The sequence below is a fragment of the Opisthocomus hoazin genome, chromosome 1 (genome assembly GCF_030867145.1).
Source record: "Opisthocomus hoazin isolate bOpiHoa1 chromosome 1, bOpiHoa1.hap1, whole genome shotgun sequence".
Classification (NCBI taxonomy): domain Eukaryota; kingdom Metazoa; phylum Chordata; class Aves; order Opisthocomiformes; family Opisthocomidae; genus Opisthocomus; species Opisthocomus hoazin.
The window spans coordinates 115259026-115331114 of NC_134414.1; the positions used below are offsets into that span (position 1 = coordinate 115259026).

A 72089-nucleotide genomic window follows, 5' to 3' on the forward strand; every position below is an offset into this window, starting at 1 on the left:
AGGCGGTCTGAACCCACACAACCAACCTCGGTAACAGCCCGCAACGTACGTATACCACAGCCTACATCTAACCTAAAGGTCTGCCTGACTGCGAGGCTTGGCAACCGCGACGAAGCCACCGGTAAGCGTGAGAATGGATGAGCACAGCGCTACTCTTCATACGCCTGTGACTGTGACGGCTTCTGGAGAATCGATACTGAAGTGGTCTGAACCAAATGGAGTAAAGTATCAGCTCGATCTAACAACTCCCATTTGATGGAACAACATACATTGCAGGGATGGTGGGAAAGCACTGCAAGGAGGTTTATCTGTTTTGCGGCAAAGATGCAGGCTATCAAGTATCAGTGACATTTAGGCTTTGTCTGACTGTTCAGCCCAGGTCACTTAGCTTGTATATAAAACATCAGATATTTTTGGGTGTAGACAAGAGCACAGTTACCAAGTAAGTACCTGTTTGAACTTTCCTGTGAAAAGCAAGCCCTGGCAAGTAGTTCAGGTATGTGAAATGCACTACTGCTTCCCACTTAGTAGTGTTGGCATAAGAGCCAGGGTGTTTTCCACCCACTGACCACACATGACCAAGCCATTCTGCATGTTAGATACAAAGATGAACAGTTGAAAAATTCATCTACAATCAAGCAAAAATGCCTCCTGACATCTACACTCAGTCCTAAACAGCCACCTGGTCACGACAATCTCCACAGGCATGACCTCCAGGCTTCATTATCGTGTCGTCTAAGCATGAGAAAGATGGCGGAAAGCAGATTGAGAGTCAGACCCAATCTTCAGACATTCTGTGTGGCATCAGACAGGCTTTCAAACTTGTACCCTGTTTATGCCACAGCAACATAAATTTAGCAACACCTGGAGACTTAGTTACTAGTTTCTTGAAAAAACCTACATGCAAATTTATTTGTGAAATTGGCACACATTTAACTTCAGTGACAGCATTTGTTACACGCTACTTCTTTATTTAAAAGGTATACACATTAAAAGTTAATTTAGGCAGGGTTTTGAGTACAACAACCAGTTTATTTCACTTATTCCTTCCAGGACATACTTCGGTGCATCAAGTTTGCAGATTTTTCTGCAAAAAAAGAGTTCTTTAACAAAACTCAGTTTTTAAACAACACTGTAAGCTTGAACAGTAATTCCTACCTTTCTCTTCCCTTGATAAAACACCAGCAATTAAGCACTTCGATGCTGGTGATCACTGGGGGGGAGAGGGGAGACACTTACTCATCTTATATGGAGCACATTATAGCAAAAAAGATAATAGTTGTGCCTATAAATCACTACTTTACAGAACATACACTAAACAGGCAGTCGCTACTTCTTGACCAGGCAACTTTCATACTGATCCAAATGGAACTTTACCCCGATTAATTACTTGCCAGAGTCACTCACAGACAAGTTTAGGCAGCGCAGAGTCAGAGAGAATCAGGAATGCAATGGTGTGGCATAAAAACAAGTGCTTCTTAAAGGCAAAGTATCTTTTGTGTAACTATAACATTGAACTTAATTTAGTTTTGGAATTGTTTTTTTTTTAAATTGGCTACTTAAACCCAGGACATTTAGAAACTCTCCTCTCATTTTATTCATGAAGATATTACTATTTTCTTAGGTTGTTTTACTTGTTTTTGCATGTACAGTGACAAAACCAAATATATGGATCTTTTGGTCAAAAGCAGCTGAGTTTGAGTTTATTGTAGAATTAGCTGCGCTCCTCTCAAAAACAGAAGCAAAAATCATTTAATAAGTAACGTATTTAATAAGTAATCTGGTTGCCTTCAGAGCACAGAATAGCAGATATCACTGGATTAAGCTTTAAAGTAGTATCCACATATTTACGACAGTAAAAAATCAGTACATGCACATAAACCCAGTATGGCTCAACAGCACAGAAAGACGTAGTTGATCAAAGACAGTGTTAAGTTTGCATATGCTCTCCGTTACTTCCTAAATGCTGGGGTGTCCTTCAGTGTGCTCTGATTTATGTGGACTGTGACAGATAACGACTTATCAAAAATGCCCAAGAACCAGTGGGGTACCATGCTCTGAAAATGAATTACTAAGCTGCCACCCACGGCCTCAGTCTGCAGCGGTCCCATCCCTACATGGTTAGATAGGTTAATATTTTCATTATGAAATCAATACCCAAAGCCTCCCCGCTGCAGGAGGCAACAAGGATCCCGTCACTAGCCTGGTCTAAAGAGCGCGTCCTTCTTCCTCCGGTCTCCTGCAGGGTATGTTGGGGAGCAGAAGGAATGTGGCAGTGTACAGACATGAATTACCGCAACACCTGCATTAACAGATTATGCTGAAGCATGTGTTAACTGTAACGTTCAAGTACCTTTTATTAAGTGTTATAAAATATATACAATCTTAAAATACAGTGCATTTCACACACAGGTGGTAAGACCTCATCGGTATCACTACGGCATCGAATAGATGATTCCTATCAAATCAGCAGACCAGAAATCTAGCAAAACCCCAAACTACTCTATTTCAGACTACAATCTCTTCCAACGCCCCACCGCTTAAGGCTACATTTTCTACTACCTGAGTGGATTTTGTTAACCCCACGTACTTTTGAATCTCCGTGGAGGTGGGGCAAAGAGGAGCAACTGTGCACGCTTTTCAAGATACAGAACTAGCAAGAAGAATGTTGGTAGTCGCTTTGTAAACTTTGCATTAAAAATGCATAAAAGAAAAAATTTGATACTTACAAAACTGCATACCGCCTACTTAACAATCCTGAATCTAAAGCGAGATCAAGTAAAAAACCAGCACTTCATTTCATAATGTACTTCAGTTTCACCACACTCGAAAGTCATGCAAAAAATGACGCCCGTTTCTTCATGTTTATACCACTGTTATGTCACCAATCTTGTGTGCGATGTCATACTATAAAAAGAAAGAATATCATTAATCTATATTAACAAGAGGCTAGATACTGTAACATACAGTAATTAAATGCACGATTCCAATCATCACCCAAGTTGGGGTCACTCAGATTAGAGTTTATACCAGTGCCTCGCAGAAGGCCAGTGCAGTGGCGTGGCAGATTGACTCCATTTATCAGTGGACTTTAAATGACTGTAAACTTCACTTCATAGCACATTTTCAGTATCTTCACCCAGATTATTTGCAAATCCTTGCAAATTTCCCAGCGCATACCTACTGCCACTGACTTTAAAAGTATCTGTCAAAGTCTGCTTAGATGTCTCTCTCCTCAGTTTCATACCAGTAACCTGAATTATCAAAGAACGACACATTTTTGTTGATTACTGCTATAAACACCCAGTTTTCTCAAAGAATCCAGTGACTCATCCCAATCTGCATACTTGGTTGTCTCACAGTCTTCTTAGAAGCGAAGTCAGTTCTAGTTCCTCGACTATTTTTGTTGACTTTTTCTGTGGATACTTCTTTGCACAAAGATAGGAAAAATAATTCTTTTCTCCAGTTACAGTTCTTTATCAGCTCTGTATTCTTTGGCTTAATATTCCAAGACTGATATTGTAAGAAAAACGATAACCAAGCATTTTTGCTACCACTCCATGCTGCAAACCTGTGTTTTCTATATGCTGCCTATGCCCAAACTCTGCTGACAGTCACCACTACTAATTTTCCAAACATGATATTCTAACAGAAAACAACTCTTCCTAATTAATAATCCTCAGATGTATACGGATATATTGCATTTACTGGAAATGTATCATTTTCTTACTCCATCATTTCAGCTTATTACAGGCTTTCATATTATTAAACCAGTCCTTACAGATTTTTAAAACATGCCTCAATGCCACAACAGTTTCTCCTTCAGACCAGTAATTAAAAAAACTGACTCAGGCTATCTCTGTAACATCTCACTTTCTTCCTTGCAAACTGTCACACTGCAATTAGAATTACCCATCAAATAGAGTCTTCCAGTTGTACGTGACAGTAAAAATAGCTGAGTACCTTCACAAAACTTTGCTTGGAAGCATAACTCAAATTAGTACCAAGCACTGCCTGGCACTAAATCACCACGTTTGCCTTCTTTCTATTTAAAGTTATTATCTAGTATGAGAATCTGTTTTACAACTTCATTCTGGCTATTGTTTATATACTTCTTCTTTTATGGAATGTAACAGTGGAAAAGTGTTTTTTCAGGATCATTTATCTGACATTTTCTCCAGTTTGGACGATATTGGCAGCAATTTTTTTTTTTTCTCCTGGAACTTATTTTCCACCCTAACCTAATACATCTGTCCACAGCTCTAGTATGACAGGAACAAGAGCCCTACTATCAGACTGAAATTTTATTTGATCAAATTAACTTCTACTCTGTAAGAGGTATATTAATTGTGACTGAATACGGAGGTGAGCAGCGCCCTTTCTGTCTGTATTCCTGTCTTTGCACCACAGCTAGCACAACACTCCTATTTCTCACCTCCTGCATTAACAGCTCTCCAGCAGATAACTAGTTAATAATCAGTAAACACGTGCCTTCTAAATAAAGATTAAGGTGCTCCCCACACAGTTCATCCTACCCCTCTCTATTGGAAAAGCCTGAACAAACAGAGCTCTTGCGTGCCAAAACGTTTATAAATCTGGCTCAGGGATCAGGCAGGCGTGTGAGCAGGGCCTCACATAATGACAGCTCTCCATCAAGCTCCCTTTCATGAACTGAGTCCAGACAATTAACGTACCCTGCTTATGAAGAAAAAAGGTCTGCTATATGGCACACAGAGATGAGCTGTGTTGGGGTGAGAGCTTTTAATCTTCACATTGTTTGGAAAAGCAAAAGTTTTTAGAAATCAGATCCTTAAATGAGCTAGAAGGGCAAAACGGAACAAACACAACACAATCCATTCTCCTTTGCCTGTACTGTCCTGATACTTTCAGTCTTAATTTTCTTCTTCTTTCCTTCTCATTTAAGTAAATCCCTAACAAAACAAAACAAAAGTAAAGAAAAATGCAGTCTGGCAAGTGAACCCTAGCATGCAGCTAGAGGTTATTCACGCTGCTCTGATAAAGAAGAAAAAAAATAAAAAAAAAAAAATCCACCCACCAGTGTTGTAACTGATAAACAAGACATGGTATCTCTTTTGCATCTTGCAAAGGAAAGTACCTACTAATGAGAAACTGCTGTCTGCCCAGGTACTTGCAATCAAAACCTTATTATGTTTAAGCTGGAAAAACAAGGGCCAGTCTAAAATATGATTCATGTGTATGCAGTTTAAAGTGCCTAATGCCTAAACCAGAAACAAATGAGTGAAACTGGTTAGGAACAAAAACTCTCATAGACAAGATCAGGAAAAGGAATGACCCTCCACAAAAGCATGATCAATACCAAAGGGAAAAACTGTCTAAAAATCCATCCTGCTTCAGTGGTTAAATCAATCCAGCAATCAGAAATAAAAAGGCGGTATGTGACAGAAAGAGGAAGGTCAGCCAGCAATGCAAGTGGGAAGCTGTAGGTGGAGGAAAGTTGTCTAAAAAGCCAAACACAAAGAGTAATTTGCTGCTGACAGGGCCAACGCAACGATGACAAGAAGGAGCTTTGTCTTTATCTCAGCCTGGCAGTGTAAGTACACACGGCTAGATACCTCCAACATCAGTCACCATGAAGAGGGGTTCTGAACACATCCTGATTCTGTATTTGCAAAATAAATAGGATGAACTACCTTACTCCAACACACTAGTACGTGAGCAGTAGGGAGCAGGGTGAGAGGGGGTGACCCAGCTGAGTGATGAGGGACAGCAGCCCGGGCGAACCCTCTCTCCTCCACGCTGCTGAGTGGAAGGAGAGAGAAGCCACCTCCTGCCGAGGCGATGACAAGCAGGCACCCCAGCTGGGATCTCTGACAATGCCCCCAGAGGAAACACGTCTCCCCTCGCATCGGCAATGGGCTTTGGGGGATCTTTCACCCCCAGGAAGCTGCCTGATGAGGTCTGCCCTATTTATTTTTACTGCAACATGAAACGCCCAGGTAGTGCTGGAAGTACTGGAAGAGTGACTGCTGCCAGGACAGAACTAAAAAAACAGCGAATGGCAGGAGACAGAAACAAATACATATGTTCCGAGCGAAGTAACTATCTTTAAATATATACATTTGAAAATTTCCTGTGATTATCAGAGAAGTGAAAATACGTTCTAATGGGCAGCTGAATACTGAAAAGACTCATCAAGGATAGCTTTAAAAAATGACAGTGCGATGGGAAACGTGGGTTCCAAAAGTCCCTAAAAGCCCAAAAGAACTATCTCCATTCTAACAGATGCGGAAGCTGAGATATAAGAAGACGTCAATGTTAAAAAAAACAATACAAAACGAACCCCAAACAAAACCTCACATGGATAATCATGACAGAGCCAGGACAGCAACCCTAACCCTCCACTTCATTAATCAGACTCCCTTGCCTTGCCTTGGGATTCGTTTACTACTGTTATTTTTGCAGGTGAGTGAGCTTTTGTTAGGGATGCCGAGCATTAAGGATGCCCTAAGCTTCCCTGCATGCACAGCAATTTCCCCCCCTCAATGTACAAACCATAAAGCCAGCAGCTAGTTAACTAGTTAATACGGGTGGTGCAGACACGGGCCATTGTCAGAACAGAATTCACATGTGTAATATAATGACCCAGTTTTCACTGTCAGTTGGATACCCTGCTCAGAGTGCTGACTAAAATCCCAGTTTGCTCAGGTAACACCAGGGGCAGGGAAATTATGCTAATTCAGGCAACAAAAAGGACTGTTGAGCATAAAAGCTTTAACACTCCTTCCAGCTCTTTCATCTAGGAATAAAGGATTTTAGCGGGTAAGATTCCTGCCTACCCGCCCAGTTCATGCGTCATTAAAAAAAAAAAATTCCCATTCATGTGCATATATCATATTTAAATAATACACCTGAAATACTTCAAGTAGCAACATAACCTTGATTTTAAAAATATGTAATTGATGTTTAAAACTTCAATGCTTTTCAAATATGCAAGTGTAGCGTGATCAGAACTGTATGTTATCTGTACAAGAATCACAATTCCCATTGTCTTGCTCCTCAGAGAAAACCAACAGTTAAAATTACGATGTGTCTGAGGAATTTTTTTGTCTTGAATGAGTTACAAATGAAGAAACATCGCTGGTGACCTTAACTTCAGTCTGAGGAAAACAGACATTTTAATGACTAATTCTAAGCTCTTGTCCATACTAGTCAATCAGGCTGCAGTTGCACTTTTTTTCTAGTAAATAAAAGGGATGTAGAAGCAGGTACTTCTAGCCTAGCAACACAGTGTGTGTAAAGGTAGTATAAATACAGCGTTTCTCACCACAGCTGCTAAAACTTATCAAAAACTACACTCATACCTCAGCCGTCCATTTCCTTTAACGACCTCTGCACAGTTTACAGCTTTTTGTCAGAGCTTGTACAGAAAACCAAAACATCTTAACTGATGCAGATTACAATAACTGTTTTCTTACCTAAATTATCTTCCTGGGTAAGCAATAAGAAAATAACTTTTCGGCACCCCAGAAAGCTATTCTGCTTCCTGTCGGGAAACCTAGCATCTCCTGGGAAGCCGGTGGCAGCCAGCAGCGGAGCTGTACGGCCGCCGCCGAGGGGAAGGGCTGCGGGCGGGCCACCCGCACGCCCAAACACAAACCCCACTACGTTGTTTCAACACAAAGCACTCGTATTTAGCCACGACATTGTTTTTTCCAAGTGGACTGGCAGTTCTTTCGAAGTTCTGTGTTTAAAAACACAGTGAGTTTTCTCATCCTAAATAGGGATGGAAGGTAATTAAATTAAATTGGTTACATAAAGAGGTCATCCAAGCCACCACTCCAGTCTGAAGTGAGAGAAGATGACACTGCAATTCTTAAGCAACTTTATACTGCATCACAGAATACAAGGCTGAAACCAGGGCAAGGTCAAACAGTTCATCTGAAGCCGTGTCCTTTTAGCAAGTTGTAATTTTTCTTGTGTACCAAGAAGAAACGGGCTTTCTTCTGTATTTTACAGCTCTTACAGCTTAGATGAACTGTTTCTACTCTTGACAGTTACAGGATTGGAAGTGACATGGAAGGGCATTTTATTTATTCAGATGAGAAGTTCGTGCTAGCAGCCACAACATAAGCTTTTTGACATGTTCCACAAACCACCAGCTGTGCCCCAGAGTTGTCATCTTTAGCAGTCACAAGGAATTCGGTAGTTTTATGTGTCGTCACCAGTTGTCTCTATTTCTGGTCCAAGGGTATCGGCATCCCTCCCACCTGAGCTATTCTACTAGTAAATGGAAATCTTCAGCAATAATTTTATCTTTATGTCCTACAGTTAAGTAAGGCACAGCACAAGTGTTTTGATTTCGGGAAATATTTTCTTAGAAACACCAACCATTTGGACGACCAGCGAGGCATCTGTGAGTTCACGATGATGACGGTCGCAACCAGAGACCTTAAACACCGAGAATGGAACCTCTGCTCCACACTAACTTCTGTGAAATTTGAGTAATCCTGACTGCTGTTAGACAAGTAAAACATCACCGAGTGGTATGAAGTAAGGAGAGTCAGGTTCCTGTGCAGGCTGAGAGTTTCACTTACAAATCACGGAGCAGGCTGAATCATAAGCTATGAGCAGGTGTCACTTCACTTGTACAGCAGTAACTGGCCACAAGAAACAAAATCTCATGTTTCTTTCCTATTCACACAGAACGTAATCTGCAAAACTGACATAATTGGAAGCTATTATAGTAATGGTACTAAGTTACTTTTATAGCTCTTTACCATCTGACTGAGTGTTCCTCGATACCACATTCTGAATGAGTTGCTACCTAACCTGAGTGACCGCTGCACCCCTGGAGATGTTTGTGAACAGAGCACCAAGAAGCCGTGCAATCACCGTTTGTCCTGTCTGGGGTGTTCAGGAGACTGCAGTCTACAGTTTCTGACTGTTTATTTATACAGTACTATTAGCAATAACATAGCCAACACCATCACATACCGAAATTACTTCATGGTAGGAAGAGTATAAGATCCTTCGACTCTAAATGCAAAAAGGTTTTGTAGACTGCTTGAAAACCCCTAAATGGGATGCTGCTGGAAACCAGAGTAGGGAAAGGCTTCAAGAAGCCTGGACAGTTCATTTGCATTTCCAAAACACAGATCCCTCTTACAAAATTCCCCACAAACCAATCTGACTCGCTGTTTTCCTCTCCTCATTTTGCAATCTGGAGAAGTACTGTGGGAAAAGAGTCCAGCACCCTTCATGTACAGCACTGAACTTTCGTCCTGTCTGCCTGCTGCTCACAGAACCACAGCGTCCAGCCCTGAGAAGTGGGACAACTGTCACTGTACCGCACGGCTTTCTGCGCTTCCCAGTGGACATATCGCCTCCAGAGCTTCTTCCCTGCAGGAAAAATTAGCCTACTGAAGGTAAAACAATGTGCTTTCAGATGTTAACGTCTCTCCTAATATTGCCATGTTTTAAAACTGTTACATAATCAAGTTGCGTACCCAACACACTCAACTTCTTTACAGAGCTACTCCCTTCCCCTCCCTCCCGCCACCCAGCAACCCCGGCGCCACACAGCATCCCTGTGCATGAGGTGCACAGCTTTCTTCATGTTTCCCGAATAATGTGGTAGAGCTGTCCTTCAACTGGTCCATACTATTTTTTTTTTTTTTTTTTAAACAAGGAAATTTCAGTAATTCCGCTGATCCACTAAAAATGAGGACCCAGCTAGCAGCTGCTGGCACTAAATGCTACTAACTTTTTGCACATTCAAAGCGACCTGACCAGTACTCAGCAGCTGAAAGCTGAAATCTTCAAAGCTCCAACTTAGGAGGGTGACACCAGCATTGACTTACACCAACATGAAAACAAAAGAATCCTTAAAGGATCCCTATTTGCAGGAACTTGACTTTGAATGGAAGTCAGAAGCAGGGACAATGCCATCCTCTGAGCCAGTTTTCTGCCAGAGTGGTTATTTTACAAAATTAAAGGTTCATATTCTTCTCCCGATAGCCAAGCCTGTACCATTCTGCAAAAAGCCTAAAGGTACGTTAAAAAAGCAACAGAATCATCACATCTCAAGTACAGGCATTAGTTTTATTACGAGATGCAACTCCTCATGCTGCGAGCAATCACCTACAGTCGCCCAGTCAGTGAAAGGTAATTTTAGAGCAAGCTGAGACTCGGAAAGGCAGGCAGCATTCATAGCTTCTTTCACGCTACTCTCGCTTTTGCTCCTTGATCATGTGTTTTCTTCACAAGTTCTTTTGGTTTCATTTTATGGATTTTACACACACAAAAGCAAGGCTGGCATTAACTCTTTTCTAAACCAGTCTAACAATTAATTGCCTATCAGCATTATCATCGAGCTTGAAAGAACCCAAGCTTCTCCATAAGAGAAGTAAATTTGGAATAGTAAGCTTAAAGTACAAAGAGGCTCAGAGAAAAAAAAAAAGCAAGAAAGACCTTTAAAGAAACTTTATCCAAGGCATTGTCAAATACACATGTAAGAACCACAAAGATTTTGTAGAACTACCACATGACGAGTGCCCTCTGTCCTTTCAGGACACTCCCAGGAAAGCGCTAGCTGCTTTGCTGGAATTCCCACAGACCAGCTGAAGGTGCTCAGCTCCTCCAATTCACAACCACCTCATCTCCAAATAAAAGAGCTGGAGCACCCGAGGCATGCAAGTGCCATCTGTGACAAACCTGCCAACTTCAGCTTAAGACTTTTGTCCTTTCCTAAATCTTGAAGTCAACATTAAAAGGGCGTAGAAAGGTTTCTTATAGCTCTACAAACAAAATCTGAATCTCCATTTTTATTATACTTCCTTTTAAGCACAAATCTCAATTTGAAAACGAAAAAAAAAACTAAACATTTTTCCACCAGTACTCCATTTAACTTCATATGTTTGTGCACACATCTATTAAACAGGCTTTTTAGATATACACAAAGAAGCAACTGAAACATCTGGTATGGCACAGGTACACACTAATATATGAAGATATGCATGCATTATGAACAAATGTAAGTTAATTAGGCCTCCAATTATATAAATATAATATATGTCACTAAAGCAAACAGAGCCCATGCCAGACTTTGTTTCCTAAAATTAAGTATGTGCCCAAGATGACACTGGAGAAATTGCACTAATCTTACGTAAAGTTATAAGGACAGTAATCAGTTCACTTTCAAGGCCAAGGGGTGGGGAGTATCCCAAATCAACTTCATTTGAGTCGAAAGACACGTTATCTGATCATATAAGCCGAAGCATTTTATTAACATGCTTTAGAGTGCTGTAAACCTGCCTGTTTGAATTTTAAAAGACAAGAAATTATCAGTTTCAGGAATTTTTGGTTCTACCTAAAACAAAGAGGGATGAAAATTAATCTAAAGTTCTTTTCCAGCCTTATGTTTCAGAGTAACTGTTGAGATTGCTCTGGTATGTTTTTAAAATTGATCACTACATCTTTGTGTCCACAACTAGAAACCACAAAAAAAGTGCATGTTTTAAAATATCCGAAGTTTACCTCCCTTAGAAATGAATGAGGGGAAAAGGCAAGAAATAAAATGATTATGCCAGCGTGGTATACACAGCCATATTTATTAGTTCACTTCCAATTACACAAAGAGAAAAACCTGAAGCCATACACAAGTGCTGCTTTAAAATAAAGACAGACTACTGTTTTCTCCAACAGTTTTATTTCAAAAAGTACACAAGTCTGTCATGGAACTACAGCATTTTAAAATTTTGGATTTTTTTTTTTTTTAAAACCAATTCACTCACAATACTTGCATTTTAAAATACTATTACCCCAAAAGTGTGCATATAAAACCTCATATTGAAATTCATATCAATATTCAAGTCTATGCTTTGTGCATGAGAAGTGTAACATAACATCATAACATTTTGGATTCCAGGAGATATTATTGCTCTAATTTCAATCGAGCTGTGCCTCAATGCTAGAGGACCAATAACCAAAGGGTCCCATCAAGCACCTATCAAGTGTATAAAACAAGGTTTAAGTGACACAAACAGTATTATGTCTTCAGACTGAAACAAAGGTCTGAAGTGATCCAGAATATACACTGTTAAGAACAAAACCAAAAACTTATCATGGAAACCAGTAACACACAATACACAGCATTACGGAAAAACTTGCAATTAAGAACTCTTACTTGTACTATTAAGCAGGAAGCATACATCCAACATGAATGCGGCTATCGGAGTTGATAAAGATGTATGCACTGTACATTTCTCTCAAAAGTCACGATTTACCCCTCCAACAAGGCATTTCTGTGCGCTACACGGTTTTGGAAGAAATATTCATTTTTAGGTAAAGAAGTTTCACACAAATATCTTTAAATACCCATTTCAGAAAGTTTATGAAAATGCTTGTAATGTATGGACAAGTGTCACGTAATCTCTACAGTATTACAAGTCTAACACTTTATTCACACCATGCTAAAATGGAGGGGTTTCTTCTATATATAGTAGTCCTCAACAGGCAAGTTTACAGTCAAGACATTAACTAGAGGTTTCTTGAGTTCACTTAAGAGTATTTACATAATGGTACCACCATCCTCCCCCCCCCTTTCTTTTTTTAATGAGACATTAAAAATGCCACCTTCTAACTGGTACATCAGCTGCCATTACTTCCTAAGAGAGCTCTGTTAGCAGAGTTATCTGCAAGATCGGACACCTCACATGTTTAACCAGTTCATCTCCTACACAGCTAGAAATCATTGCTAAACTATAGTAGCTGCTTTTGGGAATCATAATCCAGTCTAAGTGAACAATCTATCGACAAAAGAAATAATTTGTAATAGCAATATTAGGTTTTCATAGTAGCGTTGGTATCCATTCAAAAAGGCATGATGATAGCAACTTGAGGCAAAGTTTACCCCAAGTCAGAGGTTCTATATTTCAGATCAGGACTATGTCAGCTTCTATTTCTTTTATTTTCCATGCAATTACATAAATAGACAGACACTGTCAAGGCTACTAAGCCTAACAGCTAGGCTCTGAGGGCACATCATGCTGTCCTTCTCTTCTGCCCATTTATTATGTTGTACAAGCTGACAGAGCATTAAGCGTGTGTAAACTCTGCTCTGTACGCTTCAGTGAAATAGGTTTCTGTTCTTGAGTGTCCTAGGGTTTACCTGACTGTAACAGGGTCTCAGGCTAAACAAATAAACTAAAACAAAACCCAAAAGCAAACAAACATAAAACAAAACCCGCATCTAATCTCACATATGTCCACAGATGGCTAAGAACCATATTCAGTAGGTTTGCTGCCTGGTTGCTTAGGTTTATAGTTATCTCCCAGTCTGTGATTCAGTTTATTTTTGCTCTCAACTTGTATTTATTATAACTATACCCTTTTAATTAAGAAAGGCCTTAGTTTCAAGGTAAACAATCAGTGTACAATTAAAGTCTCAGAAGTCTCTTCTATCACAATAATTGGATGCAAGATGTCTCCTCATCTATTGTTCTTCATACACGTATGTTTGGCACAGTTACTAAACCTATTATTTAGCACACAAGTAAAAGTCAATTATTCATCCCATTGATACAACAACGGAACAGTTTCCAGGAGTATAAACACTTAGTTCATCATTAGCTATTGAAGAAGTAACTGACATTTTGAAATACAGAACAATACAGAGAGAGAGACTGAAATCACATCCAAAAAATAGGCATGAAGAGGTACAAATAGTACAGAAGAATTAAGAAATCGGATCACAGTGTCATGTTTTAAGAACTGTACCATCATCTAAGCACCTGTTCGAACAGTAAGTCTAGGCACCAGAAATTTCATAAAAATGGAAGTTACAATCAGGCAAAGTTTATTGACAAGGCACACATGAAAGATAAAAAAATCTGATCTGTATCAGTTTACAATCCAAAAAAAGTCCCAAATGTGTCTAGACTGTAAGTCTAGAATACTTAAGAGCCATTCAAGTTTCTAAATTCAGGATGAAGGGTACGTTCTCTACATTAATAGTGCCAGCCAAAAATTGTGCACCTAGCTACAGACAGGACAAACATTTAGTAGTAAGCCAAAGAATTTATCACAGATATATAAGCAGCTACAAAAAAGCAGACACTAAACCTAAAAGTTTGGGGAAATGTGTTCTCTTACACTGTTGCTACATACAAATAATCGTAACATCTTTCAACAGGCTGTTCAGATACTTCCTTCATCAACATCAGTGCCACACACTATCTGCCTTTAGAGTTTTCCAAAATACCTTGCAGTTTAACATCTATAGCTAGAATTAGCTGAAGGGACTCCCTCCCTCCTGCCCCTCAAGCACAGGATGAAGAATAAAGTAGAAAAAAGAAAGGAAGAAAAAAATATCCACAAATATTCAAACTGCAATAAGCTTTAATTCCAGCTTCCACAGCTACATAATAGCAGTCATCAGAAGCTATCAGAAGTCCTTCAGTATGTGTGAAATTAAGATCAGGAATTGTTCTGTTCCTGCTCTAGTGCTTTAAGTTTGCAAAACTGAGAAGAACGGCTTTTAACCTTAAAACATTAGATTTGTATCAACAATTCTGAAAAACTTATCTCCTCTCAGACTCTTGCTGCATGAAACTCTTGCTCTTAAAAGTCTAAAAGTTTGTTCATAATATTTAGCAGTGTTGAAGAGGCAAGGAGAAACAAGCTTTCAACTCCTTGCAAATTCTCACAGGAAGATACTAGCACCTTAAGTAAAGGCTAACTATTGCTTACACGTATATGGGAAAAGATGTTTCCACGGTGATGTCAGAGCAAGAGGACAGATATCAAACACCAGTTACTTAACCACTTTCATTAAAACCTTGTCGAGCTTCTAGATAATCGGTTTGGAAAAAAGTAAGAGCACTGCCTTAGAATCTAAACACGCTTTGGAAAATTCAAGGTACAATTAACTTAAGACCTGTATAAAGAAAAACAACCATTCTTACTGTGACAATAACAGTTGATCTACAGATTTTAAAGTTTAGATACCTCTACCAACAACCTGATAGCCCCTCTTGCATCAGATAGCGTAAGTATTAAGTTATCTGACCTGACTAGAACTAGTTATTACAGAAAAATTCACGTTTTCAAAGAGCTTGCAAGGTCTCCTTTCACATTTCCACTCTGACATTTTAAATTCAGAATTGACTCATTAAATTAACTGAACCAATCAAATAACTGGTAGCCCGTGAAGCAAGAGCTCAAGAAATGCTCCAAACAAACATTACCAGGTTAAAGAACTGCATAAATACTCAGTTTGAACAGAATTCAAAGGCATCCTGAGTATTTTAGCCCCCTCTGCAATTACATCAGACAGTGGTCAAGTTCAAATATTTCTGTTTTTCCAAAATTGATGATAAAGTTTCAGGAACTCTGAGAAAATTCATGCTCTACATATGAAATGCTTTCGCTGCTTCTCACTTGGGTCTCACTGTTACATATTCAGAACTGCACATCAGCTAACAGTGCCTCTTCAGCAGCCTACCAGAGGTCCAAATACCTTCAGTGTCCAATATTTATTTAGGAACTTCAATGTTTTTAGCAAATAGTTCAACTGTCATATGCTAATAAGTTTAAAATTAAAAACGAGAATTGGTGGTTTTCAAACTAACTTCTTCTTCAAGGAAAATTGCATGCCATTGTTTAAATGAGGGATGGAACACAGTAGTTTTCTCTAATACTTACAACGAACACTTAAAAAACAGTGTTTAAATTAACGATATTTTATACTATGGACCCATCTTTGCTTTGTGCTGGAATCATCACAGGAACAGCTCCCATTCTACTTAAATTAGGTGCAGCTACCTTTGAAGGTGCAAAGGTTGGGTTTTGACCAGGAGGACGTTCAAAGTCTTCGCTTGGGACTTGGCTATATGGCGTTTTGGCATATCCTTCCATATTTGAAGGAGACATTGAACCCAGGGAAGAACGATTGCTGCCTATGTAGCTGCGGGCTGTCGAACTGCGACTTTTTGGAGGTGGAACATCTTCTCTGAAATACACAAAAACCAGTTGCAGAACAAAAGCTCAGTCACCATTACTATGTGGGAGCTTCCAACATAAATTTTCAGTTTGTTTCTTTCTGTTCTGACGCAGTAGCTAAAAGAGGCTCCATATTACTTTAAGTTGAAAACATTCAAGTATTTATTGCCTTTAAAATCTTTACTGATTAAATTTAAAAAACCCTAATTACTAATTAGAAATGGCTACCACCTACACCATATTTAAAACAAAAAGTTCTCTGACAAGCTGTTAGCATGTTAATAAGCTTTACAGATTAAGACAGAAATCTCAACTGTTAAGTATCTTACTTGCAGAAATACATGTTTAAAAGTTAATTTTCAAATAATACTGCTCAAACTAGAGACATGTCGTTACCTGATATCATGATGTACTTCTTTCTCATATTTCTTCTCTCTATGTTTCTTACAGCAACAGAAGATGAGAAAAGTCAGCACCGAAAGACCCAGCAGAGTTCCTACAATAGCTCCAACAATTATACCCGCTGTATTTATAGCTAAAAGAGACAAATAACAACACTGTCTGTAAAGTGTCAAATTTATAAGACTAACTTCTTTTCTCTTAACTCAACATTAAACACAGTATGTTTCCACATGATCCAGGTTAGCAGTATATCACTGAATCAGAGAGAGTATGCTTCAATTGTGCATTTAAAACAATAGTAAGAGCTACAGCTTTCTGCATAAAAAGCAATGTTTTGGGAAGTAAAGACTTGAAGTGGCAACCATCAGTAACACAACAAGGTTAATTTTTTAAACTTTTAGGAGTTTAGAGAAACAAGACTATTCAAGTCTTAATACACAAAACACTGTGATGATTACACAGCAAACACTTACGGGGGGTGACATTCAGCTCAACAGAACATTCATCGGTGCCAACTCTGTTTGCGGCAACACAACTGTATATACCAGAATAGTCTCGAGAGGCATTTTTCAAGAGAAGTTCCCCTGTGTCTTTATCTACAAACAATAAAAGGTAGAGGTTTACCATTTTCCAAAGTTTAATTCCATGTTCAACACCACAGAATTACTAATCCATCACATACATGAAGTCTTAACTAAAAAAATGACATATTAACAACATCCAAACAAAAGTCTGTCATCTGCAAAATACAATTATTTGTAAAAGTCTTTCACTTTGTTAAAAATACCAGAGTCAAATGTTGTGGAATAGATTAAAGCCTACAGACTAATCGCTCTGTCAATGGATAGGAACAGCTGCTTATAATGGCCAATTCTCTCATCCTAACATAGAATTCTAAAATACAAAAGATTAACCACACCCCAGAAGTACCTCCTTCTCTTCTGTCTCTCTAAACCTATTCTACACAATCAGCTCAAATGCCTGTAGAACCCATGCTCAACACGAGATGGATCTAACTTGAAAGCTGCACTCCGATAGTGACCAATTAAGTCTAGCTATGCTGACAGCAGCAGGAGACAATCAGTGAAAACAAAGAATATTCCCCCCATGGCTTTCAAATCCATTGACAGGTATCTTCGTGAGATTCTACTACATGGACTTCGATTAGCTTGCATGCTTTAACTGCAAATAGATTTGCCATCAGCTGTGTAGGAGACTACATCACAGGAACAACGCATCACAGAAATACTTAGCTCTTCCCACTGAACAAGTTAGGCAGTGTCTAGATTCTTGAGAACATGTTCAGTGTCCCCAAACTCACATTCACGAGCCCAAACAAAACATTGTTTTATCAAGTTACATGCCACTTCTGCATACTTCTACACTCATTCTTGTCCAGCACTAATCTTGTTAATTGATTTTTTTGTGACCATGAGACAAATTTGGGATGTCACGGAAGAAGGGGCATAACAACACAAGCTTGAGTGGTACAGAGAAGGACATTAGTGAACAACTGCTCACTGTCAAAACAAGAAATAAGAGGTATAAAACAGAACTACCAGGAGGCAAGTTCAAAAGGAAGAACAGTATGAGGTTCTTCATATGTAGCTCATCAAGAGAGCTGTGTTCTAAGATATTAGAGATTCTAACTGACTACAAAAGTTCAAAGGAAACTGGAGAAGTTCATAGAAGTCAATTTTTGTTTGTTTTGAATCAATTAAACTGAAACTACATCTGAAATTCCTGAGGCATAAATTACAGGAGGCGAGGGGACACCTACGAGGACAAGAACAACACAACTTATTCTCTCTCCCCTAGACATCCACTTCAGCTACACTTAGAAACATGATACCACTTTGTGCCATAAGTCCTACACAACCAGAGTTAAAATATGCCTATTTATAAGTAGATTCTTAAACTACTTCATCTACAAGGAAACTCCACCATCTCAAAGTTTAAGGCTTTCATAACTACAAAGATCATCAAAAAGAACAGGTACTCAGCAGTACTCTTCCAAAAAATATTTCAGAATAACTTTCACAAAGCCAAAACCCACAAATTATTCTTCTTCTATAATGAAGTTCTCACAATAAAAATCCAATACCACCACTATAATAATTTGGAATCCATCAGCCAAAATTCAGAATATACAACTCTTTCCTGTATGTCAGCTCTTGTACAAAGAGGGTAAGCCTTTTCTTCTCTGTTATTCTTGACAAGTTTTTTTCTCTAAAGACATGTACCCCTTTTCAAGCAAGAAGTTCTGTCACTTGATCAGGAAGTGAAGACCTCAGTTCAATCTCTAATAAAATTAAAACTTTAATCTCCACTTCCCTGAAGTAGGAAGCTCTAACCACTAATCTAGACTCTGTTCTGACTCTTCCCTGCTGTCCACTTGAGCACAAAAGCAGCCAACATCAGCAAGCAAGAGAACTCAGGCATGGGTGAGTACGATTCTGTAGCCTAACGGTAAGAATCTCAATTTAAGGCTTGAAACATTTTCTAACATTATATTAAGAAAAAACCCAACTTGTTTCAAAGTCAGTTTTATTACCCAGTGAGAGGGCAGAAGTAACACTTATCTTGACTACACTATACTAATAATAAGCATGAGACGGTCACAAGTCAAGATAAGCCAAAAATACGAATGCAATCTTTATTAAATACTTCAGAGTAATAAGTTTGACAGTACTTAGCGTGGAAGTGGCAGGAAGTTCCTGTGTGCCAGATACCCTCCTCCAGTCATAAGACAAAAGTGGGGATCCTTCTTGTGATACACATTTCAAGGTAACGTCTTTTCCAATCTCCTGTGATCCTTCAATGGAACATTTAGTTCTTGCTGGCTTTACTAATAAACAAAGTATCATTGAATTAACAACAGTCCCAATCAAAATGCTTACTAGTTGTGTTCTGCTAGGTCAGTCTGTTTTGCTAAACAAAGCTTGTGCAACAAACCATTTCTATGCACGGAAAAATATGAAATACAAGCCAGGCATAGAATTTTTTTAAATGCTCATTATTCTGAATATTATTCCCTTCATTCCCCCAGAACAGACTGATGTCCACCCCTCCCAAAGCCTCAATAATTGATGCATCATCATAGATTCAGTATGACTTTGCTTAACAGAAGTTTTCATTTCAGACATCAAAGACAGGATGGAATAAACACATAAAAAATGTCACTGAAAATTCAAGAAAAGCATAATCTTACCAAGTACAGTCAACTGTATTTTCTGGCTTTGAACTCCAGGAGCCTTCTTCACTTTGCACTGGTACGTGCCAGTGTCTGCTGACTTTAAATTCAGGATATCCAACGAACCATCACCAAATTTGGGATCAGGATTAGTAAACTGCATCCGCCCAGTCATAGCAGCATAATAACGATTATAAATCCTGTCTACAGAATACATAATTATCTACAAAAAAAGAAATACAATTCAGAAATCCACTTGGCATGTAAACATTCAAAATAACTTGGTATCTTAAGATTCTTGACAGTTCTTTTTTACTGTTTTAAAAATCCCAGAAGTATGACAGAGCCAAATATCTCAATCTTCAATACCACCACACACAGCACTCTAACAAATATTCCAACCAAACACCTGCCCAAGGAGCAGTATGTCAGCATTGACTTCTAACTGAAAGAAAACTGTTTAAAATTGCTCTAATTTCATTCTGCAAAACCTGTCTACTAAAAGGAGTCATCTTCTTGATAAAGCTTCCACAGAAAGGAAAGAGTTAATATATTTAAAATTAAATCTTCATAAATCCGTTTTCAATCAGGAAAATAATGCAGGTACAAAAGCATAGTACGTTTTCTGGAATTGAAGAGCATTTAATTTAAGAGTTTTTCTCTAGAAGACAAGTTTATAGTGAGAAATTTGTTCACTTTTCACACTTCATCTGCTGTTCCAAAACTTCCACTATATTTCATATGACTGGTGCTTCAAAGTAATTTAAGACCACAAGCATCCCAATCTGAAAAGGTGGAAGTTTAAAAAGACAGTAACAAAGTTCACTTGTCAACTTAATCAACTGAATTAACACTGTCCAAAAAAAGTCTGTACTTACTATTTGTTCCTTCTTTTGATTATCTGCCGGTATCAATACCCACTCAATATCTAGTGGGCCCTCATCATCTTCTGAGAGTACAAAAGTACATGGCAATGTAACTTTCTCTCCTTGTGCTTTTTCAAACGTTGATTGGTCACCTGAAGTTATACTCAGGCTTCTTGTTAGACCTATAAAAATATATTTTTATGTTTTAAAAAGAATTCATGTGCAGTTTTCACCATAAGTATTCTATTACATCTTGGTTTACATTCAAATCCATGATATACACCTTTCCTGTACAGAAGTCATACCACCAGTCATACTTGTCACTGCTTAAGTGATTGTGCAGTGTGTTACTGAACTCAATGCGAAGTCATGTACTGCTCATTTGGAATCATATCCAACAGGTAGTTACATCTTTCAAACAATAAAAATTTTTTGTACCATTCAAGTCCCATACAAAGCTAAACCAAAAATTTTCAGCAGCAGGTTTTTCAAGTTATTAGATAACCCCCTTACCACGACTCCCCCACTGTAAAAAGAATGCATGGAATAGTGACAAAGTCTGCCAGGATGGACAGAATTGTTGTGAAGTCCTGGGTTAGATCAAGTTAAGTTACTCTGCCTTGAGGGGCTCTTTTATCTACAGGGAGTGGACAAATGAATCCTTTCCAAAAATCTCAGTGAGTTTTTTTTTAAGATTTGTATGCCCTTTCTGCTTGTCTTACTCCTCAAAAAAGGCTGTGTAATCCTTATCTGCGTGCCCCTAAGCAGAACATGTTTCCAAACAACAAATACTCCTCAATTCAGCCCTGAAAAAGAATCTATATAGTGACCCAAACAGACTTACTCAAAAGGCCTGAAGCAAGATCCCCCTCCCCCTTTTTTTTTAAACAAACATAGGCTTCACTCATCAAGTGTGTAGACCTGTACATCGCAGTCAGGAAGTGGAAAGCTCACTTTGCTTGTTAGGGAAACAGGTTTGGCATTTGTGTACCCAGTTTTGTCCACCTTGCTGGGTACCAAACTCAAGATTTTCACAGTCATTTCATGTGTGTAGGTTGCTGCTCATCATAGCTAGACAGTCACAGAGATGTTAGCACAGCCACAACAGATGCAAGGCCACAAGAAGAGTAGCCAGTGAGAAGACAGATCATTCTGGTGCATCTGTAGAATCCTAGCCTCAGATGAAATAAAATTAAAAATTATTATAAACAGCGCGTTTATGCTCTAACTTGCCTTCTGGGCTAGCTCAAGTTATTATCTAACTTGCACTTCTCCATATAGCAGAGAAGCTGTGGTACATTTCTGCAGCAGATCAGACTGCACAAGCTATCCTTCTACCTTACTAAAATTTTGCTCTGCATGAAGTCTTTGGATTCTCCTCCTGATGCCAACACAAAGTACCAAAACAAAGGGATCTTTAACAGCTATTAAAATATATATATATATATAATTATTGAGAAAGAGAAAGCACCTGACATACTAAATTCCAGACAAAAGCCTGCAAGGAAAGACCTTCACAAATTTTAATTACAAACATACCAATTAGGTAGGATTATTTTGCTTCCTACCATTCATGGTATTATAAGAGGAGGGGAGGAGAGGAAGAAACATCAGTTTGAGGTACAAAAAAGATGTAGGTGCAATGTTTCTTACCAACGCATGTACATCTTTTTGAAGATAATTCTAAAAGGTTTGTATCGCCTCTACTTTGACCATAGTAAACATATCTGAGCAACTAATTCTCTGCTACTAGGCTGAATTAATACTATTTCCTAAATCATACCGATCTCCACGAATACCAGTTGACTTGCCACAGATGCAAACCCCTTCTAAATGATCCTTTCAGATTTCCAAGTGTAAAACTAGCCATTCTTAATCTCTTAAAAAGGTCATTTGACTAGTGAAATATATTACAGCATTTACTTAAGTTTGGTTAACTTTGCACATACAAAGACAGTATTACTACTGTCTTATAGACATCATCTGCAGAAATGGGCAAATTCAGAGTACATTCATGGTTTCATAAAGCACAGTAGCAAAGAACACAAATTCCTAATCTGTTTTTCAGTGACTTCCACACTCTTCTGCTCCCCTCCCCTGCACTGTCTCATCGGGGAGCTGTAATACAATATTCTCATGTTCACGTCCCAACTGCATTTCTGCGTTTTCATTTTACTGTATTAAAGAATTGAGATGGGATGTCAAACACAGTTTAGTGAATGATGAAGTACACTACGATGTTACTTCCTTAACAGCCTCAAGTCTATAACCTGGGAAATAAAAAGCAAGAGTTAAACAGTGAAGCAGTACTTGTGCTCCCGTAACAGTTACTTTGCCATTTGAAGTTCTACAACAGATGACCACAGAACACGTTTTCTTTCCCGTCCTCACGAGGGGACCTGCTGAGGATTTCACAAAGTGTTCAGTAACTCAGGTAAGAGGAAAACAATGATGTCTGCCTCTTCACAGTGGGTAGTGGGTAACAGAATTCATACTTTGAAGATGCTACGACATGGCTGTACTACTAAAAAGTATAAAAACTCCAATTTTCAGTTGACACTTGCCAAAACACACAACATGGCCGAAAAAAAATGGACAGATGAGTATTCGTATGTTCATTTTTTTTACTAATTGTCTAAACAAATGGGACTTCTACAGTCCATGTTTTGTTTCTCTCTCTCTTTTGCCATTACTTGTTCATCTTTGAAAATTTCAAACAAATACCAAAGCAGAAGTAACAGCCCAGTGCAACCATAAGTCCCTAAAGATGTTCATTTGTTCTGACACAGCTAAGAAGCATACAGACTATTCAACTACCTCTTGCCTCTTCATTGCCAGACAACTCCATGAGAGCATGATTTCAAGTGGACAGTACACAAACCGTTTCTTGTTCAGATGGCAGAACAGTGAGAAAGGGACACTGGGAATAGGGAAGAAAAAATATGTTAAAGGCTGGAAGTACTACATTTCAGAGACACAATCCTAGGAAAAGAGGCCCCAATAGACCTGCCTATCACATGGCAGCTTGCTTGAAGTGCTTCAAAAGCCATAAATAGCAAGTAGTTCAGTATGAGCTTCTACTACAGTATTAATTTCTCTGATGCAAACATACGAAACAACACAGTAACCATAAGCCAAATAAAAGCAGAACCCAACTCACTGGAAATTTATCCCACACAGAAGATTGTTACAAACCTTGAAACTTTTTAAGTGAGTAGTACATTCATGCACATTGACCGCACGTAAACATGTCAATGGAAGATGAAGCACATGAGGCTCAGTATAGCTCTCAACAGTCATTCCTGCATGTGAAGCTCACAGCACACATTAGCTGACACGAGAGGTACCCAACCATTGGTCTGAGCCTTCTAAGTCTCACAAATTTTTCATAAATCTCAATTACTTTCTTACTGCACATCTCCCAACACCTCATTTTTACTATACTTGTGCTCCACAGTCTCTTTCTTACCTTAAGAACACAAGCATATAAAGCTGTTTTCCACTTTATTTTTTTTGTTGTTAACATTCGAATGACAGGCAGAAGCAGCAAGCATCTCGATTAAGGTAGATGTCAGAGCTAGCTGGGCTTGAACTAAGCATTAGTGACACAAGGGAGTGGCAGGTACTATTCGTTGGCTATTCCCTTCTGCAGAGGAGACACCCACATTTGCTGCCAGATATGCTGGTGAAGGAGGTTTGGACAGATTCCGGGTGTTAGAGAGACTGCCAAGGGCACTCTGACCCTTGGACTATTAACCGTTAAACTACTACCCTTTATTATTATAACACTATTGCCTTTTTTGTCCCCCCCGCCCCCCACTACTACTATTACCTACTCACACAGGCACCCATGCTGTTAACAAAAGGAGACCTGGAGCAAATCAAGAACGACTAGAAAACTCCAGGGGCAAAGAAGGACATGGGATCCCAGGTGACATTTGTTCTCCTTGCTCTTTCATGTGAAGGGGAAAAGGCTTGTGCAGACACATCCTGCAAGTTAACAACTCACTGCAGGCAGTGTTTTAATTTTTTTGGCCACAAGTACCCCCAAGAAACAAAGGCTGTTAAATTAGAAATGGAATCCTCTTGACAAAGTGGGTTAGGAACATTCTCATCAAATCTGGTGATTTATAAAATCACTTTACATGAGAGGTCTATCAGGGAATGGCAATAGAAGTTTGTGGTTAAGGGAATGAAGGGACACCGGAGTAACTGAGACATGTGGGACAGCTCACACAACTGGAGCTTTGTCACGGATGCATACAGGCTTTAAGAAAGCCAGGAAGGAAAGAACAGCAGGTGAATCGCCCTCCACCTGAAGCAGCAGCTGGAACACAAAAAGCTGTTCTACAGGACAGACAACAGGCTGGTTGAGAGCTTGTGGGTCGGGATTAAAGGAGAGGTCCATATAGGCAACATCACAGTCGAAGTTTGTTACAAATCACCTGATCGGGGTAAGAAAGCAGATAAAGTCTATTTCAGCAATTCCATAAAGTCTCTAAAATCCAAGATCCTGGTTATTGTGGGAAACTTTAACCTCCCTGACATCTACTGGAAGGGCAACACAGCAGGACACAAATGACCTAGGAGGCTTCTGGAAGATTTCAGGGGGAAAAAACAGAAGCTAAATGGGTCAAAGCATTTGACACTTTCTTGGAACTGCTTTCAACAAAAAAAAAAGGAAGAACTTCCTGGGGATGGGATCAACAGCAGCCTTGACTTAAACAGCAGATTTTAAAATCCTGAGAGGAGTGAGGAAGGCACATGCAGTAAAGAACCCACACTTCAGCAGGACAGGCTGACTTACGTAATACGTAGAATTCTGCGGAATCTAGTTCTGAAAGGCAAAAGAGCTCAAGAAAGCTGGTGGGTATTTAAGAACAACTGCTTCTAACCACATGAAAAGCACACCCCAACACTCAGGAAAATAAGCAGATCAATCAGCAGCTAGGCCTAAGGAAGAGGAAGCGAGAACAGACTACCAAGGGAGGAATACAGAAGTATTGCCCAGGCATGCAGCATCCCTGCTAGGAAAGTCAAAACCCAACCAAAACTGAAAGAAGCAAGGGACTTCAGTGCAACATGAAAAGCTTCTGCTAGTACATGAGCAGGAAAGATTCAAAAATGAAAACAGGACAAGTGATTTAGTGACAGCTGACACAAACAAGACCAAAGTACTCCATGTTGACTCTGCTTGGAGCAGAAGGTTGGATGACTGAGGTCACATCAAACACAAATAATTCTGTAACAGCATTAAAAACCTATATGAAGCCAACACACGTAGTGACGACATTTTCTCCAGGCTCTCCCGAGCCCTACCTCCTTCAGTTTCCACTCAAATCAGGAAGATTCAATTTCTTTTCACTCTCCTAGTATGCTCCTCAAAACATGAGTGGATCAACTGTGGCATCTACCTGCCAGTATGTGACAGGCAGACATTTTATCAAGCTGACTGAAGATCTGTATTTGTTTTGTTAAGTAGGGTTTCACAGATAAAATTTCACAACTTTTTCAGACTTTTTAACACACCAGAAAGATGATGCTTCCTCAAGTCAGTTATCCCACTTATTCAAAGATGCTTAGCATTAAAATATCTGCTTTTTAATTGCAGCAAACAAATCGCCGCAAAGCTTAGACTCAGAAGCATGCAACAGATTCTCAAAAAACAACTGAAAACCATCAACATAGAAGTGCAATTGGTCCAAATGCATGTACATCATTCCCCAAATATTTTGCAAGGAGAATACATGCCATGTTCAGCTGGGACAAATAGAAGAACGAACCTTTGTGACTGGGTGACAAGAGACAAGTACCACCCCTCAATGCAGGATGGTATTAGCCCTTATAAAAATTTATATCAGAAGAAGGTAAGGGGTCAATACACATCTTGGATTCTGAGCATTCAGATTTAGGTTTCTTCATGTGAAATTAAAATACTCTTTCTCTGGTAAATTGACCCTAAACAGCATTGCAAACTGTATCTGCATGACTGAAGAAGTTTTCTGCATGATTTCTGAAGGGGTGCAAAGTAGTACACCATCTTCAGAGAAACTATTTCCTTCTGACTATGTGCACATACCTTCAAACACCACTCTAGTGGAACACAGCTTATCAAACTACATTATTAGTATTTTACATAACAACCTAGGGAAAATGAAACTTTTGACAGAATTAGTATAAAAGAATCTTTAACACAGAAAGCAGATGAAAAATTAAAATGGAGCAAAGCTTTCTCCATTCCAAGACAGATACAGAGCTGTCATATCTACTAACAAATAACAGAACGCAATTTTTCATTAGATTAATTATTTATGCATTTAGTATTTTCTAATTTAAATGAAATAAAGTTAAAAATTCAGTATACACTGAAATTCTGGATTGCTGGCTTACACCAACTTAAGCGTAAATTTAAACCTGGCGTGATGAACATTCCTGCCATCGGACAGCGCTGCGTTACAGCAGCATTACATAAGCCATGGGGCACAGTCCCTCCCGAAATGGGTAAGAGGGGAGGAACAGCGCAAGTGGGAGCAGCAGAAGCTATGGCAGCTGCCATACGCCGAGCGGGCAGGAGCAAGGGCAATGCACCACGAAGGCAGGACTGCTGCCAGGTTCAGACTGATGTCTGAAACGGCAGTCACGAAGGAGCACAACTGCAAAGATGCACAGACTACTTCTACACAGGGTAAGAGTCGAGCTCAGAGATTTTGGTGCACTGAAAGCCATACGTGATCCATCCACAATCTGCACTTGCGCAGTACTTCAACTTTACCAGCAGGCTCTCCAAAAACCATCCTGTTTGCCAATACCCGCATGTAAACAACGAATGGCTGCAAACACATAAAGGCTTTTCTTCACACAGTGAGGCCTTATGCCTTAAGAAGTAAATAACAATGACAAGCAGAAATGCATGTTAGTGCTTTGAGAGATACAAGCTATAAAATTCACTTCAGACTCTTCAGCTTTGACTCTTCTTTCAAATATAGATTATAGATGCAGCTGTGATCCAATCTTTTCACTTGACAGACTTCAGTCTCAAGAACCACCTCCCCACCATCCCCATTTTATTTCTGAATACACCTCTCATACACAGTTAATCTACTTTTTCAGCTAGCTCTAAAAACATTTTAAAGCAAAGTTCCCCAACTCTTCCCTTTCCCACCCCCACTCAAAGTCGTACAACACCTTATTTCAAAACTGCATTTCTGAAATAAGGCCCTGTAGAACGCAGCAAGACGACTTAAAATCATACCCTTGGAGAGCTGGGAGTACACACCAAGGTAGGTAGGCACGCACTGAGGAGTGCCTAGCTGAGGGAGACATCCCAGTGTTTACTGGCTGAAATCCCCACAAGCCACCATCTCACAATCTTCTCTTGCCTCCTCACTACACAAAACTTCAGAAACCTCAAATGATGCCAAAGCAAGCCTCCGTTAGGCAGGGTGCTGCTAATTAAGTGGATTAAAAGTTGACTTTGCAACAACAGAGGGAAAATAATATTTGATATTACTCATTTTAGTGATTTTTACAGCACCTAGGAGCTGAGTCACATCAGCACAGCCAAGACAGCCACAAGCTACAGAGTTTGCTTACGCTGTTTTGCCACAGTTTACTGTAACTGGCTGCACCACGAACTGAATCCTAGCTTTACCTGTGCAACCCCCAAAGGTCAAAAAAAAAAAAAAAATTCACCAGGCAGAACACTGATTAATCCCCAAAGACAAAGACTTAACATTCACAGAAAAAATGTTCACACCTGCATTTCATACCTCCCAGGATAGCGTTCTCTAAGCTAAACAGAGTCACACACCTTAGTGAAGCCCTTCTACTGTGCAGAGAAGATACAGTTTATGGAGCCAGAGAAAGTAAAGACAAACCAGGAATAAAAGCACTCACCTAGAAAAGAAGAGATCTGGCTCCGAGTTCTTGCTCCAGACACTGTCTCCTCCTTCCTAGTCCATTTAGTCACAGACTAAATATAAAAATAGTTCAGGAAACTAAATCCACAAAGCAATTTTTGGAGAAAAGAGCTTGAGTTTTATATGGATGCTTGCGTGTTAGTAGAGGTAAGATTTTAAATCCCTCTCTTTCACATTTCATCTCAGCTGCCTTACCAATAGCAGAATGAAGCTGAGTGACCAAACTCCCAGAGCTCTGGTCTGGCTAAGTTTTGAGGACATGTTTTCCACAGATGGTGCAGCTAAAAGACTTCTGTGCATGGAGGCAGGTTCTGCCATAAGCTCCAAAGAGAAGGCTGATGGAACAGCAGGAGCATTTAAAGAAAACTACGGAAAAAAAATGCATATCAGATTAAGCCTGGTAAAGTCCTACAATCTGGATAGTCAGCTCTGCTGCTGCTGGGTCTCGTGACAGTGGGTTTGTATTTCCAAACTTCACATCCTCTGAGCAACCGGGGAGGAAGCACCACTTTTCTGAGGCACATTTACTGGTCCAAGTCTCCCAGCTATACTTACCCTTAGAGTAACCAGTGTGCCATTACTTCTTCAAATCATGGATTTACTTTCTCCCTGCCCATTTGTGACTTCTCTCATTTCATCTGCTTCCACAATTAAAGAGCACTCCACTACTAAGTCTTCTATTCCTTTCTACTGTCTGACCCGCAGAGTCACAGAAGAAACATGGTTTTCAGCAACCACCAAAATCTGACCAGTTCCAAAAACTGAAGTTTTGCCACCCTACTGTCACAAATTCTCCAGAACAGCTCAAAAAGACCTATTCCCCTTTGGAATACCACAAACACCATCTTAAAGTGATCTGGCTTTGAACAGCAGGCAAAGCTAAAGCAATCCTGCATTGGCCTAGCCTGAAAAAATCTGACAAAATACTCCAACAGTAACCGTTAAGTTACTGAGTATCTATCAGAGTTCACGTGAATCCACAAATACTCTGTCAAACCACACACACACACAAAAAAAAAAGAACCCTATATCAACACGAAACAGGCTAAGCATACTTCAAAGATGGGGGGGGAAGCTTTCAGTCTGGATGTCCTCAAACAGCATTAAATGAATTACTAGCTCTCACTCATGTAGGGTTGCATACCCATGTCCCAGTTTAAAAACTACTCCACAATTGAGTTAGAAGTTACTCATCCTCCCAATCCAATTAAAAAAAAAAAAAATCTTCACTTTAACAGCCTCATAAATAGAACTACAAATAACCCCAACCCTGCAAATACATAGCATGAACCTAATTCCACTCCCAACCACAGTTCACTGGGATCAGCTGGAATAGTTACGCAGCTCAGAAAACCTAAAAATCACAGGTGAAAGCTTTACTGATCTTTTACTTTTTTGTTCCCCACAACTTTTGCTCTTCCTTGACATCCCCTTTGCCTTCAGATTCTATCCGACATCCCTCTCCTTTTACAACTGTCCTTGTGCTCCTTACTTGTTCAGCACATTCTTTAAGCTTTTTTGTTGCTAAACCCGATGTCACCAGCCGAGTATCCTAGCAACTGCAGCAGTTGATGACCTTGCTCGAGAGGGACGTGCTTATCAAGTTGAGAGAGGCAGCATTTGTATCTCATTACTGAAGGAAAGGATACGCTTTTGGGGGAGGGCGACATAAAGGGGAAGGGGATATTGTTACAAAAATTAGGATTAATCTTAATTTTAAGCACATTAGTACTGTTTAGCCCAACATCTACAGAAGATCACTATGAAGTCAGAGTTTTAACGCTTGGTCACATTGAAATGATCCAGCACAACCTAATTCAACGTGCAGTATCAAGGGAATGACAACTAAAACGCTTTGGATTTGCTGAGGTCCTGCCCTCTCATCCTCAGGTTTGATCCCGTCACCTCCCTTTACGCCCGTACAGCACTGCATGCAAAAAGGCAGAAACCCAGGACAGCTAGCTGACTCCTCTGAAAACTGACACTGCATAACAAGTTTTGCTTTTTCTCTCCAGGTGGGCTTCTCTGAAGGAGAGTCCCTGAGCACAAGGTAAGCGGCAGGAGCGCAAAGCCAGAGCCAGAAGAGCTGCGAGGCTGCCGTAGCTGACGCTACCAGAGAACCCCAGCCACAGAGAGCGATGTCACATCGCACCCACACCACACACGCTGCTGCCAGCTCTCGGAGCCGGCAGTGCTGCGCAGCCACGGAGCGGAGTGGATTCGTGAACTCGCCCAACAGGAAAACAACATACTCCAAAAAAAAGTTTTGTGTCAGCTGAATGGACTTTCGCAGCAGCTGCGCGATGAGCGAGGGAAGAAGGAACCCGACAGCATCACTGGAAGTAGCAACAACCTCAACGGACACATGAAGCTACACCAGATGTAACCGCATTACTTCTGTAACAGGGCCAGGTGTAATGGGAAACTGTTCCTTCAGACTGCACTAAAGAGCCATTAAGGAACCATCTAGAAACAGTATTAAGAAGTGTAAAATTAAATGAGGACCAACCATAAAAGACATTTTTCAGCCAAAGCAAAAAAAAAAAAACACCAAAAAAATCAAAACCCAAATCCTGACACAATTTAGTCATACAAAAGCCTGCCTCTCCTCTACCAAGTCTACATCAACTGCACCAGTTGTTTTTGCTTTTAGCCCTGCATCTCACTTATCTTGCCATTACAAACTGATATTGAAGGTTTACACAGTCACTAAGCAATCAAGTCACGTGACTGGATCCCTCCCCCCCCCGCCAATTCGATGGCATTTAAAAGGAAACTGAATAAAGCAGCCCTTTTGCAGTGTGAACGTGTTAGGCACATCTGTCAGTCAATGCATCAGGGAGTTAAGTACAATCAAACACTTAACTGAGCAGCAGCCATATTATTTTCACTTGAGTAAAGGGGTTTTTGCTCTTACGAGCTACTGAGCAAGCAATGCTTTTTCCTAGCACATGCAAGTTAAGATCAAAAATTATTTCATTCAGTAGTACAGGGTTGCATTTTTTGGTTTTGGATTATTTTCTTGTTGCTGTTTTTTTTGAATAAAAGGTGAAGCATCACAATGACAGAAAGAAGTGGCTGTCTGCCTGCTTTTGCTACTCCCTCTGTTCCCCCCTCCCCCCAATAACAAACAGCAAGAAAGGAATAAACACAAAGAATTTGAATATCCACCCTAAATAGCCACAAAGTTTACTAGTCGTTTAAAAATTTAGGGAGGCTTTAAAATATATGCACACACATATTATTTTTGCATGCCTTAGAACAACTGAGATGAAACATTCCTTGTAGCTTATGCTCTTAATACATCTGAAAGGAAGAATGCAGGATCAGTGAATACACGACATTTCAACTCCCCATACATTTCAACTCCCCATACAAACTTACTCTGCACAAGTTAAAATAGTTGTGAATTTATGAAATTCTCATCCTTCATTCTACACACACCACATATTTCCTGTTGATCACCTTTCCATATACTCAGCATAGATTTTAGCTATAGGGCATGAAAAACATAGCTATTAAAAAAACACAGCAGCAAGTGCAACTGCAAAACTTGTGGCCATTGAGTACCTGAGATGCTTAACAGCACCTAAAATACATCACAGCACTGGTGAATGGCTCCAGCCTACAGGCAATGAAGCTCCAAATCTTGCCTCTCTATCACATCACAAGTTTTGATTATATGATCAAATATACAGGTGACATGAAAAAAAAAAAATTCAATAGCAATATACTTTACCCACGTGGGTTTGAGGCTCCAGCTGACTCTCTGTTGTTACAACTAGGACTCCATCTCATTGGGTTGGATTAGGAGGAGGAACAGGTAGAAAACTGACCTTAAAAACACTTAGTATCTTTCGGACTTTGAAACCCCCTGAAGGAGCTCACCGTGGAGGCAAATGAACACCACCTACAACACGAAACAGGATACTAAAATAATCTTTGAGGTAACATCTAGCCATTCCACCAACTGCCTGACTTAGCAATGTTGTCAGACTCCCCCCAGGCCAAGGTTATACAGAGATTTCTCTCCTGTGGGAGAATATTGATCAAGCAGAATAGGTTTTCCTCCTACTGCTCTTCTGCCACCCTTCCTGTCACTCATTCCTGCCCTGTACACGTTGGCAAAATTCTTTCTTGTTTCAAATCCTGCAATCTAACCGGTTGAAAAAATCAATGAAAGTTTTAAACAGCCTCAACTTGGGCCCATTCACCACGCACTCACACCACCCAGGCAGTTGTACAGCCAAGGAAATCACCAGCAAAGATGCAGGGGCTACTTATGTTCAAGCTGCTACTCAAAACGGGTTTCCACAGAACTACAGCTTCACTGCCACCTACTCTCACGGCAACAGGCTGAAGCTGCTCTTCTTACAACCATCTCCTGAAAGATGCAAACTGGTAAAAAGAGGAATTCCCTGAAAAGGGGGGGGGGGGGGGAAGGGAAGGGAAGAGCCAGCATAAGCTAACTGTATATTTAGCTAGCAGTAACTAAATTGATGTAAGGGGGGGGGGGGGGGCACTCTTACAAGCTGGTGAATCACACAATTGTCGACACTTCTCCATGTTTGTAATGTTTCAGACAGCATCTGAAAGCTTCATGAAACGAACCAGAGGTTGCAACAAAAGCAAAAAGAGAATCTCTGCCATTAAAAGCTTACGAATGCGTGTAAGCAACAAATGATCAGTTAGGAAGTATGATGAAACAATACTGGCCCCAAAAACAAGTTACCTAGTCTGTATAAATCTCCGTGGGCACTGTGGCAAATGAGCTTTAAAACACTCTGATACTGAGGCAGATTCAAAGATATTTATGAGGAATTTCTCAAAGCATGAATGGAGTCAGTAGCAAAGCATGCTAGTACTCATATGTCAATATATTTTGTGTAAAGCAGCAATAGAAGCTAAACCAGTCATTTAGAAGAGGTAGTTTCATCTCTGTCTGAAGCAGACACGGCTTTGGAGGAGGCTGTGACAGGCACTGCAAGTGAAGACAGACAGGCAGCTGAAGTTTGATGGAACACAGGGGAAGCCAGCTCTGGAGCGGGCAATCAGAGGAGACAAACGTGAGGAGCCATAATAATCCTTGCCGCAGCATTCCGAATGCATAACATACCTCTGATAAACACAAGATTGGTTAAGGCAAAATGACTGCAATTCAGTCATTGCAATGGTCATTGTCACAGCAGTAACTAGTTGATTAAGTCACGCCCAGTTAAAGTTTTTCATCCTTGTTGAAACACTAAGATCCAGGAAACCTAGGAATGGAGTCCTAAACTTCAGGTAACTTTTAATGTCAACAGACACTTCAGAATAACTTGAACTCTGCATACAGTTACAATTACTCTGCAATGGATGAAGCGTACCAGGTTTAGCAATTAAGAGACTGGGGTAGGAATGATCTTTTAACTCCTGTGGTAGTCAAATTTCTTCAAATTTAAGATTCTGTAAGATCCTGTTGCACGCATAAAAACATGAACGGGCTTAGGTTCCTTATTATACATACCTGACAAAATGTACTAGCCACCCAATGCTGACTTACTAGGTACGTATTAGGTTCTGCTCCTGCATGCATGTTATTGGAAACATTTTTGCAAGTTTTATAAATACCACTTAATGATGGGGCAATAACCACAGACTTTTCTCAAAGCTTACCTGAACTTTATTTTTATTTAAAAGCTTAATATTCTAAAGTATCACACATTGCAGAATTCCAATGTAGTAAAAAATTACCTACTACTGGTGTAAAAAAAAAAAAAAAGAACCCAACAACATCACCACCACACACCACCACAAGAGCAGCAATAACATGTGTCACTATAGACTAAAGAAATTCCTGCCTAGTTATTTTCCTTAAAACTCTACTCAAACTCTTACCCTCAATTTGAGCATTTATGTGCACAGCATTACTATTTTGCGTAACATGTCTTCTGAAGGCTAAATGGATCACCACAGATGTAATCACTTTTTTTATACCTACACAAAGACAGATACTAACACAGTTACTGAAAATTTGTGTTCTGCCGTTACATATTTTTCAACATTTAACAACAACCATAGGTCACTACCTTATTTGTTAGATGAGGGTCACAAATCAGGCACCTGTATTTATTCTCAGCTTTCTAAAGCCACACACAAACTTGAATTCGCTCCAAATGGAGTGAGAGGATTTCCCCAACCCTGCATAGCCAGGAAAAAGTTACCAGTACGTATGCTGTCCCCCTGCAGTCACAGCATAGGCAAACATGTGCTCAGTGCCACTGACAAGGAGCAATACTTTCTTTATATTAGCTCTTGAGATGACCATGCTCTCTGAAAAGCTTAGAATTTTTATTAATAAAAAAATGCCAGACATTCACCAGTTTACACAACTGTAAGACCTAACAGAATGATTTGGCAGCACTTAACATCACGACTGAGCTTTTGTCTTCCAACCAGAATTCTGTACTGCCCTTCGGAAAACAGTTTAATATCAATTACCTCCACAAAATATTCCAAGATCTGAAGAGGCACATCATTTCTATTACCCTATTCCAGGATTTGCTGATGACAGCTATACAGCATTCACTTAAGTTAAACAGAATTTCCACATTTTGGGAATCCCCAGCTACTTCAAATGACTGACCGTACTTAACTACAATACACAACAAAATGCCATGACGTTCTCACTCACCACACACTTAGAGTGCATTTTTAGACAGAGAAGAATTAGTACAATTAGAAAAACTATTATGAGTGCGGAAATAGCCATCCAAGTGTAAATTTGTATCAAAAGTCTGCAAGACAGCGGAAGACTGAATTTCACTACATCAACTTGTTTTGTTGTAATCTTCCAGAAGCACCAGTGCAAGGCGAAACTGCCACAAGTTATTTGTCAGTTGCACAGCCACCTAATACCGAGGCAGCCACTAGAATTAATTCATTACTAATTACAAAGAGCAGAAAAGAACTGTTCTCCCCTAGTACCCTGCAATGCTCAAGTATGAACTCTTCCCTTCCTGCATTGGAAAGGAAGTTCCCAATTCAGTTATTTATGACCGTGAAACAAACTGACCTTAACGGAGGGATTAAACCCCTGATGGGGTTAAGGGAGAGCTTGGATCCAAGCACCTTCTTATTTCAACACATACTGGTATAGCTCCATTGCTTGCTGAAGGTGCATTTTGTACAGTCAAGAGAAGCCTCTTTATTTATACAGGATCAGTTATTTTGAATCCTCTGCATTCAGTGGTAGCGAAACAAAGAAAGTGAGGCTAAGGGGGGGGGGGAAGGGGGGAAGCTGTGAAAATATCACATAGTGCAAGCCCTGAAATACCATGACAAATTATTCCAGTACCATATACCCGTAAAGACTTCAGCACCTAGACAATCCACCACTATCAGCAGCTTTCACTCAGCTGCACACGAATTAGCTCCCCTCCTCTAAGTTTGGTCCTTATGGAGAACAGCAACCGACTGACATCCGTTCCCCCAGCAAAGGAAGTAATGTCTACCCGCAACACAGACCCAGAAATATTATTAACTCCATCTCATGGAGGAAAAAACCACAAGCAAGCTCAGATGATGTATCAACTGCTACGATACACAGATTATTAAATTATTTCCTTCAGAGGACTGTGAAATGTGGGTGTCTTTCAGGGTACAGTCATCCAAATAACCACGCAAAAGATATTCTTTATCCAAACACAAATATACTACTTTCTTCATGAAGTCATCCAATTTCACAGTGAAGTCTGAAGACACCTGTAAACCTGAAGTGTAAAATTTTGTTCTGGGCTTACATTTCATTGCATATTAATTATTCCTAGCTTTATGGTATCATCATCTTTAATATCCTATCAGTGATCCAGCTCACTTGCAGTAAATATAATAATTCTACTCACAACAAGCTTTTCTTGCAGCGTTAGTTACATGAAGCTTTTCAATCTAAATCTTCACTGCTAACCCAATCAACTAAACACTAGTAACTCCCAGTTTTTACACAGCATCTATCGTGTTTCCAGCTCTGCTTAGAGAATCGCCGTTAATGCAGAACTACCAACGTCCTTCCACGCAGGAGAGAGAGTTCACCATCCCATCACAGAGATAGAATTTTGATCCCGTGAGTAATTTCCCAAAACAGCAATGACATCAACAAAGGCATTAACATTTCAACAGGAAACAAAAACTGCCCTCTTGACACCTCCGACACACGTGCTGCTGCGAACCTGAACCTCCGGAGGCTTCAGAGGCGTTTCGTTACCTTTCGCAGCTTCACCGAGTTCGGTCAACTTAAGAGGAAACTCATTTTTTTTGAAAGGTATTTTTAGGAAACGTGAGCGTGGCATTCCAACTGAGCTGGTTACAGGAACCTGATCACACCTCGTCTCTAGGATGAAAAACGTTTGCCCGCTGTTTAGCAGCCCCGGGCACGTTTGGTTTGGTTGGGTTTTTTTTCTTTTTTTCCCCGTTTGAGAGTATCTACTCCTTTGTTTCCCCTCGGGAAGAAAAACACGCGAGGGCAGATCTATCTCACCGAAGCCCTTTTCCCCTCCCGCCCCCCCTCTCACATTCCCTCGCGTCTTCTCCAGAGCCCGGCCAGGGCCGCCGGGTCCCGGACACCCCGGCTGCCAGGGCTCCCCGCCGCCCCCTCCCCCTCCCGGCACCGGTTCCGCCCCGCGGTCAGACCCGGACACCGAGGCGGTACCACGCGCCCTGCGCCCGGTTGGGGTCTGGGGTTTCGATTTTTTTCAATTTAATTTTTTTTTTTGTTCTTCTCACTCCGGTTTCCACGCGTGGCGCCCACTCGGCCGCCGGCCCGGGGAGCGGGCACAGCCAGCGGCGGGGCGCCGGGAGCGGCACCGGGCGGGCACCGCCGCGCCGCGCCGCTCCGCCCGCCACGCACCGGGGACACGGCGGAGCGCACCGCGGGGCGGGTCGCCCCCCTTCAGGCCGGGCACTGCCCGGGAGGGAGGGGGGCAGAGCCCAGCGGCGGCGGCAGCGGCGAACAAAGCCCAGGTCGGCCGCGCAGCGCGCCCCGCGCCTCAGGCGACGCCCGCCCGGGAGAGGGGCTGGGGGAGCCAGAGCGCCCCTCACGCACGGGCGGAGGGGCAGCGGAGGGCTGCTGCCCGCCTTGCCGCTCTCCCGGTGACCGGGGGCCGCCCTCCCCGCCGCCCCTTCTCCCGACCCGACAGAGCCGCCGCCGCCTCCCCCCCGCCCCCGTCGGTCCCGCCCCGCCCCTCCACCTGCGCGCGGCGCCCACCTGCGGCGCAGAGCAGCGCGAGGGACCACACCACGACCACCGCCGCCGGCGGCTCCATGGCGCGGCGCGAGCTGGCGGGCACCCGGCGGCGGCACGGGCGGCTGCCTCCCCCGCCCCGCGCGCACCGCCCAGCAGGTGAATCAGCCCGCCCCGTCACTTCCGGCCGGCACCCGCCCCAGCCCACCCGCCCCCCTCACAACGGCCGCTCGTCGGCGCCCGACCGAGGCGGCGGCACCTGCCGCCCACCCTCCTTCCCCCCTTGCCCGCCTGGGGCTGGGGCGAAGCCCCTCGGGTCCGCAGCGCCTGTACACCTCGGCGAGGGGCAGCCCCCGCGCTCCGCCGGCAGGCGGGGCCCAGCGCAGTCGGAGCGGGGCGGCCCTCGCTTGGCGCCCCGCGCTGCCAGGCGGGCTGGCCTTGGCCGGTCGCCACGGCAACGGCGCGGCAGTGCCTCGTGCGCTCCTCGCGCGGCGCAGACGTGTTTTGAGGGAAAGGTCTGGAACTGAGGGACGCTCGCGAGCGGGACGCCAGGGGAGGTGAGAGGGGGCGAGCGCTGCCCCGGGCAGCGGGTGGAGGCGGCGCGGCAAGGCCTGATCCCCCCGGCCGTGTGCGGGCTGCACCTGGGTGACTGTGCCTGTGTTCACAGAATCACAGAATGTTCGGGGTTGGAAGGGGCCTCTGTGGATCATCTGGTCCAACCCCCTTGCCGAAGCAGGGTCACCTACAGCAGGCTGCACAGCACCTTGTCCAGGCGCGTCACAGCCACCCAGGTGTGTTCCTGTGCCTGTGTGGCTGCTGGCGGACGTCAGCAGGTTTCTTTCGCGACGGCTGGTGGAGTAAAGGGACAAGCCGTGTCGGTACCGTACCTGTGGTTACACCCGCAGATCTGCGTTAAGAAAGCATCCGCGTAACCAAACCTTTACATGAATGTGAAAGCTGTGCAGCCCAGATTTTGCAGTCCAAACAGATTTTTGAAGGGAATGGTATTACTGTTTGTTATTTTTCTTTGATGTCCCTGATAAATAAAGTCCAAACACATTTGTTGTCTGATTATGTCCTGTACATATGAAATGAGAGTTTAAAAAACAAAGTTCTTTCTGCCTTTGTTGAAAACTTTAGATCAAGTGGGTGACTGTGGGATATTAGGAAAAAATTCTTCACAGAAAGAGTGGTCAGGCACTGGAACAGGCTGCTCAGGGACATGGTGGAGTCACCATCCCTGGAGGAGTTCAAAAAACCTGTAGATGTGGCACTTCAGGACATGGTTTAGCAGGCATGTTGGTATTGGGTTGAAGGTTGGACCTGATGATCTTGGAGGTATTTTCCAACCTTAATGATTCTGTGATTCCCTGATTCTATACTCATAAGAGTGTTTTCCCAAATCTTTAGCTGAATAGAAGGTGTTACGCCTTTCATTGAAAGGATTCCTAGTGGTGAAATCGGCGATGTCTCCATTTCCACTGGGATAATGAGTACAGGAACGTGCAACGTCTGTCAGAATGGTTGGTCACGCTACGTAAAGCAGCAGCTTTCACCTGCCAGCTCAGAATGGCTTTTTGGCTAAGCAGGGTAAATGCATTGTCATTTTCCATGAAGGTGCAGGTAAGCACCACTTGCATCTCGCAGGGACGTGACAATTCACAGTGTCTGTTAGATCTCCTTTTACAAACAAATCTACCCAATGAGATGCTGGGCACTGGATGTAAAGCACAAAATTTTAAATTGGGATATTTCAAGCATTTTATTTAATGACAGAACAGAATTGTCTTTCCCTTCTACAAAGGAAAGAAAATACCATTCATGTAATATTAAGCTAAGGAAACCAGAACCTCAAAGTAAGAATATTCAGATTTTGTTTTCTTCTGTTGTTTTATACGTGCTGCAGACTTGTGCTTTCAAGGGTGATCTGACTCGAGGATCCTCAGCTGACTGGATGAGCAGGGTTTTTTGCTGTGCATCCACTTGTGTCGACACAGGAATCGTGTACCATGGAAAGCATAATGAGGCAATCACAGTCATTACAGAACGAGAAAATGATTCGTCATTAGAATGGAGATGCTTACCATTCTGTGAAATAAATCTTAGCTAGTAATTGAAATAAATACTGTACTGCATTTAGGAAACACGAGGTCCACACTTTGTCTAGCCTATACAGACCTATTCCTGGTCTCTTTTAAATCAAAAGCAGCATGGGTGCAGTCATGTTCACACTCCTGCAAATTGTACATCAGAACACAATGTTTAAATCGTAATTATTTTTAAAAAGCAAAAAAATCTCCGCTTCCCCGCTGCAAACGTTGGTCAGGCTCGTAAGGCATCAAGCTACCAGATTTATTAGCGGATGTGACACTCTGTAGGCTTGGAGTGGTCTGTACTTCCTGGAACGCTAAACACAATGAGGGAAAAAGATGACTGTGAAAATGACCAAAGGTATTCCACTCTCAAAGGAAAAGGTCAGGTTCGGAACTGTTTGAACAGATTTCTACTAAAGCCAGCATTTTGGATCAAGCCCAAAAAAGAATCCCAGGTGGAGGCAGAATGCAGTCAACGAAAGAGAGCGAGCCACTGGAGCAGAGGCCGACGGTCTAGACCCGCATTTTTCAAACGAATAACCGCTCACCATTTCTTTTACAGAGGATGCTGTCTCATATTCAGGGATCTAAAGATTCATGTTAAGCATAAAAAATTCATTTCACGCGTTTAAAGTTAAGAAAAACTTTGGAATTAGGACCCCTATGTCAGTGTCAGCCTCAATTTGTATATATCTCAAAATATCAATACAATCTTTTTCTTAAATAATTTTTTACACAAAAAGCACAAATTAAGAAGCAATTTTAAAATAAGATTACAAAATGGTGTGGTGGGACTGTTCAGTATATCCAAAACTAAACTTTTCAGAACCTGAATAAAACGGTTTGCATATTTCTGCAACTTCCCTTTACTTTTTGAAGGGAAATTATCCGCCAGCTTCAGGTTGTGAATAATTTGTGTTCCTTGCTGTGGAAATGCTTCCCTGTCTGCCTGTCTTTCTACAAAGTGAGATGACGATTGGTTTGTTTCTTTGAGGGGAAGGATGGAGGAGTATCAGCTGGAGTTGCCCATAGGCTTGACCTGCAGAAGCAATGAAACAGACACCATCCACGCTTGCCCTAGGCAGATCGCACAGGACGTGACCACGCCGTACAAGCGAAACCGGGTTATTTTCTGTTTTGGATTCCACCCTGCACCAGAGGAGCTGCTGCGGTCGGCCACTGCAGTTCCTGAGGGAACATTCCCCCAAGGGCTGTACGTTTCCTAACATGGATAACACGTCTCCAGAAAGGCAGGAGAAAGAAATGGGGAAGAAAGATGAAGAGCAAACAGTACTCTTGGGACTTTGGGTCTGGGTTTCTACTTGTCGGAGGGACCCATTACATTATTTCCTGCGACGCATTTTCTGGATCAGCAGACTCCCATCGGCTTGCTCTACAGTTCAGGCCAGAGCCAGCATGTGGGAGGATGCGACGGGGGGAGATGGGGTAGGAAGACCGGACCGTTTCTGTTCAGCAGTTGCAGGCTGCCAGGTGCGGACCCACCTGGAGGTGCGTCATTTGAATCGGAGGTGCCATGGTCCTGCTCTTCCCCAGCCCCGGTGTTACCACCTGTGCTCTTGCGCTGACGCGGGAGCTCATGACACGGTAAGTTCGTTTGGGAAGCCAGGCTGGCCACAGGTTGACACCTGGTGGTTTCAGCCAGCTGAGCTCCCTGTTTTCCTACTTACTTGCCCGAGTGCCAGCTGGCGCAAAAAAGAAGGGGGGCTGAGTGGCAGACAGAGAAAGGGCAAGACCAGGAATTGGTTGGGATGAGCTTAAGCTGCTGTGGCACCGCATCTAGGGCTGCGAGAATGGAAAGTCTAGCTTATGCAACCACTTTTTCCAAAATAATTTTCAGCATTGCTTCTGCTGGTGCCCGTGTCCTGATGCGAGGAAGGGGCACTTTTGTAGCGCTGAGCTTTTCGGCGCAGGCTGTCCTTACTGGCATTAGTTAAACCAGCCCAGGGCAAATCAGGCTGATACGCTCAAAATAGCTGCCAGGGCCAAGAGATAGCCTACATTAAGGTCTCATCAACACAGGCAGATTGCAGCAAAGGATTTTAGAAGGCAAATTTACCGAGCGCCAAGTATTTCATAACAAAGCTTTGAGCGCAGGCTCTCACGCTGTGTCCCAGCTGGCAAAGCCCGGAGCAGCGTGGGGCTCCCGAGGCCGGGGAGGGCGTGCAGCCTTCCAGCTTCCCCACTGCTGGGTCCAGCAAGGTGTCACCACCCCCCTCCTCACCTCAGCTTCCACAGGGAGAGCACCCGGTGATGCCTCGGAGGAGTCACCAATCCACACGCGTGGGGTGACCAGGTTCTGACTTCTAATGACCTTGGGCTGTTTCAAATTAAGCTTTCATGTTCTTGCTACCTTTTTATAATGATAACTAAATGCAATCCATTACTGAGGAAAATAAGAAGAAATAAAGGAAAAATTAGCCAACACTACCTGGGATTTAATTATCCTTAATTCGGGTTAATGTTTTTCACAGACTGTCTTGTTCAGAGTTAAAATAACAGCTTTCACGTTTAGCACGTCAATCAAGTGACAGTTGCTATCAGGGTATAAAATTCATACCTTGCTGCACTCCTCTTTTGGAAAGACAATTTTTAACAAAGATGTTGTAAGACGGCAGCAATTTACACCTTTGTGTCCCTGTGATATTAAAGTTTAGAAATATAATATGCCTCAAATAATTTTCTCTCAGAGTTTACTTGGATATTTGCATCATTTAGACAGAAAAACAGCAGAAAGAAGAAAGAAGAAACACTAGTTCCCTACCAGTGGCAGTGAGAGTTGACCCAAACTTAAAGCTACATATCTACGCTGCGAAAGGGAAGCAAAGTCTGTGTAACATAAGATAAACTTGGTTTGTTTAAAGTCCAGAAGAGGAGTGCATCATGTGATTCATCTTTATAAAAATATCAGTGCTACACATCTTTAATTAGTTATATATTGGAGGTTTATTTGTATTCAAACTTTCGTTGTATATGCACATGGCAGTAAAAGCGCAACGTCTGTTGGCTGGAGCATTAATACAATTGACAATACAGATCTGTCCTACAGCAAACTATTTTTCTGAGCTAAGCTGCCACAGTGATGCCTTGATTGAAGACAGCTTCCCTTAAGAGGACAAATAGATGTGTTTTCCTGAAGTGATGAGGAAGTGCTTCTCTACCAGCTGATCTGAAGATCTGCTGTCTCCAAAAGAGGTGACATTCACATTCCTCTCTCTCTTCTCTGTGTCTCTCTTTGCATTGGATTTCAGCGGTGACATTTGCTGATGCCTGTATGACACAGCAACAGCATTTCACAGAAAGAACAATCCCAGTCCCCTCTCCCCACTTTCAGCTTTGCAGTCAGCAGGCTTTCCCTTGTGCCAGCTTTGATAGTCATCTGACAATTTAGTGAGCTAATTTAGCTCACCAGACTAGCAAATAATTACTTGCATCCACCTTTTTATCAGCTTGGTTTACCTACAGAATAGATTACTGACCACTGCTGGTGCCACGAAAGCAGCACAAGCACAAGCTAGGTGGAGGTGAAGTTGTGAGAAAGGGTTGGAAGAACAGGCCCATGCTTGTTGGTTGTAGCAATAACTAAATCTTCTCAGCTGCCCCATGAAATTTGGCCTTTAGAGTGAAATTAGCTGTGTCATGGGGCGGTTGTGTTGAAGCACAGCTACACTTGAGAAGTGCTGCATTCCCACTCCTGTAACTGGCTCCCCGTGGAGGGAACTCGGCATTGAAACCCAGCAGCCATCCAGGGGCTGTACCCCTAACGTGGGTCTTTAGAATCACGGCCAGAAAAAGAGAGCAGTTATGTGTCCCTGACAGGGTTGGCATGGCTTATGCTTGGTTTGGGTTTTGTTCTCCAGCTGGAGCTGCTGGGGGGGATTCTTGTGTGGCCAGGCTGGAAGTGATCATTACAGAGCTAAAAGGCCAAGGGAAGTATGGAAACCACCCCTAAACAGGCTGACAGGTGCACTGCAGAGGCTGCCATCTGTGGGCAGGTGGAGGATGTTCGTAGTGTGTTTTTCTAGTGCCCAGAAAAAAAGGATATTCTTGTGAGAATCAAACAGGCATGACTAGGAACAGGATCCACACTTGCAAAGGAGAGAGAAAAGAAACAAGATCTGAAAACTGAGAGCATTCATGAGCAAAGAGTAGTGGGAAGGGTTTCTCCAGCCCTGCAGGGAGTGCAGTTGAACAGGACGATAATCACAGATATGCCAGAGGCAATGGCATGTCATACCTCATCCCCAGATTAACTGAGGTCAGTTTTGATAGCGCAGAGCTAGCAGCTGGTGACTGCTTGGACCGCATCATGCACTTTCAGATTATTGTGCTTGTGCAAGGCATTTATAAATGGCGCCTTAGCACTTACTCGCCTCTTTGGTGTCTGTATCTACAACTTAAGACACCAGTGATATTTTCTGAACTGCTGCTCAGCTGCCACTGTCCTACTAAGGCAGCCCAGTTTCTCCTGGTTATCACTCTGGCATTGCCCACTCACTAGCAAGCTGCTCAAGGCCCTTTCCTGAGATGAAATCCCAGAACCAGAGGCGAGATCCTCCATAATCAGGGGAAATTACCCTTTCATGCCAAGCTTGAGGCACAGGTGTTAAGTGGTATGAGGGAGATCCTGTGACCTGGAGTGCACAAGCCTGCTATGCAGTATTTCTGGTGACTGCCTTAACAACTGTGCTGTGGTACAACCATTAGCCAGTGGAAGAAGCAAGAAGGTGCACGAAGGCAGGAGTCAACTGCATGTAACACTCACTTCATCGGACATTCATTTGCTTATTCTGCCAGCGAGACCAGATCCCACAGGCATGCCCAGATCACTCCGAACGCCTGCGGCCTGCCAGCTCATGTGCCTGAAGGTCTGGGTGCAAGCCAGCGGTGGATGGCAGAGCAGAGTGTCAGCACAAAAGACAGCAGGAGGAATAAAACAGCAGGGCAAAAGTAAGAGATAGGGAGTGCAAGTACAGGATGGGAAAACAAAGCGTTTCATCTGGTGCTGGCAAACCAATCTTTGATGCTGATGTAAGGGAGGTGTTCGTAGATCTCAAGAACAGGTAGGTAGGTGCCATTTCAGGTCCGTCAGCTGTTTCCACGCCATCAGTGGCTTAGATGCCTACACTTTACTCCTTATCCCACACTTCACTTTTCACTCTTGACCAGTGTGAGACCCTCTGTGCTCAGCTGGCTGCTTTCTGAAATATTGCTTGCACAGGTGTCTGATCGGCCCCTTCCCTGGGAAGCCTGGTTGGTTAGCTCAGTTCTGTAAAATCTGCTTGTCACAGGAGTTCAGTTGTGTCAGGGGAACTGCCACAGTTCTCACAGCCAAGCTTCTCAAAGGTATCTCAGTGTTAGCTGCTGTTGTTTCCAATAGAATAGTTAAACAATACCAAGGATCTGCACGTTGGGGCCAGAGTTCTAAAGATTCTGACAGTACCTCCATCGAATACCTCTTGTCGCTATAAATGAGATCATTGAAGAATAGAGATTTTCTCCAATTTGTTTGAAGCCTTATGCTGCTCTGTCTTTTCTTTTAAGACATCAGCTTCTACTGTCTTTAAAACCAGAACTTTCATTAGAAATGAACAAATATCAGAACCTGTTTGCAGCTGATAGACTGGGAAGACGACCTGCAGAAATCACAAAAAAACCTAAATAAAAATACTCTTAACTTTATTTTTTTCAGGAAGATTTTTTTTTTTTTTACTACAGTCTCAGTATATAGGGGGTGTGGAGAAGGGATTTACTTATAGGTTTTTTGTTGGCAGTACTACATAATAGTGTTTCCTAGCCCTTTCTGAGATGGATGCCACCTCCTCCTCATTGTCATCATTTCCATGCACTCCTGCCTCTTCTGCTTAACCCTCAAATTTGCCTGTTCATGTTCCCTTCCTTAAATTCCGCCTTTTCTCAGGTGGACATGTATCCAGGATGCATTTAACTATGGCAGTCCCTAAAATCACAAAATTTTGTCTAGCAGTGCCTAAGAGCTTCAGAATGCTGCAATTGCTGTTGTGAGTCACTTACAGATGTCCCTGATCTAAATTATACTGTGTATCAAGGGGCTTCTGCACAAGCAGAAGGATGGATGTGACTGCCTAAATAGCAAACTGCGAGTAAAATGGTCATACAGTTTGCCCCATGTTTCTTCCACTTCCATTACGTTGTCCGCCATTTCCCTTACCTAGGGTAACGATCAGGTACTCTGGGAGTCGGTCCAGCTGACTGATGCCTTGGCAAGTACAGCAGAAACCACCCTTTGCCCTTCACTGCTTCCGGCATCGCAGCCGCACCCGCTGGGTACAGCAGGGACTTTGGCCCAGGGAATCCACAGGTTTCTTCCGGAGTAAAGTTTTGCATTGTCCAGGTTGGAAGTTCTGGAAGAGCCTTCCCCCATGGAGGCAAATAGAAAGGTCTAACAGCTTTCCATGCAGAACTTTACCAGTTTCTGGAAAGGAGCCTGTGACTTGGCTGCCTGAGATAGCAATGGATGTTGCTTGCTGACCCGAAGAGAAACCCTCTCAAAGGTGCAGGTGTCCATTGAGATTTTTCTTCCCCGCCCAGTGCTTTGAAACAGTGTCCTGTTGTAGCGGAGAGTTTCAGTCTGACTTGGATGCATTTCTGTGTTGCTGGATCATTCTACATCACACTGCTGTAAAATCTGTAAAAATTTCACTTGGTGAAGTGGGTTTCTTTGTGAGGTTTTGGGGATTTGGGATTTTTTAGGGGGGTAGGGTTATGTAATTTTCCTTCCTACTGTGTGAACAGGTTGAGTTGGTTTCAATAGTGCTTTGTAATTACATTAGCTCAGGAAAAAATGCTGACAGTGTAAGGAATACATATTTTTACTGATAGCAACCTTTGTAATGTCTTGCGTAACTATTTACAGTGAAACCTGTTTTAAATGGCATCCCAAAGAGCCGGTGAAAAATATTTGCCCAGTAGAAGTAGCCCCCAACTGGAAGTGTAGTGCTGTTAACCTAATTGCAAACTATAATAATGCCATTGCTTATTAAAAGCAGTGCTTATTGCAGAATTGTGGTGTACTTGGGGACAGTCTGCAAGTAGCCGTCTACAAAGAAATGAAAGTACTTTTCAAATTCTGTAATTATTTTTTTCTGAAAGTGTTTTTTGCCTTTCCTCCATGGCTTCAGCTTATTGTCTCTTGTTAAGACAGATTTCAGTGGTGAATGTCATCCTGAATTATATTTTAATCTTTCATCAATTAGTGAAATGCTTCAGGAGGATGAGCAAAATGTATTCAGGAATTCAAAGCCAAATGGCATGATATGGAGAGGAGGGTGGGGAGGCAGGACAGCCAGAGTCTTAGCTTTGCTGTTTGCTGAACTCTCTGGGCAATTTGCTTCATCTGTCTGTTCCTCAGTTGCTTCATGTGAATAACTGTGTCATTAAATATTTGCTTGTCTGGAGGGGACAATATGAAAAACTAAAATCAGTAACTATACTTGGCGAAAAACTTTGTCCTACCTCTCTACACAGGAAATACTGGAAGTACAAGAAATATAGGTGCTACCATGTCCGTTTAGTAGGGCAATTTAATCCATTTATGACCTCGCACTGAAAGTTCAGAGATCTGTTTACAGTACAGGGTGGCAAATGCTGATGCTTGGTCTGCAGTGACATGAAAAGAAGCAGTCCTGGCCATTCCCTTCCCCCACGCTCTCTCGCTGCTCCCTGCTGCTCCATTGTGCTTGGGTGCTGTTCATTGCCTTGCAGCCACTGGGGAGACCGGATCAGGCAAATCCCACGATTTAGGAGGAGGGAAAGAAGCACGAAGCCAGGACAGATGAGGGTTGGGACCTGCCTCCTTTAGCAGCAGCAGCAAACTTTCAGCTCAGCTCAGCTGTCTTGCAAAACCTTATTTTGAGACGGCATGTATGGATGAAAGCTACTGACACTTCACCTACGTAAAGGCAGCAAGAGATGTCCTGGCATGGCTGGAGTGAAGGGCCCAGCTCCCCTCTCTCAGAGCTGCCCCGGGCAGGGGGTGCCTTCCTGGCCTGTTATGAGTATGCATATGAGGATCTTATCATCACTCTCCACAACTACCTGGTCTCTTCTCCCAATTAACAAGTGATAGGAGAGAGGAAACAGCCTCAAGTTGCACCAGGGGAGGTTTAGATTAGATATCAGGAAAAATTTATTCACTGAAAGGGCTGTCAAGCACTGGAACAGGCTGCCCAGGTAAGTGGTTGAGTCACCATCCCTGGAGGTATTTAAAAGATGCATAGGAAGGTGTGGCTTGTAGACCTCCCCTCCCTACCTCACTCTTACCTCTTCTGTCTTCCATGTAGAAGGTGAGAGACTGGCTCTGCTGAAGTTCATTGCACTTTGAAGAAGTTCATACTCCGGTAGATGTGACACCTGGGACATGGTTTAGCCGTGGACTTGGCAGTGCAAGGTTAACCATTGGTCTTGATGATCTTAAGGGTCTTTTCCAACCTAAATGATTCTAGGGTTCTGTGATCAACATATGCGTTCACGGCATCACCACAGGACGATCATTTTTGTGAAAAGAGGATGACCATGTGGCTTGGATTATTACATCAGCTAAAGTGATTGATTGTCATTTTAGCTAAATCTGCTATTGAAAGACTGTCAATTCTATGTGTACTATTCCCTGTTTGTGCTACAGCAGTGTCTGAAAGCTCCAGTTATGGCTCTGCTTCACTAAGTGCGCATAACAAAATGTTGATCCGTGTCCTAAGTAATGTGGCTACTCTGTTCTCTAAGGCCTATGTTTCTTTTTAGGGCTCCTAAAGGTGTGCGATTAAACTGCCATAATGAACCCAGCTAATTAAATATGCATTCTCAGTGAAGATAAGGAACTTTAATTTTACCGCAAAGTAACATTAGTCAGGTGATAATTGACCTGGCATTGTAACCTCATGCCAGGTCAAACAGGTTTTCAGTGTGATTTTATTTCATAACAGATTCTTCTTTTTATCAGCTGTAGCCTCCTAGCTTTTTTTTTTTTCCAGTCATTTAAGGTGCTACTGTTACGAATGTTTTTCTTTTCCCTCTTGCCAGAGATTACTGTTCTTATAGCAGAAGCAGCAAATTAGCAGGAGTATCCACCCCTCAGTTTCTCCACTTTACTGTTTGGAAGTCCATCAAATCAAAGAGCTTTCAGCTCATCAGCTTCAGGATGAATTGCAGTGACCAGACCAGGGAGGGAAGGAGAATAACCCTTCTTTTTGTTCCTGCTGTTGCTGCCTGATATAACTTTGGTGGCTGGGGGAGTAGTTTAGTGGAGGGCAGGACACTCTATAAGCTATCCCTTTTTTTTTAAGTAACTGTTTATCATTTGTATTAGCTGGCCTGAAGCTAAGTGTTTTATACATGGCACCCCTTTGCAGTGCAGACAAATCAGAACTAAACCCAGGTATTTATAGTCTTGACCAGAACTATGGAGAGTACACTTCTCCCTACCTAATGCCATAAATTAACTGACCATTTTTGTAAAAAAAACCACAACAAACCCCAAAACAACCCAAGGTATAACATAGACTTGTAATTTAGTCTATGTATGCAAAAAGTTAAGAGACATCTTGTGAGGAAAAATGCTAAGTGCCTCTAAGGTAAGTATGAAATGGACAGGAGGAGATGGTTATGATACAAGTAATAACATCTAACTGGCTACTTACTGGCAAACTATTCATGTTTCCTGGGAGAGGGAGCCTTTAAGCAAGGATGTGGAATAAGTTAATCTAGTTAATTTAGTGGCCTTATTTTTTTTTTCCTGGCAGGAGTGTCTTTTGATGTCATGATGCCACTGAGGATCAAAAGAGAAAGCAGAAAAGTGTTACGGGCAATAAAAGCTTATGCCACCTGACAAAGCTGAGGCCAGAAAGGTGCTAAGATTGAAAGGATATAAGAAAACATAGAGCAGATCTCAGCCAACACAGGACTAAATCAACTGGTATTTGTGAGATGGTGGGAAGAAGGAAATAATGCAGAGACACAAAAGCAGAGGTGTCAAAGTGATGAGCCTGGAAGAAAGGCATGTTTACACAAAAATTTAGAAAACAAGATTGTATCTACTAAACTGGGGGAAAAGCGATGGCAGCAGCTTATCTATATGACCCTGCTAGAAGATAAGAAGCAAACACTTTGTAATTTAAGAAAAGCTTCCCGTGAAGTTGCACAACAATTACATATAATGCAGATAGAATTTGCCACTAGCTGGAGATACAGAATAAACTGATCCTTAAGTTTGTCTTGGGGTAAGACGACTCCTGTAGTGCCCTCAGGACTGGGATCAGGCTTTGTGCCACCTCTGCCTCGCAGATCCTTTCCAGATGCCTTATGCTTTCTTCTAATGAAATCTATTGCCTTTCTCTATAGGTGTGTATCTTTTACAGCATTTTGGAAGTGGCTAGTATCTCTTCAGATAGTCAAAACAATCCTGGTGTTTTGATGGGCTTACATTTTGCTTCACGGATTTAAAGTGAAGACCACACAGTCTTCCGCCTCACCGATTCGTATTCGGGTATCTCTGCCCCCATCATGTTCCGCTCCCTCCTTGCTCACATACAAATGGGAACTAGGTGGCCTATTATGAATATTCTGATATCTGTGTTTTTCCCAGCACGCAGCAGTTACTCTCACCAGCTTTCAGGACCTCCACTGCCACCAGTGGCAATGTGCTGCTGGCACAGGGACTGTTACATTTACACAGAAGAAAGATTTTTCTCAGTACCTAGTCCAAGACTCATTCCACCAGAAATACTTCAAACCTCCCATTGTTGGCACAAATATAAACCTCATTCTTTCCAGTTCTTTCTTTCTTCAGTATCACAGCTAAGATATATATTTACTAAAAGCCCAAACCGAATAAAACCTCTCAAATGCTATTCTTTCCTGCTGGAGAGGAAAAAGGTTGAGCCAGACAGTAATCTTTATGTTTCCACTGTAATCTCTTATGTTTGTTACCTCTTACATATGTTAATCGTTATAAAAAGATGAAGTACCTTAGAGCTGAGCAGAACATAGCTCTGTTACAAACATCAGAGGTTGATCAGGCTGGAAACAGGGATTAGGAGATTTTGACAGAATCGCAGAATCACAGAATGTTCGGGGTTGGAAGGGACCTCTGTGGGTCATCTAGTCCAACCCCCCTGCCAAAGCAGGGTCACCTACAGCAGGCTGCACAGGACCTTGTCCAGGCGCTTCTTGAATATCTCCAGAGAAGGAAGCTCCACAACCTCCCCAGGCAGCCTGTTCCAGTGCTCCGTCACCCTCAGAGGGAAGAAGTTCTTCCTCATGTTCAGCTGGAGCTTCCTGTGCCTCAGTTTGTGCCCATTGCCTCTTGTCCTGTCTGCTGGGCACCACTGAAAAGAGTCTGGCTCCATCCTCCTGACACCCACCCTTAAGATATTTGTAGGCATTTATAAGGTTCCCCTCTCAGACTTCTCTTCAGGCTGAACAAGCCCAGCTACCTCAGCCTCTCCTCGCAGGAGAGATGCTCCAGTCCCCTTGTCACCGAAAATCCGGGAATAAAACCTCGTAACACCAATGTAGTGTTAAAAGGCAGGCATTCTTTATTGCGACGTCGGATGCACGGGGGATAATTCCGCCGAACGTGCATACCCCATACCCTTTCCGTGCAGTTTATATAGATCAAAATATACATATTCATCTGATTACATAAGCCCTTTCTTTCATAGTCAAATCAGTCCATTTTCATACACTCCTCCCACCCGCACTTGCGCAGTGCCTCCTAGTGGTGGTCGTCAGGGGTCCTAAAATGAAGGCTTATCCTCTTCATCACAGTTTCTGCGCAAACTCAGTCCTCTTCTGGCTCTTGTCCCTGCAGCACGGGTCATCTTGACCAGTTCTAGGCACCTGCTGGTTTTAATTAAAACTAACTTCTTTGGGGAGAGACTTTGGGGAGTATGACTTTTTGCTTCAATTAATTCACACAATAGATAGGTACCACAAATACACCTGCAATCATTTGGTAACGCTATTTCTATTAAAAATCTCCCTTCACCATTATTGTTTAACATTAATGATTACCTAGGGACTAAACCCTCTGTTCCCAGACCTAATGTCCAGATGGGCAGGGCTGTACAAGGGACATAGCAGCATTGTTCGTGCTTTATGATTAACTAATTTCATCACCGTGGTTACACCCTCATCATCCTCACAGCCCTCCGCTGGACTGTCTCCAGTAGCTCCTCATCTTTATTGAAGTGGGGAGCCCAGAACTGGACACAGTACTCCAGATGGGGCCTCACTAGGGCGGAGTAGAGGGGAAGGAGAAAACTGACGCCTGTTTTAAATGCGTTGGCAGCACGCGGGGGCCATGTGCAGCCTCCCGGGCCGGGCGGAGCTGCTCCCGGGGCAGCCGTGCCACCACGGCACGGAGCGGAGTGAGGGCCGCCCCAGCACCAGGCAGGCTCCAAGCAAAGGCCCGTCCCAGGGTTTCCAGTGCTGCCGGTGATGGCCGTCCCACGTGTTCTCCCGCTGTGGCCACTGTAACTACAGGCGCAGTGTTCCAAGAGATGTTTCAGAAGGGACAGGCTTCCCTCCCTGTAGGCAAGGCCGCTGATGTTCGGCAGGGCCACGCGCAGCTCAGCAGGCCCCTCGGACCTTACCCCGCACCACGTCCCTATTTTCTTCAGCTCACGTCTTTCCAGGCAGCTCCCGTAGAACCCAACCCCTCGGAAACCGACCTGGGCACCGCGGTGGGGACGGCAAGGTGCGAGCGGCAGGAGGGAGGGGGCCGGTGAGCGAGGGGCTGCTTCGGGCTGGGCTGGGGGATGCGGCCTGTGGCAGGCCTGAGGGACCCCCGAGCGTCTGGGGACAACGCGAGAGCCTGGAAGGAGGAGGGGACGAAACGGAGCCAGAGAGACAGGTTTGGCCCCGTTGAAGAAAGCGCCAGCGACATTTTTTAATAGGTGTGGAGGTAAGGTACCCGGTTATAATCTCTTGTAATTGAAAACGTTGACCGCAGGCAATACAAATGAAGGATGTATTAATAGGAGCAAATAGAGCTAGACAAATAATGCTTGACACTTCCCTGCACCGTCTGCTCAGCTAACTCGGTATGTTTCGGAATTTGGAGAGCTTATTGTTAGGGATACATGGGGAACAACCACAGAAAAATATGCTTCAGGTAAAATAGGGTGATAACAGCACACTGGACTGAGTTCAACAATTTAAGTGCATTTTAAGCACTAATAAATTCATAAGCACTGGTGAAGGCATAATCTTTTAACAAAGTGAGGCAAGTAAACAAATACAAGAGCTAGGTTTCTAGTTACCCTACGGGAAGAAATAAGAAACAACAAAATGAATAAAATGACTCTTTGAGTTAAAGAGCCTGCAGGGACCATTTAAATTCAAGCCAACACAGATGCCAGCTTCAGTTTTTAAAAACCAGGAGAGATGCTTGCAAATGCAAACCTTTTTTTTTAAAAACAAGATAATATTCAGAATAATTCATTTAAAGACCTCCTTTTCTGGACGTCTTCAGGTTCTTAATTGTGTCTCTGAACTGAGTGAGGCTATTTAAGGAAAAAATAAGATATAGAAGCAGAGAAAAAGGTACTGTTTGAAAAGAGAATTAACTTCAAAAATGTAAAAGAAACCCAACCTTCCAAGAAAAAAAAAACAGAACAGCTGATGTAAATATTCCATTTCATGTGAAACAAAACAAAGCAGTTCTCTGATATATGAATCAAACTGTGTGCTGCTTAATTTGTAAATGTAACTTTCAAAACAAAGGGATGATCTAATGATTTTTCTGTTGTTGCTATCATCATTAACATGGAAGAAAGGATTTTTTTAAAAAACGTCCCTGTTTCTTTACATTAGCAATTCACTGCCTACAAAAACGGCCCTTCAGATTTTTAAATATATGTTAAGAGGTCACAGCAAATATTGCTTTAAAGTCTTTTTTTTTCTAAGATTAGTCAACATTTTTGCCACTTTACATTGGCACCTTACTTTAATTGTATTATTTTGTGCCCGTGTAGCTGCATTCACACAAAAAGCTACAGTGATGCAAATGCTCCTCCTCCCCCTCCTCAAGTGCCTACATGGAAAAAAAACCTTTCAGGCAAGACAATTACAGACAAGACCAAAGGCAGGAAAAAAGGAACATTTAAAATAAAAGATACATCTAAAAATGCAGACCTTAGCTATACATTATAAAAAGAAACAAAAATAAAGTTATCTACAAAAATCCAGAGTGCTTTTAAGATTCTGAAGCAACTCAGCCAGCATTGCCAGCATGAGCTAGTTCTGTCATGAGCTGCAGCAAGAAGCGAAAGGTGAAAGTTACAGCTATCTTCCAAAATAACTTTTTTAAAACATAAAAATGTTTTTTCTTTGTGACTTTCAGAGATCTTTCAGAGTGCTTACTTCTGCTAAAACCAGGAGTCAAGAAGTAGAATCAAACCTGAAGTAAATCAAACGTAGAAAAAACGAGTGTAGGGCAGCAACAACAACAACAAAAAAGGATGAAAATTAATTTAATGGATGGAAAGTGGAATTAAGCATGGAGAAAAACCACATTGGCTGAATTTTTTCTTTGAGGTTTTTTTTTTCCCTAATCTTTTTTGTTTCTCTTTTCCTGAGTGGGATTAGTCTTTCTAAGTATTCCATTTATTTTACCAGGCAAAATCAAACACAAAGAGAATGAAGGGCAGTCAGGAATGTGGCACTTTCACACTGAAACCTGATACCACCAAGCTGGATGTAGTCTCAGTAAAGCACTTTTTGATCAAAGGAGGAATGATTAGCAAAATGAACTCTGAATCACATTTCATTGTGCCTGGTTCAGATAAAAAAGAAAAAAATCAAACCAACAAACAAAAAAACGAAACCAAAACAAACCCAAAAAAGGACCCATGAAAAAAACCCCAAAACCCACACAACACAAAACACTAGACCGAAAATGCTACTAACAAGCAGCTTGGTAGAGAAAGAGAACAGAGTGAAAATAAAATATTCAGGAGATATCATTGGAACAGCATGTTGACCATGTGAACTTATTAAGCAGTTTCTCAGATTTTTGTCAGACTTTTTTGCGTATAAACAAAACCAGCTCCTCGAGAGCCCAGCGTGCAGTGACCATACGGGGCCCTGCGTACAGAGATAAAGCTGGCTAGACAAAAACTGCAGCAGCCTGCCAAAGCACTATCGTCTCCTCGGAAAACAAATGGCACAGCCTGAAACCAAAGGACTTGGGGCAAATCCTTCAACCTCCCCCCCCTCGCCCCCGCCCACCCAGACCTGCCCTCGGGCGGGCTGTGCGGCCGCTGGGATGGTGCAACCCACAGAGCCACAGAGCTGCCATTTCCCGTTGGTGATGGTCACGAGGGACGAGGCTTTCCAGGAATTTTTATTTCCGATTGGGCAAAGCAACTGTATTCCTGCCTCAGCAAATAAGTAAGAACTATCACAGAATCACAGAATGTTTGGGGTTGGAAGGGACCTCTGTGTGTCATCTGGTCCAACCCTCCTGCTGAAGCAGGGTCACCTACAGCAGGCTGCACAGGACCTTGTCCAGGCGGGTCTTGAATATCTCCAGAGAAGGAGAATCCACAGTCCCTCCGGGCAGCCTCTTCCAGCGCTCTGTCACCCTCAGAGGGAAGAAGTTCTTCCTCATGTTCAGCTGGAGCTTCCTGTGCCTCAGTTTGTGCCCGTTGCCCCTTGTCCTGTCGATGGGCACCACTGAGAAGAGTCTGGCACACACCCTTAAGATACTGATAAGCATTCATAAGGTCCCCTCTCAGCCTTCTCTTCCTCAGACTAAATAAGCCCAGCTCCCTCAGCCTTTTCTCGTAGGAGAAATGCTCCAGTCCCCTCATCATCCTCGTAGCCCTCTGCTGGACTCTGTCCGGTAGTTCCTCATACTAGCTTGTTTTTCCTCAACTAGCTTGATTTAAAGAAAATGATTGTCTCTGCTGTACGTGCCTTTAAAAAGCTGCACGGACTGAAAATAATCTGTTAAAAAAGCAGACTGAGTGACTGCCCCAAGATGTGCCACAGTATAACGGACCAGGACAATGACCTTTGTGGTGACCCAGCACCTCACCACCGAGCATCCAGCCGCCTGTCCCCCCTCGGACATGCCAGGAGAAGGAGGTCGGTGGTGTGACGGGGGGTTGGGGAGGGTGCGTGGTATGTGTGTGACAACAGCAGCCTGCACCTGCAGCCACAGGAGACACGAGAGTACCCGCCACGCACGATTTACCGTGTACCAGCCGCGACAGCCGTGTTGGCAGGCTGCCACTCAAGGGGTGCCCGCACCCAGGGACTCTGAGGCCCGGCAGCACCAGGGCTGTTCACAGCAACAGGAACCCCAGGCAGTTGCTCTTCACAGCATCATTAGCACCAGATAACAGGAGCAGGGCCAGGGTTTGGCTGGGTTTGTTCTGTTCCCCCACCGCCTTTTCTTTCTACTAGTGCTGCCCAGAACGTCAGAAAGAAAGAGCAGAAAGAAGCAAAATGTGGAAAAGCAAAGAAAGATCAGCAATCAAAATGTACGGGAAGAAAATAAAGAGGAAAGAGACAGAGGAGAAGGTACTGTAAGGGATTAAAATAACAAAACAAATTCACATTCATTTGTACCACATGGAGTGTTTCTCTATAAAGCTTAAATGTATTACATACATGCACCCAAGTCTCCCACTATCTGGTAAACTGCCTCATTAGAGAACACTCCCATCTCAAATGAAACGCAGAATCACAGAATCGTAAAATTGTTTAGGCTGGAGAAGACCTTCAGGATCATCAAGTCCACCACTAAACCATGTCCCGAAGTGCCACATCTACCTGTCTTTTAAATACCTCCGGGGATGGTGACTCAACCGCCTCCCCAGGCAGCCTGTTCCAGTGCCTCACAACATTTCAGTGAAGACATTTTTCCTAATATCCAATCTAAACCTCCCCTGGCACAACTGGAGGCCATTTCCCCTGTCCTACTGCCTGTTACTTGGGAAAAAGGGACCGACCCCCACCTCACTACAACCTTCTTTCAGGCACTTGTAGAGAGCAATGAGGTCTGCCCTCAGCCTCCTCTTCTTCAGACTAAACAGCCCTAGTTCCCTCAGTCGCTCCTTGTAAGACTTGTTCTCTAGACCCCTCACCAGCCTTGTTGCCCTTCTCTGGACACACTCCAGCAACTCAATGTCCTGCTTGTAGTGAGGGGCCCAGAAATGAATACAGCACTCGAGGAGCGGCCTCACCAGTGCCGACTACAGGGGCACAATCACCTCCCTGCTCCTGCTGGCCACACTATTCCTGATACAAGCCAGGATGCCGTTGGCCTTCTTGGCGACCTGGGCACACTGCTGGCTCACCTTCAGCCGGCTGTCGACCAGCACCCCAAGGTCCTTCTCTGCCAGGCTTCTTTCCAGCCACTCCTCCCCAAGCCTGTAGCATGGCATGGGGTTGTTGTGACCAAAGTGCAGGACCTGGCACTTGGCCTTGTTGAAACTCATACAGCTGGCCTTGGCCCATCGATCCAGTCAGTCCAGATCCCTCTGCAGAGCCTTCCTACCCTCCAGCAGATCGACACTCCCACCCAGCTTGGTGTCATCTGCAAGTTTACTGAGGGTGAGCTCAATCCCCTCATCCAGATCATTGATAAAGATGTTAAACAAGATCGGACTCAAAACTGAGCCCTGGGGAACACCACATGTGACCGGCCGCCAACTGGATTTAACTCCATTCACCACCACTCTTCGGGCCCAGCCACTAAGCCATTTTTTTACCCAGCAAAAAGTATGCCCTTCCAAGCCATGAGCAGCTAGTTTCTCCAGGAGGGTGCTTTGGGAAACGGTGTCAAAGGCTTTGCTAAAGTCCAGGTAGACAACAACCACAGCCTTTCCCTCATCCATTAAGTGGGTCACCTTTTCACAGAAGGAGATCAGGTTAGTCAAGCAGGACCTGCCTTTCACAAACGCATGCTGACTGGGCCTGATCACCTGGTTGTTCTGTACGTGCCACATGATGGCACTCAGGATGAATCGCTCCATAACCTTCCCCAGCACCAAGGTCAGGCTGACAGGCCTGTAGTTCCCCGGATCCTCCTGAGCGTATTACCACATAAAAGCTGAAGGTAACCCAGGACTGGGTGTGTATACCTTTATTTTATTTAACCGGTTCATCATAAGTTGCTGCTTATTTGCTGCCTTTGTCTGGGTGGAGTCCTATGAGAACTGGTTCTTTCACAAACGTCTCAGTTCTGCTGCTTGTGAAATGTATGTAAGTCATCATACAGACGCATTTACTTTCTAAATATAACTCTGTGCCCTTTGTTATTCATCCTAATCCAGCAAGAACTTCCTTGATTTGTGAGACTGATAATACGGTCCTTACATTTAATGGTGATTTCTCATGTGTACAGACTTTCCCAGACAATCTTTATGAGTCAGAACCAGGGATCAAACACAGCTGAGTGCAGTTGTGCTGAGCTGGTGCCAGCCCTGCCAGCCAAAGACACTAACTGAGCTGAAGAAATTAGAAAACATGAAACAGATCAAGAGGAATGTGGACTTTTATTGGATAGTGCCAACATTCTGGGGGTTGTCTGTGAAGAGAGAAAGTGTTCTTGAGCGATCAAGTAGTTCTGCATAAATACATTTTATTAAGCGAGGAATATTTAACCTCTTCATGGGGTATATTTGTAAATACTGGAAAAACAGATTGGAGGAAAATGTGGAATGTCTGCTATCTAATGGGTAAGAAAGGGAACTGGTGTTGGTGGAGGGGAACACATTGTGCCCTGCGGCTGGTGGGAGGCAGGCCCGGTGCCTATTTAAGGCACAGGATCTCGAGGAGCGGAGCGGAAGCAGGGGCACAAAGCTGCAGCACGAGAGGCGGCATGGCCCTTCTGCTGCCAGTCCTGCACGCAGGGCTTCGGGCCGGCCACTCCCCGGAGCCTTGTGTGCGTCCTTGCCCTCCTCTGGGCTGCAGGTGCTACGGACCACACCGAATGTCAGCGTCTGTGGAGCAGAAGCTGCCTCTGTAATTGCCGACGCCGCCTGGCCTCCTGCGCAAGGTCTCCAACCCGTGGGCACCGGGACTGGGCTCCTACATGTTTTGCACGCAGAGGTTTGGGAGGAAGGTACCTCCGGCTGCAGCCAGAGACTCCTGAAGTCGCCAGTCACCGCTGGGCAGAGCAGCCCTACCAAGCTGTGATTCCGCCTGAGCAGACATGCACCGCCACGTAGCAGGTGGAGACCTTCCAGTCTATGAGTTCCGCACGTTGAAGCAGAGCTACAAAGGGGTGAGGTGATGAGGTGACACCTAATCTTACAGGCTTGCTTTCTTCGTGCTGCAAAAACAGTCTTTTAATGTTGGAAGAAAGTGCCGGAGGAGAGATTGCTGCTGGTCGTGTTTCACAGCTTGTCATTTGTTGTGGTTTGTTTGGTCACTAGATCAACATGGAGCCTTGCTCTCTATTCTGTGAAAATAACTTCAATTACAAAAGGGCTTGCTATGAGGAAATGAGCACTAGTGTTTGGGCAGAGATTGCTGAAACGGCCAGTTGGCTAGACATCAGTTAAAATCATCCTTGCTCGAAAGCTTATGTGTAGGATCTGGATATTTCCCACTCATCAGAAGGCTAACAGTTTGGCTTATATTAGGAAAAGGTACAAATTTATTGACTGACAGCTAGATAGGCTTGGTGTAGCTTCTGCACCATGTCAGAAAAGTGAAAATAACTTAAAACTGAACTTCAGGTGCAAAGGAATGTGTCTCACTGAGTTGACAGTGAGACACATTCTTGAAGCTGTCCAACATTCAGCTTAGTTTGTCCAATATACGCATTGACACAGAAAGGTTTAAGCAGACACTTGGCTGGAACTCTCAACATTTTTAACAGTTTTGTCAATCAGTTTCCACCTAGTTAGAAATCTGTATTAGAGAAAACAATTTAATAACTCAGGTGATGGTGGAGTATTTTCAAGTAGAATCAGGAGATAAGTAAATCTGGGCAATAGCAGGTGGTACTGATGGGATTGGGGAAAATAAATGGACACATTTAGAAATCCTCTTCTGAGATACACTTTTACTCCATTCACCAAAACATCTGAGTAATTAAGGAATATATTTTTATTGTTTCATATTTTTTTGGATTTGACGTGTCTGATAATTTCTGGTTATTAATTTGCTCATTATTCTGACTAGGATTTTTTGGCTATTTGTGATCACCCATACTTCCTCCTTTTGTTCACTGCTGAAGTAATATTGCATTATATGTGCCCACACCCACGCTTTTGACATGTTTCATTGCTTGCATCAGCTGCATGATGACTTTTCAGAAGAGTTCAGCTGTAGGCCATATTTGCTGTAATAATAAGGTTCAGAGTCAGAAAGTTAGATGTGTGCAGAGTACAGGATTGACATTTCCACTGCTGAAGACCAGAATACAAAGCTAGGGAATGAGACCTGTGACAGATTTGGAACCCAATACATTGTTAAACACCAGGAGTGCAAATAAACATTTTGTATCAGCAGAGACCATACCTTCCTAGACAGTCTGCTGTAGATGCTTATGGCCCAGAAGCCATCTGATGTTAGTATCATGTCCTCCTGATTTTCATCATTTCTTTTGTTTCCCAATTAACATTTAGATGTATTTTAATCCATTGATTCTTTATAAGGGCTGATTTCGGATGGCAGTTCTTTGCAACAGCTAAGTCTCTGATTAGAGCAGTAATTCTCGGTATGGACAGTTCACGAGGGGGAACAAGTTAAATTAATCATGCAGCAAAATGTATAACACTGCAGAAGTCAATGGAGGCACTTTGCATGTACGCCAGCACTGCTGAGAGCACATCTCTCACCATTATTTATAAATGATGTGGAAGATTCCCCTCCAGCAGCACATTGATTTAACAGCCTATAAACGCACACAGTGTAATACCTTTTGTTGTTCTCAGTCCACAGTCAAATGCAAACCCCAGGTATGATCAGCTAGGTTACTCCAGTGAATTTACACTACATCCACTAGTAAACGTTTTTCTGCTCAGCTTTGTGCAAGAGTGAAGTATCGCTAGGAGAAGTTCGGGACAGAATCACATGGAAGGGAAGTGTCATAACTGCGTTGTGCCCTAGAAACGTTATCACTGGCTACAGCCACCAAGTAGCAGCCAAACAAAGGCAGACCAGATATTCCAGTATTTAATTCAGTTTAATAGGCACTGGTTTCTAGCCAGTGTTACTGGGAACAAAAAGAGCAAGATGTACACCTACAGGCCACCCAATGAGCACCAGAACCAGAGGAACTTGATTTCCTACATATTTGTCACAAGCATGACCGACTTGGATGCTTTTCCTGCCGCTGGAGGGTCCTGCTCTTTGTCTCTCCACTTTCTTTTGGCTTTCCCAGATAAACTCAAGTGTATTGTAAGGTATGAGCTCACACAGCAGCTTCAGAAGGTCATTACTGGACTCTCTATATGTTGTATTGACACTTAAAGCACATTAATTATTTCTGAGACTTCTGTATGTATCTGCGAAGTTAAACTGGCTAACGTGTCCTGAGCTACTGAGGAACAGGGAAGACCCACTGGTGGAGATACACACAAATTGGAAGTATGATTGCAAAAGGCTTATTTCTGTAGAAGAACAGCTAAACATGGGAAAGTTCAGTCAGTAAGTCCCTGAACCTAGATCTGTTTTTATGGTAAAAAGATACCAAATTCACCAACCTGTCACAGTATACTTGTTGGTGATGTCAAATGGAGGGAATGATGGTTTTGGCAATTTGAGAACTTCCCCTGGCATTGATACAGTGGCAAATAAATCTTCGTTCTGAAATTACAGTAGAATAACTTGAGCAAGAACACAAAAAAATTGAGGGAAAAAGCACACATGCATGTGAAATAATATAATTTTATAGCAGATGGACGTATTACTAGGAATTTCATTCTCTTGTGAATAGTTTTGAGGAACTAATTTATCTTTGCTTACAGACGGGCTTGAGATTGTCAGGTTAAAATCATGGGAAATGCAAAATCTCTTGGTATGGTTCAGTTTCTCAAATAGATTTACAAAATACTTTAGCTCAAATCTATTTTTTCTGGATAAACCCATGTCTTTTGTTGATTAACATAGAGTTTCTTATTTTTCTTTTTTACAGGAATAGAGTTTTAAAGGGTAAAGATTGTGTTACCTCAGCTGTTGATATTAAAATTTTAGTCTGTGCACATCTAAATGTGTGGGGTTTTTAACGGGGGTCAGAAACAGGAACTGGAAAACGAGCTATCAGAGAGATAGACTGAGTTTGATAATCTAGTTTATAAGCTCTTGGAATAGTGACAGTAGAAAATGAGATGGCAAATGCAGTTCCAATCCAAAATTCCTCTCATAAAATTCCCAGAAATTCATTTGTTTGCTGCTGAAAAGGTCAAGGCCTGTTTTGCAAACACCTTCTCTCTGCCCCGTACCCATCCCCAGCAAAGTGATACACAGGCAGGAATAAGGGATATCAACTGACCCGATGAAGTCTGTCTCCCAAAGCAGATGCAGCGTCAGCCAGTGCAGTACCAATGCTATATTTATTTTATTGTGTCACAGGTCTCACAAACTCTCACAAAATTACTCAGAACTGATTGTTTCTGTAAATAAATCAAACTTTGCTGGTTGCAGCACAGAAGCAGAAAGTCCTGAGATTTGAGAAGGCAAATTTCATTTATACAGGTTTAAAAAAAACCCCAAAACAGCACAGACAGAATTTATACTTTCAACATGTATACACATACATACGATTCACAGAAAAAGGAGAATAGCTTTGCTTATTGTTCCCATTCATTAAGGACTCGTAATTTTTTCTTTTCTCTTGAAAAGCAATTTACAAAAGATAAGAGTCCATGGTGTTGGTGGTCTACATACCTTCCTTTTTGTAAGCGGATTCCCAGCCACATCTTCTGCAAGCGGTTGGCTCTGAGGGCCGGTGGTGGGTCAGCCCTCCCTCTTGCCCAACCTGTGCCTCCAGGCAGGAGGAGGTGTCAAGGCACCGGGGCGCAGCTCCGCAGCCAGGCACTCAGCCAGCAGGGTTGAGCAGAAAGCACCACAGGTTTTGGCCCCACTGTTGATGAAGATGTGGATCTCAGCCTGCCTCCAGCCTTCCAGAAGTATACCGTAATAAATAAGTCAGAGCGGTCCCTTCTCCTCCCCTTCTGTTTTAGGTAGCTCCGGTTCCTTTGCAACAGCTCAGCAAAAGAGAAGCCATACCCAAAACGGCTGATAACCCTCAGGCTAAGATTTGTCTTAAAGAAGTGCAAAACACATTTCACAAGAAAATTGATGCTCTTACTGAATTTTGTGGAAAGTCCTAGGCTACTGGTTGCATAATGTGAAATTAGAGCATAACAGCAGGTGGCCATTGGGGACGTATGTGGAGATCTTTCTCCACTGGTTCCTAAAAGCAGATGAGGCTTTGTGGTTGGGTTTGACATCAGGCTAACTTGTACCTTTTTTGAAGAATGAGGTGCTGTGGTTGCAGAGAAGTAGCATTTTGGTTCCTGAGGAACTACACCTAACCCAGGGTGGCCGCAGTCTCCCCGGTCAACTAACAGTCGAATGAGATTTCTGAATAGAGGGTTTTAGCCCCCTGGTTTCAGACTTACATGCCTATCTTCTGCTGCTTGAGAGTCTTATGCCACTTAATCTTCTCCTCAGCTCCGTTTCAGGGGGCTAGCATTTATGCACACATAAATTCTTTTAATAGAAAAATCTCGGTGTTTACACATGAATAGTAGCAAAGCCAAAATGAACTCCGCACAGTTCTGCTGCTGTCAATTGCATTATCTGGATCTATATCCTTAAACTCTGGGCTGAATTGCTTTTGGCACATTCTGCACAGGCTTCTTAAGGGAGATTATTAAATGCAATTAATAAGAGGCTGCTAGAAAATCTTTTCAGCTGTAAAGTATTGGAAAATAATTCAGTTTGCTTACAAAATGGCTCAGTTGTAAATTGAGAATTCACGGCTGGGAGTTTAAAAGCCTATGGCCTACTTCTTTTTTCACTACTCCTTTTTGTTGTCCACAGTGAGAACTGGTCCATTGCTAAAGGCAGATAACAGATGGTAAACCTCCACTGCCATATGACTGCTATTATCCCATTCCTCTGCATACCTAATCTAATAAATTGAGTGTAATTGACTATAAGTGTCCCCCCCCCCCCCCGGCGAACACATCCTAGTATGTTATAGCTCTAACAAGAGGAGCTGATGCTGCATTTCCCATGTCTACTTACACAATCTAGAGTAGTCAGGATAATTTAAACGTGAGGTTCAAAAGGGAAAGCAAGCTTCTTGGAGCACTGGCAGAACTCCACCTCCATCATTCCTCCAATCCAAAATTAAACAGTCTATCAGACTTATCCAGTTCTTCTAAAGCACGATAAACACCACAAACAGTAAACAAACTGTATCGTCACTTTAAAAAAATACCTTGGGTTTAACTCCTATAATTTCATTGTCATTTAATAGATCTTTGTCTATCACTTTCAGCTTGAAACATAATGACCCAAATACTTCCTCAGTTTTTGAAGCTTTAATTTTATTATCCTCTTTAAGGCTACCTTAATAGCTTGCAGGAGAGGTTGACCTGCACGATTCTCAGTCTCTAAATGAATGTCCTCATGCAGGAAAACATGTAGGCATATGTTTAGTTTCAAGCTCATACTTGTATCCTAGTGCTTTTAGCAAAACTCAGGTACGTGCTGGAGTGCATTCCCGAATGAGGGCACTTTCCTCATCTGAAAATCATCTTTCTCTGGATTAAAGTAGGAGATTCGCGTGGGTATCCAGGAACACTGCTGCATTCCAGGCTGATCATCAGCTGGATCCTAACCAGTACTGACTCTCTTTAGAGGTCTCATTTGTTTGACTGTTATTTAGTACTCACTGTTCAATATGGGCTTGCAGGCCTGGTCTAGATGAGGGTGCTATTTCGTTAGGTTTTGTGTTAATGCAAATCATATCCACAGCTACAGCGCCATTGTTGTGGTACTCTGAAACATTTCCCTTTAAGCTCAAATTCATAACTGAGTTATCATGGTTTAACAAGTTACTGTGGATCAAGTGAGCCATGATAACAATCTACATGAATGCCTTTAGTCCATGGCAAATCTGAAGTGATGCGACTTGACATAGCTTTTAACACAAGACAGTACCTTGCATTTGTTGCAATGAGACCAAAGTTACTCAGCGGACATCATGGAATGTGGATATGAAGCTGGTCCTTTCTCTGGGCTAGAAATAAGCAAGTATTTAAGCCTGTCAATATAACTAAAATAGTGTAATCTTCCTATTTATAGTATATTTAGGACAATATCTATTTAGGACATTTAATTATAGCATAATTAAAACAGCACATTTTTCCAATGTGAATTTACAATCTGTGTAAAAACGTTTTATACCAGTATAGCTATTTTCAGAGAGAAGACTAAAGACTACCTTGTGTACTTCAACTTCAAAGTGTAGTTTCATTCATTCTAAAAGTTGTTCCTCACTAATTATTTCAGTGTCTAAAATTTCCAAACAAAAACCAGGCTTACTAAAAAAACACTGGAGAAAAGTGCTTTTATGCGTAGAAGCAGTCATGGTAACTTTAGTTAAGATTATTCACAATTACCCTCTAAATTCCTGGTTTTAGTTGTTTCTAACTTTACCAGATATAAGTTATCCGAGCTCCAATTTTTCCATGTTGGATGTATACTTCAGGTTGATTTACAAGCAAATTAAAAAAAAAAAAAGATTTTGATAAACATAGCTTTTCTGAGAATGACATGAGAAGAAAATAAACTTTATTTTCTGTGTAAGAAGAGAACAGATTTGTTGAAAAGTCCTACTATTTCTTTTTCCAAGCAGCTGAATACTCATTTTCTCTCTCCCACCTGTTGACCCAGAGAGCTGGGCTGCTCTGCTCTGCTCTGCAATGGGACGTGTGAGTCTGGGAGTTTGTTTAAAGGGGTTTGCCCTGGCACTGCTTTTCACCTCCAGCAGCTTGCAGACATTTCTATTGCAGATTTGGCTATTCCTGCTTCAGCGGTGGCATGAGCCCAACCTTGGAATATTCTGTATTCATTTATTATTTGGGAGACTGCCAGTGCGTTTCTCTGGCGTGCAAGCCACAGAAGCAAAACCAGAATGGAACTTAAGTACGTTAATTAAATCGTATGCATTTAATCCAAGTTTATTAGCAGTAAGGGGGCACTTTTCTAGCCTATGGGCTTTCTCTTTGTTAAATTGCAAAGAGCTGTTATATCAATGACAACAGAATTTTATAAAATGGTTATAAATTTTTTTGAGTTGAAAGTATTTTATATAAGTCACTACCAGAACATACTTGGCACATGGAAGAGAATCTGCTACCAGCCACTTCCATCATAATGAGCACATTGACGTTTCTAAGATATCACAAATAGATAAAGCAAGTATACCTTCTTCTTCTAGTCTTAGCAACTCATTTTACAGAGGCATATTAGCAAAGGTGGGTCCTAAGGAATGATTTAAACGGCCTTACAAATCAGGTCAGGGAGGATTTTCCCTATGTGTGAGCAGTCTTTAGAGAGTTAATTTAGGTAACTGGTGAGGGCAGCCACCCCACAAAGTGCCACATGAGTTATCGTGTCAGCATTGCTGGGATTTCTGGGGATATATCCCGTGGCTCTTTCACTCCATTAAGATGAATCACCCTGTGATCCCAATGAACTGTGGGAAAATGTTTCCTTCTGAACGACTCTGGAAGACTGTCTGCACTGAAGTTGTTTAGTGCTCTTCCAAATCCTAGAGGGGTATCTTACAATTCTTATTCAGGTTTTCTGCCTAGGCCCCACGACAGGTTAGCAACTGTGGCTGAGAGCAGCATCATTCAGGTGACAGGGAATACTGCTTGTGAAAAAAAGTGTTTGGGGAGAACACCTAAGTAAGTCTCGCTATTTCAGTATAATTCACCTCAGTAATTCTTGCATTAGTATTTCTATGAGGACATATCCTAGGAGGCCCTGTGACCGGGAAGCTCAAGCCCACATGCAGATGCACCGGAGGAATGAAGAGGCGAGGCTGGCATCTGTAACAGAAGAGCGGAGGCTGCGGGACATGGGATGGGAGGAAGCCAGTAATCAAGAACAACGCATGGAGGGAAATACAGATGTTGCTTTTCTAAATCAGAAACAAAATGCATGCCAATATTGGGCAGGGTGACAGCTGCACCAACAAAACAACACCAAATAAACTGTGTATTTGGGTTAACCCCTCCCTGAAAATCAGAATTGCCCACCTTTTCCCAGCATCTTCTTGTTCCTGTACATGTGATCAGAGGCCACAAATATGAGCACAAACAAAGTGCGGGCAATGTAATTGTTTAAAGCCTTGTAAGTTCGGAAGTCAAAGCATGATTTTTTTTGCACACATGCATGCCTTTGATGTCAACTGAATGTATACATAAACCCAGTTTTGACTTGAGTGCTAACAGACATTGCTTTCCAAGGAGGAATGCAGGGCTAAGACCAGGCTGGCGTTGCTTAGCAACCTCTAATCGAAAGCCCAGCCACCAATCAGAAAACTTGCTGCCTGTTTGTCTTTTTGCTTTGCATGATACTAAGTGAACGTCCATTTTTTTCCTAACAAAAAAATGAGGAACAGCTATTTCTTATCTAGGATTTTGCAGTGATAGCACTCATAGCACTCTGCAAGGAGGGCAGGACAAGGATGTTGTGCAGAACAGTGTCAAATGCTTTGCTCAAGTCCACGTAGATGTCTTCAGTTGGTCTTTTCTTACCTACCAACGCAGTAACTCTGTCACAGAAGGCCATGAAATTTGTCAGGCACAATTTGCCCTTAGTGAAGCCATGTGGGCTGTCACCAGTCACGTCCTTATTTTCCATGTGCCTTAGAATAGTTTCCAGGAGGATCTGCCCCACGATCTTGCCTGGCACAGAGGTGAGACTGACTGGCCTGCAGTTCCCTGCTTCTTCCCTTTTACCCTTTTTAAAAATGGGAGTTATGTTTCCCCTTTTCCAGTTAGCGGGAACTTCGTCAAACTGCCAGAACTTCTCAAATAAGATGAATAGTGGCTTAGTAACTTCGTCCACCAGTTCCCTCAGGACCTGTGGATGCACCTCATCAGGTCCCATGAACTCAGGCATCTTCAGGTTCCTTAGATGGTCACAAACCTGGTCTTCTCCTACAGTGGGCGGTTCTTTGTTCTCCCAGTCCCTGCCTTTGCCATCTGTGACTTGGGTGGTGCGGCTGGAGCACTTGTTGGTGAAGACTGAGGCAAAAGAGTCATTGAATCATTGAGTACCTCAGCCTTCTCCATATCCTGGGTAAACAGGTCTCTCGTTTCTTTCCAGAGAGGGCCCACGTTTTCCTTAGTCTTCTTTTTATCACTGATGTACCCATAGAAGCTGTAGACCTTCCCATCACACAAGTCTGCTCAACAGGTAGCCAAGGAAAATTAGATAGAGAAGTGGGCACCCTTTATAGATGAAAAAGGAATGACACAGACTTTATTTAATAATATTATTTCCCAATTTCTTCATCTCCTTCGGGGTCTATGTGTGTGTATGTCATGAGTATAGAAAGGAAAATGGTGGTTTTATTCTTATAGCACACTATGGTAAAGACAACCTTTAGAAATAAGTGTGGAAACACACACCATGGCTGTGTAATGATGAATTCCCACTAATCCCCAGACAAATGATGAATTTCCACTAATTTGGGTAGGAGATAAACTGCCTAAATACTTTAAAATGTTTAGACCTTAGAAGACACCCCACCTAAGCAAAAAAAAAAAAAGGTGACAACAAACGACAAAATTTGATTGATTAAAACTGTTTTTTTCAGTCAACAGAGTCTGAGGTATGAACCTCACAGGATTTATGATTTATGAATGGATGACAGAAACAGCCTAGGAAGGACTTTGAAAGGGAGAGTCTGTTGTCATCCCGCTGGCCGAAGCAGGATCAAGTATGCTTGAGCACTGGACTTTTTCCAGCCGTGCAGTGCATCCCAACACATCTCCTTGCTTGCCACAAGAAACGTTTTTCTCATACCCAAGTTTCAGTTGTGGTTCAAGCCTATTATTGAGTCGACAAAGAACGAAAGACTCGTTTCCTCCTTTGTGGCAGCGTCTCTCCTCACACTTCTCCTCTCCAGACTAAACAACCCAATGCTTTCAGCCTTTCTCTTTTTGGCCATATTTCACACACCCGCTGCCATCCACTTCCTTCTCCTCTGGGCTCTCCACATGGTTGTGAGACTTTGTGTGTGTCTAAGGCAGCCACGCTGGCAAAGCTGACCCTCAGTCGGGCAGCCAGACCCTGCTGGGGGTGGCAGGGAATGAGCTGAGGGCCCCGACAGTTATATGTACCTTTTCAGATCTTAGTAAGTTGCTACAGATCTTTGAGGGGACATTTGCACTTCTAGTGTGTACAAAAGCAGAGGTTTGTCCTGTGAACTTTTTGCCCTTTCACTCAAACTCCACATGAAACTGGAAGTCCAGGTCCCGGGGGAGCCAGCCCTGGAAGCTCTGATATGCTGGCCATAAACACATGCAGGAGAAACAGAACAACTGTTGACAGGCATTTAGCAAACCAGATACAAAAATAGTTAGGTTTTAACCATATGTGGTTTTCCCTCCCAACCAAAGATTTGGGTTTCAGGCTTGGTTTAAGTGTTACAACACTGCCTTGCTTACTTCTTGGTCTGGTTCAGGGGACAGTCTTAAAGCATGCAGTCTTTGCATAAGGAAAACCATGCAAAGAAATCTATCTTTATTGCACTCAGACAGGATGAGGGGCATACAGTTAAGCCAAAATGTCCACGCTCACGTGCTGTCTGACTCTGGAGACACTTGAAATCTGCTTTTGATCCTAAAGGTGCACCAGGTGCTAGAAAGTTTTGTTCTTGGTCAGATCCAGAAGCATTTTGGTTGCGACAAAGCTGAACATCAAGGCCAAACAGCTCATGCTCATGTCCCTGAAACTATGGGTGAGATTTCTTCCACCTAAACTTAAGAGGTCTGCATCTCAGTAACAGTTCACCCTACATGCCCTTTAATGGTTAACAGTGTAATATGAGCACTTCTAGTGCTCACTGCGAGATGCACCATCCCTTGGAGGAGCCTATTTCTCTCTTCAGATAACAAAAACATTTAGATGACTCACTTTACACAGAGGTCCATATTTTGCCACCTGAAAAGCGCTGCCTCCCGGGTTCTCTGAGGACAGCACCTCCTGAGTGTTCCCAGAGGACATGGGGCTCATCCTGCAGCATGAGAGGCCTCCAGCTCAGTACCTGCACAGGCACATGCCGTCCATGCATGTGACCATGACGTAGAATTGCTCTTCGTTTGTGAAGATCAATTACATCCCAGTTTCAGGGATTCTTCAAGCCGGGAAACGGCGCTGGCAGAACATGCCAAGTTGTAAACTGAGGCAGAACCTCAGCCAAGAGAGGCCTGTGTGCTAGCACAGCTGCTCAGGACACTTGGGTGTGCAGTTAAATGGGAGAAACAGGTAGGTCGGAGCCGCATGCACCCATTTCAGGAGAGCAGCGAAAGCCCGCGGTAGGCGCCGGCTTTGGAGCAGGGAGAGGGACGGTCTGTCTCTGTCTCTGTGAGACACTGACCTCCCCTGGTGGCTTTCCCAATTACAAGCTAGATTTCCACACTCCTGTGTACAGGTACACCAACCGTTTCAATAGGGCTGGGATTCCTAAATCTCTCCCAAAGTTTGACTTGAAATCCTATGAGATCCTGGTGTACAACAGAGCAATGACCCTGACATGTCCTTAGACGGTCCCAGGCTTGTCAAAATACCTCTGGCTTGTTTTCACAAAAGCAGCCTTGGAGGGGAAAAAAAATAATCGCAAACTATTACAAGCCCAGGCCCAAAAGCTGCTTCTTTGCCTTTAATCATGACATTAATAGTAAAAAAACATGGCCACATCTGATGTCTTATTCTTTAGGCAGAAAACCATAAGAAATACAACTTCCTGCACTATGGTGATTCAAGTTGAGGAGTGCAATGCTTTATCTCCAAGGATTTCGGAGCACTTTATGAACATATAAAACCACTAAAACCAGCGTGCAAACAAAGTCCTCTTCTCTCTTCTCCACAAACTCGCTCATGTGTGCCCCTTTATCAGCACCAGTGTTCAAGATGAGCAAAAAAATAACAGTAGGTACCTGTGCTTTTACTGTTACCACTTCCATGGCAGAAGTTGAGAAGGACGGCCTCTGCCAAGAGTGTGAAGTGCTAGCATGAAATGGGAAGCCCTCAGGTGCCGACGTACTCCTTTATTACTTGCATATGAACTCATGAACTATGTAGGACTTACTGGCACGTTATCAACAGAGCAAGCCAAGCTGTGCTGCCTGAGGGGTACGGTGATGACCAGCGGGTGAAGATGGGCATCGACACGCCAGGCTGACCTGCGCCTGAGAACAGCCATCAGGTACAGTTTGTCACCCGCCTCTCTTGTCACTAAATGTCTTACTTTGCCTTTCTGTTTCCTGCAAAGGAAGAGCTGGACTGAAAGGAAAGGAATTTATAGGCCTAATCTGGGAGAGGGAAGAAGCCCTGCAGCATCCACCGCTTTCAAAGCGAGAGTCTTAAATGGAGAACCACGGTGTTTGAGCACACTTCTGGATTTTCCCCTACCTGATCCTGCTGTGCCGTGGCTACAGGAGTGCCAAGCGTGTTGTAAACCCTGCGGCTTTGATATATCCCCAGGGCAGTAAAGGCACAGCTGGAGCAGCGGAAACTGCCTGCATGCAGCAGGCTGGACAGCTGAGGCTGAACGGAGATACAGGCGTTATATACTGACAGGCTGTGTCTCTTGCTGATTTTACCTGCTTTCTCTCAGCTTTTCTTCTCTTTACCTGTAATCTTTCCTAAAGCCAGGAACCTTGCTAAGTACAATCTTTGTAAAAAACATCCTTCTACCTGTGAGAGACTGGCTGGCTCTTGGCAGAAGCAAAGTAGAGAGCTGCTAAGGAACAATAGATGGGCGTAGAGAATAAAGTATGGCCCGACGGCTACATTATCAAAGCCTGGTTGCTGTTGCCACTGCGGGGGAAGAAGGAGTGCGTGGTGGCAGCAGAGGTAAAGGGTCCTCTCTGCAGCAGCCGCCGCCACCCCCTGCCCCTCCCCTGGCAAAAGCACCCCAGCCCAGGCTGCTCCACCTGTGCTGCTGCCAGAACTCGGGCCCGCTTCGACCGGAACACGTATACATGGCGTATCAAGGCTGTATCAGTGCATCCCAATTAAAAGTCTGTTTTCAAATAATTTTGGAGCATTCCTTACTTTAGAGGCAGTGGTCATTCTGCTGTACTATTTATTAGGTGAAAGGATGATTCCTGTATATCTCTTAGAACAAGCCCACAC

The 72089-nt window shown here is 42.8% G+C and overlaps 1 protein-coding gene across 2 annotated transcripts; it reads right to left on the minus strand.

Moving 5' to 3' along the window:
* Window positions 1-938: 938 nt before the first annotated feature.
* Window positions 939-37708, minus strand: CXADR (CXADR cell adhesion molecule). 2 transcript variants are annotated; one of them, XM_075433634.1, is made up of 8 exons: window positions 37603-37708; window positions 20455-20624; window positions 19595-19799; window positions 19076-19231; window positions 16857-16979; window positions 16378-16516; window positions 15805-15991; window positions 939-2907 (listed from the first exon to the last, which is right to left on the minus strand). In XM_075433634.1, exons 1-8 carry the CDS (start codon window positions 37658-37660, stop codon window positions 2866-2868), a joined length of 1080 nt encoding a protein of 359 aa, XP_075289749.1. In that variant the 5' UTR covers window positions 37661-37708; the 3' UTR covers window positions 939-2865. The 2 variants fall into 2 exon arrangements, with proteins under 2 accessions (XP_075289749.1, XP_075289740.1); XM_075433625.1 differs by lacking the exon at window positions 939-2907 and having other exon boundaries at window positions 11588-15991.
* Window positions 37709-72089: the final 34381 nt, after the last annotated feature.

Bases quoted from the DNA above. Each gene is read 5' to 3' on its own strand.
- CXADR (XM_075433625.1), bottom strand. From the start codon at position 37,660: ATGGAGCCGCCGGCGGCGGTGGTCGTGGTGTGGTCCCTCGCGCTGCTC. The intron at 19,800-20,454 runs GTAAGTACAGAC...CTTTTTTTGTAG, and splicing joins ATCAAAAGAAGGAACAAATA to ATAATTATGTATTCTGTAGA. The intron at 16,517-16,856 runs GTAAGTGTTTGC...TGTCTCTTTTAG, and splicing joins TGAGCTGAATGTCACCCCCC to CTATAAATACAGCGGGTATA.